The 72,089-nt window shown below is 41.5% G+C and overlaps 1 protein-coding gene across 1 annotated transcript; it reads left to right on the forward strand.

The window, feature by feature from the left end:
- The first annotated feature begins 3,477 nt into the window (after positions 1-3,477).
- On the forward strand, positions 3,478-50,161 carry dsc2l (desmocollin 2 like). The gene is made up of 16 exons (XM_059977255.1): positions 3,478-3,990; positions 9,014-9,107; positions 12,019-12,212; positions 15,026-15,148; positions 17,232-17,390; positions 19,317-19,449; positions 21,921-22,093; positions 22,791-22,925; positions 24,495-24,680; positions 27,810-28,057; positions 34,399-34,541; positions 38,557-38,787; positions 39,702-39,926; positions 40,957-41,087; positions 44,532-44,822; positions 46,809-50,161. Exons 1-16 carry the CDS (start codon positions 3,940-3,942, stop codon positions 46,992-46,994), a joined length of 2,703 nt encoding a protein of 900 aa, XP_059833238.1. The 5' UTR covers positions 3,478-3,939; the 3' UTR covers positions 46,995-50,161.
- The last annotated feature ends 21,928 nt before the right edge of the window (positions 50,162-72,089 follow it).

The raw sequence follows: 72,089 nt of genomic DNA on the forward strand, positions 1-72,089 counted from the left end.
GCAGATTTTGATGTTCTATGTCCTAATACCAAGTTTACTGAATTTAATTGACAATACTCCAAGTGTGACCTGACTAGTGTCTTATAAAGCCGCAGCATTATCTCCTTGCTTTTATATTCTATTCCTCTTGAAATAAATGCCAACATTGCATTTGCCTTCTTTACCACAGATTTAACCAATAAATTAACTGAAGTTTTCCCTGCCCTCTCTTGACAGTTACCCATTTATCTGATTGCTGTAGCCTTGGGGTGACTACCACCCTGTAACTCATGTCTATCACCTCCTCATTCTCCCTAACAAGCCAAAGGTCATTGAGTTGCAGCTCCAGTTCCCCTACACAATCTCTAAGGAGCTGCATCGATTTGAAGTCTCCAGGAAATCCCACATCTGGCATCCTGAACAGACACTGGCTCTGTAGACATACCCCCTATTCTTTCAAGAGTTAAATAAGAAAAAGAAATATGAAGTGAATTTAACTACTTACCTTACCTCTGCCTGTTCTTGCTGAAGCCTTACCACTCTGACTCAGACCACTCCCACAATGACCATTCTGCTGGGGTGGGGGATTCCTCTTTTTTATGGAGACTGGGTTTCTCAAGCTCTGTTCTGGACCTGTGCAGGAATGCGTCTACTGCATCTGCTCCGCTGCCCAATCAAAGGCTCCTGCTGAAAACTGGCTGCTTCATCAAGCTCCATTCTGGACCTACGCAGGAACACTTCTACAGTGCATGCTCCACTGTCCAATCAAAGATGTCTCCCAGAATTCCCACATCTCACACAAAGAACACGACACAACCCCTGGAGCCATTCTCACTGCACTAATTATGCAGTAACACATGAAGAACGAAGAAGAAATTAAGAAATTATCTCACCCAAGATTGTTGAGCTAGTGCTTCCCCACTTTAACATTGGCCCACTCCAACAATGGCTGCTCTGTCTGTCCCTACCATTTTTTTAATCTGCCCTTGCTAATGAATCACAATATAATTAGGCCTCCAGAAAAAGCCAAAAGCCCATGCTTACCACTTTTTAAATCGATGGCCCCTAACTCTGTGGAGCCTCCACTGTTGATTCTACTGGGCTACTGGAAAAAGCCAAAAGCCCACCAATGCTATTTTAGAAATTACTTGCCCCAAGCTGTCTGGAGCTTCCTCTGTTGATTCACTTGGGCCACTGGATCTAAAGAACACGCTACGAGCAATGTCAGTGGAACACTCGCCAATTTCCTCTTTGCCTATTGCAACGCAGCACACTCTGTAACCAACATTTCACCAGCTATGTCCTTCCAAGGTTACCTCTTGCTCTTGCACTTGGACCTCCTGAAATCCAATCTCAGAATGAGTATGCAGTACAAACAGCTGAGACAAATAGACGGCTCCTCAAACAAGGAGCTTCAATGTTTCTCTTCTGGACATGCAGCGGTGATAAAATGTGGGTTAAGATTAAGGACAAAGCTGGACCACTCTTCTACAGAATGGCGATTGCATCTGATATCACCTGGAGACAACACCTCAATCAGTTGAGGAGAGCAGAATCTTTTCTTAGAGAAGAAGGTGTCTAGAGATGTTAGAACTGCTACCTGCAGGCTCAGTGTCAACTCTTGCAACTGCCACAGTGGAGACTGTTCCAGAGCCGTAAGTCTCACCTGTCAAGCAGAGTGATGACCCCCCCCCCCCTCATCCCATCAGCAAAGACGCTATTCCACAAGGGTAAGACATCCTCCACAGCAATTAAATCTTTAGTCCAGAATGGGGGCATATGTCATTACACCACCACATTATATATGAGCACTCACTAAAAATTATGAAAAGTAAGTACGCAAATATTCTGGCTCCTGTGTTTTTCTTTTAATTAATTTCTGGAGTTATCAACCATAATACCAGGGATCCTTGAAGTTGGTGAATCTTGTGGTCAGAGAGTCCTAGAATTAGAGGACTGAGGTCAGTTAGCAGATCCTAAGCTTGGATGTCTGTGATTGGCAAGTGTTACGAGATGCTCACAAACACGTCAGCTTCCGAGATTTAAATGCTTCCGTTTTCCGGAGCACAGATAGCTGGCACCTGTTAATTGATAGTAATATTTTCGGCACTGAGAACAAGCCATCCTTGTCAAGGACTCTCATCACAGCAGGTCCTGGGGTCAAATCCCAGAGGTCAGTGAGCCTGGAGGTCAAAGCTCAAAGTCCAACGATTGAAGTCTCCTGGAGGCCCGATGTCTGCAAGTCCAGGGCTACAGCTTAGAGTTTGGAGAACTGGAGGTGGCCCAGAGGATTAGAGGTTTGTCTCTGTGTGGGTGGTGGTGTGGGAAAGGGGTTTCTTGTTGCTTGTTTGTATCTTGGCTGTGTGTTGTTCTACTGAATATCGTGGGCATGCTATGTTGGCACCAGAATGTGAGGTGGAATTCAAGTTAGAGCACTTCAATGTCAGGGGCCAGTGATCACTGAAAGATGAAATCCTAAGTCTGAGGTCTGCAGGTCCCAAGAACAAGGACTGGGGTGATCGATAAGTCTCCTCACCAATGGACTGCCCCACACATATCCTCAAATTGTATTGATTGTTAACACAAACACTTTTCACTGTATGCTTTGATGTACATGTGATCAATCTAAATCTAAACCTAAATCCTGTAAGGAACTCTCCTCCTCCCCCTCAGTTTAACAAGCTTCGCCTATATAGTGGAGTGTTCTGACTGGTATGGAGGATCCAGTGCTGAGGGTTGTAAGAGGCTGCAGAGGGTTGTAGATTCAGTCAGATCCATCATGGGCACAACCCTCCCACCATCAAGGACTTCATGAGGCAGTGCCTCAATCAGGCTGCATTCATCAGGAGAGACCTGCACCACCTGACACACGCCCTCTTTGCTTTCCTACTGTTGGAGAGGAGGTCCAGGGGCCTGAAGACCCTCACTCAACGATATCAGCTTCTTTCCCTCCACCATCAAATTCTGGAATGGTCCATTGATCCACAAACATTGCGCTGTTAATGCTTTTGTACTACTTATTTATTTTTGTAAGTTTTAGTGATTTTATGCCCTTGCACACTACTGCTGCCGTAAAACAACAAATTTCATGGAATTTAAGTCAGTGGCAATAAATATGGCTCCATATCCTATTCCTTCCTATTTCTGAGGAAGCATTCCTGACCTGAAATGTTGACCCTGTTTCTCTCCCCCACCCGCCCGCCATGTTGCCTGACCTGTTGAGTGTTTGCTAATTTTGTCCTTGTTGTAAATAGATAAGATTAGCTCAAATATCATTGCGTCTCTTCTCTTGGTTTCATTCAGACGCTTCCTGAAACATATAATCCGGCTTTTACGTCTTTGACTTAAGTTTGTAGCACCGGACCAGTCTACCTTCCATACTGATACCACGGAGATTTTTCTTTCTAACGTTGCAGAGCTCCATCTAGCAGCCGACGAGGACTGGAGACACCACCAGGGATTTGCCTCTTACTATGCGCTTGAATGACGGTGAAGGTATAGGGTGTGGTGCCCCTCCCGAAGTAAATGTTAGGGAGCGGAGTGGATGGTTTCTGGGCGAGAGAGAGTTCAGGGTGTGGTGTGTTATGAGGGCCAAGTGAGTATGGCGGGTTGGGCTGGGTGGAGCACCCTCTAAAATTGGAAGACTGCAGGTGGGAGTGGTTAGTGCACAGCAGCAACGGGAAACGGGCACCTTGAAGAGCGGCTGGTAGCGTGAGCAGGGCAGACAGGACGCACTCTGGGACACACATACAACGCACCTAGGATCTCTCTTCAACTTTACCGCGCAAAGTTTTGTAGGCACCAAGTGACTTTTAGGACCCGAAAGCGTTTTTTTTAAATCACGCTTCACACAGAAACCACACGGAGAAATTTTAAACCGAGCTTCTCCCCCACGATCAAGCAGGTTACGTTTCACAAACTCTTCAGGAGAAGCCTGAGGAAGCGTTCGGTGTGGAAACCATGCGTGGCTGTGACTATCGGGCTACTGTATTCTTTGCCTCGGTACTTCTGGTAAGACCGGAGACCAATTAATACAATTTGATAGTGTCCTCGGAATTGGAGAGGTTGTTCTCTCTCCCGAGAGGACCCTTTGACACTTAAGTCTGCCTGAGTACTTAATAATTAAATCCTAAACATTTTTAAAGCGATTATCTTCTGTTGCTGCGGTAAAAAAGCCCTTGCATTGAACGTTCAATTATTATTGATTTAAGTTTTTCTCTTAATATAAGCAAGGTAGTTTCGCCGGATGTGTTCCAACATTTTTTCATGGGCTGTTGAAAAGTTACTCATTAAGTAGGTTTCCAGTTAAACGCTTGCATAGTTATTTAACCTTGTTATTTAACAGCGCGACATGTTTTTGTATTCGCGTTGGGTAGAGTTTGGTCTGGGTATTTTCCGTAACATTTATATTTTGTTAATGTGGTTCCAAGAAAGAGAAACTAAACTAGTTTACTTTTATTTCTTAATTCTGGTTTTAATTCTCACATTCAGAATTTTTATGATTTTCAATTGTTCCCCATAGTTTAGAATGATATACGATAACCCCCCCCCCCGTGATTTGTATTTGATTTACACCCAGTATGTAAAATTATCAATTTAATTCTACAACATTACTTGTAAAACAATCAAAATTTATAACGTTTGCTCTTCAAGTAATTCTACATTTCAAATGTGACCTGATCCAGGATGTTAAAATGCGTTTAATCTCTCTTTATGGAAATTGAGGAAAATTGAAAGATCATTTGATCGGAGAACTTTCACCGTAGATTGTGGAATTAAGATATTTTACGATTCAAATGCACAATTTTGATTAAGTTCCTATTATCAGTGAGTTTGATATTTCGTAATCTGCGCTCATTTTAATTCACGTTTGTCTTTGATATTAATATAAAGTATTTTTGTTCAACTGCTAAAATACACTCTTTGGGTAGTTATCTCTTTTCTTAAAAACTGATTTGAAGTTCGAAGGTGGAGACATTTAGTTTCCAAACAATGTTTAAAGTCGTTAAATGGAGACACACAAACCGATGCTAAAATCTGGAGAAAAGACGAGCAAACGTCAGGGGAACTACTGCCCTGAAGGGTCTCCCAAAATGCTCTGAGTTGCTCTAGCTGTTTTCCATTGTTTAAAAATCGGTAGTATTTATCGGATAAAACACTTGGTTAATAATATGGAGATATTAACTTAATCCTGGGCGTGTACAGAACCATTTACAGCACAGAGCTTGGTTCATAACAGCCCCGTATTTCTGTTGCCTGGATTCAGTTAGCCAGTGAGGAGGTGACTCAAGTGAAGCATTTTCATAATTGAACTTGTCCTGGATTTTAGAAATGTTACAATGGTCACCTGCAAAGAGTGCAAAGGTGATTTACTAGAATGTTGTTGTGACTCCAGAGGAAGGGCAGGATAGAACTTTATAGTCATGGGGGTGGGGGAAATCGATAGCATGATTTCACTCAGACTTGTTCATAGAAAAAGGAAATAAAAATGAAGGGAATAGGTTTACGGTGAGAGCAGAAAGATTTAAAAGAAACCCAAGAGGCGACAACTTCACCCAAAAAGTGGCAGGTATAAGGAATGATCTGCCAGAGGAAGTGTTGGAGGCAGGTACAATAATGGCAATTAAAAGATAGTTGGGCAGGTGTATAGACAGTTTTGGAGGGATATGGGCCTAACGTGTGCAAATAGGACTAGCCTAGGTAGGTATCCTGGATGTGTTCTGCTGAGCCTCTGCTGAACATTGACGGCTCCTCAATAGAGATCGTTAAGAGCACCAATTGTCTCACCTGGTCCCTCAACACCAGCTCCATAGCAAAGAAAGCCCAGCAGTGTCTCTACTTTCTGCAAAGGCTGAGGAAAGTCCATCCCCCATGCCCCATCCTCACCACATTCTACAGAGGTTGTATTGAGAGCATCCTGAGCAACTGCATCACTGCCTGGTTCGGAAATTGCACCATCTTGGATCGCGAGACCCTGCAGCGGATAGTGAGGTCAGCTGAGAAGATCATCGGGGTCTCTCTTACCACCATCACAGACATTTACACCACACGCTGCATCCACAAAGGAAACAGCATTATGAAGGACCCCACGCACCCCTCATACAATCTCTTCTCCTTCCTGCCATCTGGGAAAAGGCACTGAAGCATTCGGGCTCTCAAGACCAGACTATGTAATAGTTTCTTCCCCCAAGCTATCAGACTCCTCAATACCCAGAGCCTGGACTGACACCAACTTACTGTTTTGTGCACTTTATGCAGTCCTGGGTAGGCCTGTAGTCTAGTGTTTTTTTTCTGTGTTGTTTTTATGTAGTTCAGTGTAGTTTTTGTACTGTTTCGTGTAGCACCATGGTCCTGAAAAATGTCTCATTTTTACTGTGTTCTGTACCAGCAGTTATGGTTGAAATGACAATAGAAAGTGACGACTTGCAGGGACTGTTTCTGTGCTGTATTACACTATGACCCACTATGATTCCAATGCTTGGTTCCAGTGTTACAAGCAGCACTGTACCTCTGAGGCACTTGATTACCTGTAAGGTGAATTTTGATTCCAATGGCAGGAAAATCTTATGCACAATCTCTTAAAATGTGTGCAATTTCATGATTTTGTAGTGGTTATGAATATGTATATTTCTTCCTGAAGTCAAGATTTAGCTTGGAGAAGGAGGTGGGGATAGATGTGTATGTAGGTTTCATTTAGAGGAACAGAAATAGTGAAAAGTAAGTGTGTCTGCTGCCTCAGAGACCTGGGTTCAGCCCTAACTTCAAACATTGACTGTGTAGTTTGTGTGTTCTCCCTGTGATTCTGTGCAGTTCCTCTGGGTGATCTTTCCCTCCCACATCTCAAAGAAATGAGTCAGTCAGTAAATTGGCTGCTGTGGCTTGGTCCTAGTGTGTAGACGAGTGTTAGAATTGGTAGGGAGAATTAAATGGGATTGGTGCATATGGGTAGTTGGTGTTCTTGCAGACTTGGGGTGCTGAAGAGCCTCTTTCCTGGTTGTATGACTCTCTGATTCTCACCTTAATGGGTTTCTGCTGCAATAAATTTTGCTTCTTGGCAAAATTTCACTTATGAAATTTTCATATTAACATAACTCAAGCAGATTTTGTTATATCAATGAAGTCTGATTTGAATGATTTCATGTAATATTTCTGTATACCCACCCTTGAGATTAGAAAGAAAAATAAATTGAATTGACTTCCTGATGTCTTTTGTACCTGACCAAAGATTTAATGCCCTTTTTTTCTGCTGCACAATAAATACTGGTGAAAATAAATAACCTCTGCTATTGATCTGGCCATACTTAGTACTGAAAGCCCATGACACAATCTCACTGGAGTCCATGATGTTAACACAAACCACAAACCTTTAAGTACATCGTCCACATTATTGTTTCACAAAGTTTACTAGGGGAGGAGGCCATCTTGCTTGTTGAGACAGACAGCCTTCGACAAGAGGAATCCTGCCCATTCCATATTCCTACATTTCTCCTACCTGTCCTACTCCCTTTTTCATGACTGCTCTTAAATCTTTCACTACCCTGTCAGATCCATCATGCTTCAAAGGGTTTGAGTAGAGACTAATTTGGGGAATGTGGCATCCACTGACACACATCAAGCCTGTAGAAACAGCACTCAATTATGCCCAGGTAATTTCAAAATTCAAAGTGAATGTATTATCAAAGTGCATGTATGTCACCAAATAAAACCCAGAGGTTCATTTTCCTGCAGGCATACTCAATATATCCAATAGTCATAATAGAATCGATGGAAGACCTCATCAACTGGGTGTACAATCAGTGAGCAAAAGACAAACTCTGCAAATACAAAAATAAATATTTAATATTAATAAAGCAACAAATATCAATAACAGAAGATGAAGAGTCCTTGAAAGTGAGTCCTTAGTTTGTGGGAATATTTCAGTGATGGAGTGAGTGAAGTTATCCATTTTGGATCAAGAGCCTGATGTTAGGTAATAACTGCTCCAGAACCTGGTTGGGTTCCTGCACCATCTTCCTGATGTCAGTAGTGAGAAATGACTATGTCCTGGGTGGTTAAGATCCCTGATGAGGGATGCTGGTTTCCTGCAACAATGCTTCATGTAGATGTGCTCAATGGTGGGGAGTAATTTATCTGTGATGGGTTGGGCTGTATCTACTACTGTTGATAGGATTTTCCATTCAAGGGAATTGGTGTTTCCATACCAAGCTATGAAACAGCCAGTCGATATACTCTCTGCTGCACATCTATGGAAGTTTGTCAAAGTTGTATATCTCATGCCAAATGTTTGCAAACTCTAAAGAAAGCCCTGCTGTACTTTCTTAATTGCACTGGTGTGCTGGACCCAGGACAGGTCCTCTAAAATGATAGCACTGAGGAATTTAAGATTGCTGACATTCTCCACCTCTGATTTCTAACCCCCCCGCCCCCATGGGGGCTGGCTCTTGGACATCTAATTTCCTGCTCCTGATGCCAATAATCAAATCCTTGGTCTTGTTGACATTGAGAAGAGGTTAGTGCTACAGTGGGTAGAGCCACTCCCTCTCAGTGTGCCATAGACCAAAGTTGAATCCTGCGCTCAGGTGCTCTCTGTGTAGAGTTTGCACAATAGGATAGTAACTGCTGGTGCTCTAGTTTCCTCCTACATTTCAAAGAAGGGCAATTTGGTAGGTTAATTGACCAATAAATTGCCCCTAATGTGTAGGTGCAGTGTATAATCTGGGGGAAGTTGTGGGAATATGGGGAGAATAAAATTTGGGCTAATGTAGGATTAGTGTAAATAGTTGGTTGATTATCAGTACATACTTGCTGAGCTGAAAGGCCTCTTTGTAACTCTGACTGTATTCAGAATCTCCTTTGAACCTCTTTTGTTTCTACTACTTAAGAAAATTATCAAATGAACAAGGTAATAAACTTTTGAAAATATAGTTCCAAGTGTATACTGCAGAAGAGAATGCCAGATTTCTACGTTGCTTTATATACTCTATGCCATAAATTAGTTTGTTTACAGTGCTAAAGTTATATATTAACATTTTAGGTTGTTGCTGGACTTGAAGAGGCGTGCGTCAAAGATCCTATGGTTGTGGTTATTCAGCAGAGTACAATTAAAGCTGGAGATCTAATTTCAAAAGGTAATTTATGCCAGCATTCAACAATAGATTGGTTTATCTTTCACATTTGTGTCCTGGAATTGCTTCATTATTGACAGCTGTATCCTAAACTCTGGAAAGCTAACCAATCTGGATTAAAAGCTCATGCAATCTCAGATCAAATTTTCTATAAGTTTGAGCACATCTGGTTTTGATCTGGAAAAGGAAAGTGGGTTAGCTTGGAATTCTTTTTTTGTGAGGTTAGCTATCCAGGGTGTGGAAGTCTGTTAAATGAGTGGGAGGGCGAGTGATTTATTTTGTTGTTGTGTTGTTCCACTGAACATTGCAAGCAGGCTACGTTGGTACCAGAATATATGATGGCATTTGTGGGCTGCCCCCAGCACATCCTTGGGTTGTGTTGGTTGTTCATGGAAATGGCACATTTCTTTGTTTCCGTGTACATATGATAAATAAATCAATCTGAATCTAAGCAGTTTTGAAAGCAAATGAGCCAAAATGAAAAATCTGGCTTAATTCCATCCTCTGGGCACATTCTAAGGAAGTCAGGATATGTCTATTTCAATTAATAAAGAAAATCTGATCAGAGGTGATCACAAAGGCAATCAGAAGTGTTTGGGATGCGTATGGCTATCTTAATTCATCCCTCCAGATCAAACATTGGTTCCTGTTCCTTCTTTTTGTCTGTACTGTCAATTTTTTGCATCACTAGAGAACTTTTTTTATTTTTAGTTAATCATACACCTGTCCGTCTGAAACTGTTAAACAGAGTTCTGATTGTTTGTACGAGTGTGATTTTTGGCAGTGTCTGCAGACAGGAAATCTACCTGCATGTACTGTATGTAGGTACTGGAAATGAATCCATTTTTCTCCCTGAGTGGTGGGATCTGGGCAAGTTAATGGGAACGTGAGGAGAATGAAATAAGATTGATTTAGGAGTGGTGTGCGTGGTTAATGATCAACATGACTTGGTGGATGGGTGGGCCTGTTTTTAAATCAGTGTGACTCTGGACCACACTGAATAAGAGGAAACATAAAGGAACCACTGGACACTTTTGTTTATAAAGCCAATATTTATACAATAATTAATGCCATAAATGTAGATAACCAGATCATTATCTTTGTGGGAGCTTGCTTATTCATAATGTTTACACTTAATAGCATAATTCCCCAAATACCTCATTGACTTACAAAGTTCTTTGGGTGTCATGAAAGGGATTTGAAGGGCAATTTAAGCTTTACCTCTTGTACTAACAACAACATTTTGTATCGAATCAATTGTGAAAAATGTTTTGTGAATAAATAGTTTAATGTGGGACAGGTATCCTTTTTCACGCAAGTCTCAACCACTGATTTTAAGATCAGGTTCAAGTTTATATTGTCATAGGCGTACATACACAGTATAAATGATTTTTTTTTGCAGCAACAGTACACGATGAGGGCAAATCAGTAAACATAAAGTTAACATTTGAAGACTTTTTTATTCAATACTAAATAGATCAAACCTATTTAAAATTAAATCTATTTAGAAGTTTTCCTAGCATTTGGTTAAGCTTCCACACCAGCACAGATGTTGTAAATCCTGATCAAGAGATGGAAGTTCAAATCTTGCTATGGCATTTTGGGGAAGTTAAATTCAAGAAATTAAGTAAATCTGGAATAAGAAAAAAAAACACATCTTGTTTGGCATGATCAATGTACAATGTAAAGAATATTAATTATCCAGTTAACTATTTAAATTTAAACTAAATCCTTCTGCCGACATAATTTCAATTTCCATATCTGCACATTTATCTTAAACACCTCTGTCATATTGTTCTCCACCGTCATCCTTCACAGCACGTTCCAGACACCCACCATTTTGTGTATATACAGTGGATTGTGGTTAATTGAGCCATTGGTTAATTTAGTCAGACACTTGTTTGGGACAAGAAAATCACTGGGTTTCCCTTTGTTTATTTGGGACACTATGCCACTTAATTGGGGCAGGACACTGTTGCCGAAGTTTCTATCTATTGTGTAGCTGTTAAACACTACACAGTGCTTGGAGTGAGACATTTAAAAAAACCAAAAAAAATACTGTCATTGCGTGTTTGTGTTCAAAAAGCAGTGACTTTTGCCACTGTTAGCTGGCCAGGAATGAGCAGTAAGACAAATTGGAACTGTTTTGCTCACTGCAGTTTCCACCTTTCACGCTTGGAGATGCCCAAGTGGCCGGGAGTCAAAATGAAGCAATTTTACTACTTTAACAAATTAGGAACTATGAAGAATTTGAGGGTATCAGCAACCTTCAAACAACCATCTTAAACGCGACAGTGAAAGTGAAGATTTAGAGGATGAAATTGTGGGACGGCAGTCCATTATATGCACGAGGTTTCTATGCTGATTCTGTTCCTTTCCAGTCAATGAAAAGAACATGGCAATGTACACTGATTTTCTCCGATAACTATTAGGAGTTTTATACTACTGTAGTAGTATCGTTAATGTTTTAATTTGTTCTGTATTTCATTTAAATACTTAATTTGTTACTCATTTAAACAGTAGTTCGTCCTTATGTATTTCTAAGTATTTCCATGAAACTTCAGGTAATGCAACAGCTGCTTAATTGGGCCAAAATGCACTGGTCCAATGTGTCCCAATTAGCCAAAATCCACTGCGTATCTTCTTTGAATTCATCATCCCTCACCTTAAATTCATGACTTCTAATATTAAACATTACAGTCCTAGGAAATGGATACTGGCTGTCAACTCTAACTACAATGGTCATAATCTTTAAAACTTCAATCAGGTCTCAACTCATCCTCTGCCGTTCTAGAGAAAATAGCCCAAGTTTGTCCATCCTCTCCTTGCACACAGTTTGGCACAGTATCACTATTTTTGTAAGTGTTCGGTTTTACTGACCAGCTCATTTATCTATCTATCTATCTATATCTAGTGGATCTGGATAACTGCCAACATGAAACTTTGCTGATCAGCACCAATGATCCTGATATCGGTGTGAAATTTGATGGCTCTTTGTATGCTGTTCGTGACTTCAGTGCTACTTCTGATCAAAAGACCTTTAGCATTAAGCTGCAAGATTCAGTGACTCAGATCACTTGGAATGTACAAATCCAGCTACATTTTCAGGTGAGTGCCAACTCTTAATCCTGTTCCAGTTTGGCTCACAGGTACAGTGGAGCCAAAGGCTTTTGCGATGTTGGCTTTCATCACTTTGTATGTCAGTGATTTGGATAATAGAATTGATGGCTTTATTGAAAAGTTTGAAGATGAAATGAAGGTAGGTGGAGGAAGGTGAAGGTAGTTCTGAGGAAGCAGAGAGGTTGCAGAAGGACTTGGATTAGGAGAATGGGCAAAGAAGTGGCAAATGGAATACAGTGTTGGGAAGTGTATGGTCATGCACTTTGGTAGAAGAAATGAAAAGGCTGACCTTTTTGTAAACGGAGAGAAAATACAAAAATCTGAGGCGCAAAGGGACTTGGGATCCCTGTGCAGGATTCTCTGAAGGTTAGTTTGCAGGTTGAGTCTATGGTGGGGTAGGCAAATGTGATTTTGGCATTCACTTCAAGAGGACTAGAATATAAAAGCAAGGATGCAATGCTGAGACTTTATGAAGCACTGTTGAGGCCTCACTTGGAGCATTGTGGGCAGTTTTTAGTCTCTTAGAAAGGGTGTGCTGAAGCTGGAGAGGGTTCAAAGGAGATTCATAAAAATGATTCCAGGATTGAACAGCTTGTCATATGAAGAGCATCTGATTGCTCTGGGCCTGTATTCACTAGAATTCAAAAGAGTGAGGGGTGACCTCATTGAAGCTTATCGAATGGTGAAAGGCCTTGATAGAGTGGATGTGGAGAGGCTGTTCCCTCTGGTGGGAGAGTCTAAAACCAAAGGACACAGAGGGTGTGCTTTTTGAATGGAGATGAGCAACTTATTTAGCCAAAGAGTGGTGAATCTGTGGAATTTGTTGATTTGTTACCATAGACAGCTGTGGAAGCCAAGTCTTTATGTATATTTAAGGCAGAGGTTGATAGATTCTTGATTGGTCATGGCATGAAGGGATATTGGGGGGAGAGGAAGGCAGGAGATTGGAGCTGAGAGGAAAAAACCCTGAGATTTATTTTCTTGTGGGCATGCACAATAGAATCAATGAAGATTGCACACAACAGGATGGACAAGCAAAAGACAAAGTGTTCACTTAAAAAGAGAAACTATTAATAATATAAATAAGCAGTAAGTATTAAGATCATTGTGCTCATGAAGAAGTATTAAGAGTCCTTGAAAGTGAGTCTGTAGGTTGTGGGAACAGTTCAGCAATTGGGGTCAGAGAAGTTAGCTGCTCTAGTTCGAGCCCGATGGTTGAGGGGTAATAATTATTTGTGCATCTGGTGGTGTGGGTCCTCTACAACCTTCCTAATGGTAGCTGTGAGAATGAGCATGGCCTGAGTGGTGAGGATGCCACCTTCCTGCAACTGTTGTCTGTGGAGATGTGCTGAGTAGTGAGGAGGACATTACCCCTGATGGATTGGCCTGTGGTGATTACATTTTGTAGACGTTTCTGTCAAGGGAAATGTTGTTTCCAGTGGTGCAACCAGTCTGTATACTCTCTAACTCTCTGTAGCACATCTGTAAAAGTTTGCCAAAGTTTTAGATGTCGTGCTGAATCTTTGCAAATTTCTAAGGAAGTAGAGGCACTGCTGTGGTTTCTTTATCATTGCACTTGCATGCTGGACCCAGAACAGGACCTCTGAACTGATAACACATAGCGTTTTAAAGTTGCTGACCCTCTCGCACTGCCTCATGGATCTCTGGTTTCTTCCTCCTCGAGTCACTAATTAGCGCCTTGGTCTTGCTGACATTGATTGAGAGGTGGTTGTTGTGGTACCACTCAGCCAGATTTTCAGTCTCCCTCCCAAATGTTGATTCATCACCAGCTTTGGTTTGACTAATGACAGCGGCGTTATCATCAAGCTTGTATGTGACAATCATCAGTGTAAGGTGATCAGAGCGGGGGATAAACACACAATTCTCTGGTGTACCTGTGCTGATTGAGATTTTAGAGGAGATGTCTGCATCCCTCCGTACCCCACTTGACACATGCAGTGACTTCTGGCATTGCCTTAGCCTCAGGTGGACTGTACTGTAATGGATCATCCTGTGCATGTGAAGAAGCCAGTAATCTGATGGCTGCACTCCAGCAGGGTTATCTAGTTATGTCTAACAGTACAGCACAGCAACAGATACTTCATCTTCGGATGTCTGTGCCAAGCATAACGTCAAATTAAAAAACACTTGCCCATTTCATTTTTCCTCTCTCACCTGAAAGCTATTCCCTCTGATATTTAACAACCCCCTTTCCCCCTCCCCTCGGAAACAACCCAAGTTCGTCCAACCTCTCTTTGTAGCTGATGTCCTCTAATCCAGGTAACATTCTGCCAAATCTCTTCTGCACCCATTCCAAAGGCTCCACATTCTTAATATGGGGAAAGCAGACCTGTAGATACAACTCCCAAGTGCAGCCATGTCGATGTTTTCTACATCACCACTCCATCCACCATTCCTGATCTGTGCTCCATGCCTTTCTTATTTGGCTCCATGCTCCACCTTCCTCTTCTATCAGGTCTCACCATCTGCAGTCTTCTGTCACACCTACCTCTCACCTCCCAGCCTCTTGTTGCTATTCCCACTAAGCTCCTCATCTCCATCTACCTATCACCTCTCCTCACCTGGATCACTTATTACCTACCAGTTCTTGCTTCGCTCATCACCCTTTCCTCTCTATATTAGCCGTCTCCCTTCTGTTTCAGTCCGGGTGAAGAGCCTCAACTCATTTCCCTTCATAGACACTGTCTGACCTGTTGAGTTCTTCTGTTTATCACTGGGTTCCAGCATCTATTGTTTCTTTTGTCGCCAGAAATTTACTAGTAACCTGTTCTGTGTTTCAGGCTGTTCTTGAGAGGCAGAAGCGGCAGGCTGTCCTACTGCATCGTCAGAAAAGACGTTGGAGACCTCGACCCTTCACCATCACTGAGAATGACATTGGTCCTTTCCCCAAGCGTGTTCAGTTTGTAAGTTGCAAAGTTTATTTTTGTATGAATATCTATATGTAAATGAGAGAAAATTGGACTTGAAAGTTTAGTGTTGAGTTGAATATACAAAAGTTTTCAAGCATGCCATAACACATAGGAGCAGCATTTGGCCATTCAGCCCATCGACTCCCTTCACCATTCCATCATGGTGGTTTACTTTCCCTTTTAAACCCAAATCCACCTTCTCCCTGTAACATTTGACCCCCTTACTAATCAAGAACCTATCAACTTCTGCTTTAAATATACCCAACTGTCATCTATGGCAATGAATTACACAGATTCAGCAACTGCTGGCTGAAGAAGTTCCTCCTCAGCCCTGTCCTAAAGGGACATCCTTGTATTCTGAAGCTGTGCCCTCTGGTCCTAGATTCTCTCACTACTGAAAACATTTTCACCATTTCCCCTCCATCTTGCTGTTCTAAAATTCTTGGGCAGTCCCGTCAGACACCAGAGCTGAACTCCTTATCTCTCAGTTTACCTTGTTGTGGCCTTTGCTCTTTATTTGCCCATCAATTATGCTCTTGGGTCTTCTGCCACCCACTTGCACCCTAGAGACAAATTACAGCAGCCATTTAACCACCAACCAGCCTAGTCACAGTACATGGGAGAAAACAAGCGTGGGGGTGGTGTTGTAGGGGAAATGGGATCCGCGTAGTCACAGGAAGGCCATGCAAACTCCAGTCATGTCTGCAGAAGTTGAAGTACTACCACTTGGGAGTGCCTTGAAGCTACATTTAATGATTGTAACCCAACATTTTGGGTAAAGCAATAGTTCAGTGCCCAGAAGAGTGATAGAGACCAGGCATGAGCAAATGTAGACAGGATGGTATGAATAGCCTGCTGTAATGTGGCAATTTTCATAGTGCAACATGCCTGTAGTTTCTAAAGATCACCTTCCCTGGGACCTTGTTAACACTGACATTTTTGTGAACATGTCATAGGCCGCAACTCAGTATATCATGGAAGCCATCTGACTATCCATGGACTCTTGTCTGCACCTCTCACTGCCTCAGTAAAGCAGCCAGCAGAATTAAAGATCCTGCCCACCCCAATCATTCTTTCTTCTCCCCACTCCCATCAGACAGAAGATGCAAAAGCCGGAGAACATGTAACACCAGATTCCAGGACAGCTTCCACCCTAGTGTTATGACTAAATTGATGTCTTGTGTGCTAAAGATGACTTCTTAATGTTCCAGTATACCTTGTCAATGCCCTTGCACCTTGTCTACCTGCACCGTACTTTACCTGAAACTAATACTATATTCTGTATTCTACCTCCGTAGAATTATGTATGAAATGATCTGTCTGGATGGGATGCAAACAAAATTTTTTCACAGTATTACAAAAGTAAACCTGTACCAATACCTTGCAAACCTGATGGAGATGTTCTGTGCTGAACCTTCCTCTTCCTATGCTGTACACCCTTTTGCAAAATGTTTTTTTGTATACTGCAGTCTTTGTTAAGGATGTGGTCTGCTTTCGATCAGAAAAGTGATTGGGTGACCATTTTCAGAACAGCCACAAGGGCTCTCAGGAGCCCTCAATCCCTGTCCTACTCTGACTACTTCCTTTGAATTGTTATGCTGTTTCAACACAGCATGTCATAGACTCAAAGAACTTTCACACATCTCTGATTGGCACATTATGTGCCTCTGTCCTTAGCTTTGAGTTTATCAACTTCAGGTAATCAGTAATTTCAGTCATGAATTTCAAATTACCAACATTCATTTTCTCTCCTCTGGTGACTTCTGATTTCATTCATCCTTCCTTAGTCACACTTAGTCCCAGTGTGGTTTTCAGCACCACACCTAATTGTATCATCCAGTTTGCTTCTGGTCTCGTCTCTTGGAGATGTTCCTTTCCATTCCCTCTTAGTCTGTAACCCCATGTACACTTCTCTCTGCAACATAAAATGAAAATGCTAATTACTCTATGCCCCACAGTTGCTGCCTGACCTTCTGAGCATTTCCATTATTGTCTTATTCCCAACTTCCTGTATATATTATAGTTTGCTCTGAAGCACTTGTTAAAAAGATCTCCAAAATTCTTTACATTCTTTCAGATAAGATCAGAATTTGAGACTCAGTATCCCAATATTGTCTACACCTTGGAAGGTTCAGGGGTTGATCTTCCTCCACGTGGCCTGTTAATTATAGATGGCAAAACTGGTGAAATTAAGGCGACGAGGAGTGTGGATCGAGAGCAATATCCAATTTTAAATGTAAGTATCCTTAGCGGACCGTTTATCTTGTTCTGGGAAAGAACTTATTTCTTCAATTTCCAAAGTAAAGCAATATCAATAGCATTCGGGAAAATTTAATGTTCATTCTGGTCGCATCAGACTGCACTACCTTTCTCTCAAAGGGTGCCCCAAAGGGTCACCCCGTTGTCTAGTACAAAATAAAAATGGAAATGGGCTAATTGTCCTTTGTTGTTCCTCCAGCAGAGTTTGAAACTTTATTGTGTGGGAAATGCAAGGTCATGTATCATTCTACTGTTACTTCCTTGTTTGCCATTGATGTCTCTCAAGCACAAAACACCATTGTACTGTAACAGTCTCTTCAGCTCATCATGCATTAATGCCAGACCAAACTATTCCATTGCCTACATGGTTTGAATCCCTCTTTTTCCCTGCCTGTTTAAATGGCTCTTAATGTTGCTTTCTTATCTCTGTCCATGCACTTTTACTGAACCAGTTTAGCTAATGACACTTAATTAAGTTAATCCCTTCTGCCTGTATGTGGTCCACTCCTTCCATTCCAGGTACATTCATCTTCCCATCGAAAAGGCTCTTAAACCCTTTCATTGTTTCTGCTTCCATCACCACCTCTAGCAACCTTTCCCCCCACCCACCTCTTTTCATATTTAAAGAAGAATCTCGCCTTAAATCTCCTTTTACATCTCCCAGAAAAGCTATGTCCTTTAGTGTTTCCACTTTGGGGTAAAGACTGACCATCTTCCCTTTCTGTTCCCCACATAGTTGATGTGCTTCTATACAAAGATTTCAGAGCTCAGAGAAAACAGTCTAAATTTGAACAAACTCTTATAGCTTATATTCTCTAATACAGCATCCGGCCAAACCTCCTCTGCACCCTTTCAGAAGCCTCCATGCATTTCCTGTAATGTACCAACCTGTGTATTATGCTTCAAATATGGCCAAACCAAAGTTTTATACAACTACATAACTTACCAACTTCTGTACTCAGCACTCTAACCAATGAAGGCAAAGGTTTCATATAACCCCTTTACCACCACATCTGCTTGTGTTGTCACTTTAAGTGACCTGTGAACCTGGACCCCAAGATTCTCAGAGAAAGAAAGGGGGGCAGAGCACCAGAGGGAGATGGAGAACAGGCAAACAACTAAATATATCAGAGATGGGGTAAGAAGGGAAGGAAGGGCATTAACAGAAGTTAGAGAAGTCAATGTTCATGCCATCAGGTTGGAGGCTACCCAGCCGGTATATAAGGTGTTGTTCCTCCAACCTGAGTGTGGATTCATCTTGACAGTAGAGGAGACCATGGATAGACATATCAGAATGGGAATGGGACGTGGAATTAAAATGTGTGGCCACTGGTAGATCCTGCTTTTTCTGGTGGACTGAGTGTAGGTGTTCAGTGAAATGGTCTCCCTGTCTGCGTCGGGTCTCACCAATATATAAAAGGCCACACAGGGAGCACCGGATGCAGTATACCACACCAGCCGACTCACAGGTGAAGTGTCGCCTCACCTGGAAGGACTGTCTGGGGCCCTGAATGGTGGTGAGGGAGGAAGTGTAAGGGCAGGTTTAGCACTTGTTCTGTTTACAAGGATAAGTGCCAGGAGTAAAAAAAAGTAATGCTGAGAACATGAGTTGAAAGTGAGGTCGTAGAATCAGTTCAGAGAAACGGTGATTCGGGAGCCTGATGGCTGTGGGGTAATAATTGTACCTGAACTGTTCCTTGGGTGGTGTGGGACCTAAGGCTTGTGTATCTCCAACCTGACGGTAGGAGTGAAAGAGGCATTGCCTGGGTGGTGGGAGTCTTTGATGATGGATGTTGCTTTCTTGTGGCAGTGTTCAATGTAAATATACCCAATGCAGTATCATCTAGCTGATGAGTTTGTGCACCTATTTTAAATTTAAATGCTGCTCTTTTCAATTACTCAGCTGATTGGTCATGCATTGAATTCCCCTGAGAAGCCTCTGGAACTAACCATCAAAATTAATGATGTGAATGATAATGTGCCTAAATTTACTAAAAAGGAGTTCCATGCAGTAGTACCTGAGTGTTCAGCAAATGGTAAGGATACATTGATTTAGAGCTTCTATAGTTCATTGCAAAGAAAAAACTTAATTTTGTAATTACCGTATGACTAAGATTTGTGATTTCATTAGTAACCAAATGGAGCTCACTATGTGAGTGAGTATAAATGTAATAAGAGAGAAGGAGGGGCTTCTGCCTCTTGTTCTGCCACACTGTCCAATAAGACTCTGGTTAATTCTGTGCTGTGTTTACATTCCCACTCCATCCCTTTATTCCTTCGTAATGCATCAGTCTCAGTAAAATCAATTGATTGGGGGGGTGGGGGGGAGCGCAGAGGAAATTTACAAGAATGCTGTTGGTCTTGAGGACCAGAGTTATAGGGGTATATTGAATCGGTGATGAATTGGAGCACAGGGTTATGAGGGGTGATTTTACAGAGATGTACAGAATTGTGAGGGGTATGGATAGGATAAATGCATGCAGGCTTCTTTCCCTCAAGTTTGGTGAAGTCATATATTTAAGATGAAATATTAAGGAGGACCTAAGGAGAAACTTCTACACTCAGAGGATGATGTGAGTTTGGAACAAGCTGCCGACAGAGTGGTACCTCTTCCTGAAGTCCACGTTGAACTCTTTGATCTTACTGACATTGAGTGTAAGCTGGTTGTTGTGACACCACTCAACCAGCTGATCTGTCTCACTCTGGTATGCCTTGTCACCGGCTGAAATTCTGACAATAATAGTTGTGTCCTTGCTCAAGCAGGAGCAGATTCTGGCCATGACTAACTTCTCAAGGCATTTCATCACAGTAGATGGGTGACAGTCATTGAGGCAGCTCACCCTGCTTTTGGGCACTGGTATGATCGTTGCCCTCTTGAAGCTGGTGGGGAAACTCCGATTGCAACAGTGAGAGAGAAATTGAAGATGTTCTTGAACACTCCCACCAGTTGGTTGGCACAGGGTTTCACTGCCCTATCAGGCACACCATCAGGGCCTGAAGCCTTGTGAGGGTTCACTTCTTGAAAGATGTAAAGATGTTCTGACGTCAGCCTCCAAATCAAAGTTCAGAATCACCAGATGCTGCAGGGATCCTCATAGCTGTAGTTTTATTCTTCCTTTCAAACATGAACAAAAGGCTTTGAGCTCATCTTGGGATGAGGCATCACAGCCATTCATGATAAATTTCGTGTTGTAGCTGTGCAGGGACTTCAAGATGGCCTAGTTGCGATCCCCCGCAATGACCACGAAGCCATCAGAGTGTGCTGTTTTATGAACTGCTAAACTCCTTCAGTGCCTGCCTGACATTGGCTAGAGGTGGAATGTACACCACTACTACGATGACGGCAGAAAACTCCCTGGGTAGATAAGGTGGAGGACAATTGACCTCTGGATGTTCCAGGTTGGGTAAACAGGATTAAGACAGAACTCCGATGTCTGTGCATCATGATGAGTTAATCATAAAGCATACCCTACCTCTTCTACCTTTCTTAAAAACCCAGTGTTCTGTCTTTGCAGTGAATGGTGAAACACCTAGGCTGCACCCAAAATGGTAGGGGTGATTCAAATTTTCACGGAGCAAAGTACACAGCAGTCCTTAATGTCCCTTTGTTACAATAATCTTACTCTGAAGTCTTCAGTTTTATTTTCTGGAGACTCTAGGTTAGCCAGCAGGATAGCTAGGAGTGGGGGTGGGGTCCAAGTCCTTTGCATTTCAATTGTTCCTGTAGCCCAACGGGCCTCCCATGCTCCCTTTTTCTTAAAGGAGATCTGCATTCATGACCAAGTATGCACTCTGGGGTCCTCAGATTTTGAGGATCTATAGATTTTCTTAAAACAATGCTGCTTACCCTTGGCTTGGACCGTGGATTTCAGCTGTTGTGTCCTAAACGGGAATATTGGATGATTCCCACTGGATTGCATGGATTGGACTGTCTGAGCAAGATGTTATTAAGCTGGAAAGAGTGTAGGAGAGATTTACATGGATATTGTCAGGACTTGAGGGACTGTGCTATAGGGAGAGATTGACAGCTTAAGACTTTATTCCTGGGAATGTAGGAATCAGAATCAGATTTATTATCACTGATTTACATGACATGAAATTTGTTTCGTGGCAGCAGTACAATGTGAAGACATAAGGTTACCATAAATTATAAAATAAATGGTGTTGAATGAAAGGAGTAATAAGGCAGTTTAAGGGTTTATGGACTGTTCAGAAATCTGACAGTGGAAAGGACAGAGATGACTTTTTGAAATGTGTAACATTGTGAAAGGTGTAGATAGGGTAAATGTGCATAGTCTTTTCCCTAGAGTTGAGAAATCAAAATCAAGGGGATGTAGGTTTGTGGTGGGGGGGGGGGGGAGAAAGGCTTAATAGGAGTCTGAGGGGCATTTTTTTTTACACAAATGGTATGTATATTAAATAAGCTTCCTGATGAGACGAGTGCTGATAACATTTAAAAGATGATGTGCTGCAAGGCTCTGTGAAAACCATGCTTTTGAAATTTTAGGTACCTCCGTGCTGAACCTTACTGCTGAAGATGGGGATGAAAACAACACTCTAAATACAATGCTGAAGTATAAGATTCTGTCCCAGTTTCCTGACTCCAGATTTGGTCAGCTCTTCTCTGTCGATGAAAAGACGGGCGAAATCAAAACCTACAGTAATAAACTAAGTCGAGAGGTAAGTTTTCTTGCCTTGTATTTTGTGATTCTGGAACAAGAGTGTATGAATTACTGGCTGAACAGCCTGGGAAAGTGAAACTTGGCTTACTCCACCAAGCTGTAGAAAGTTTGGCCTCTGTTAGTACTGTTACTCAGGATGACTTTCTCCATCAATAGTTTCGTCAGTCAAAGCGACGCTGTAGAATGGTTGTTATGTAGCTAGGGTTAACACACACAAAACACTGGAAGAATTCAACAGGTCAGAGAGCACATGGAAGGATATGAACAGTCAACATTTCTGACTGAGATCCTTCCTCAGAAATGGGGTGGGGGGAAGGAAAGGAGATAGCTGTCATTAATTGGTTACGAAAGGGGTGGATCAAAAGCTGCAAGGTGATGGGTGGATCCAGGCGAGGAGGGAAGAGTATTTTTTAGGAGAGGGGGAGTGAGAATAATATGCAAAGCTGGTTTTGAACCATTCTATTGTTTTGTAGTCAACATTATCTTTTTATTAACATGCTCAGTGTACTCCCCGAGCTCTCGCATACACTGAACTTCATTAAACCCTGGTGTACATGACAATAAAATGGATCTGATGAGAGGATTTCTCTGCTTAGAGCCTGCATAGATTTGATGTAGCCAGATGTTTGGTAATAAGAATGTGGACTATACACTAATGAGCACTTTTTAAAAAATGTAATGTTTAATCCATTCAGGAACACGAAACATACAATCTCAAAGTTGAAGTCAGAGATTTGAATGGGGCGAATTACGGATTAAGCTCAACTGGGATTGTAGTTATCAGAGTCACTGATATGAATGATCATGCACCAACATTCGAAAAGTCTGAAGTAAGTCTGATAACTCTGCAGTGTCATCACAGCTTAGTTAAATTGTAAATGGTTGGCTGTATTTGGCACAGATCGTGGATCGGTTCATTGGAGGAGAGTACAATTTTGCTCATTGTAGCTTCACACTTTCTCTGTGAGAGCTCTTCTGTTCTTAAACCTTGGCTTGTTCTTTCCCCACCACCAATTGTCCCATTTAATTTTCAATCCAATTCCGTCCTGAAACTTTTTGCTGTTTATCTCCGCAACTCCTTCAGAAAGTGAACCTCACGTCAAACAAAATTCATAGTGCTTAAAGATAAAAGTTCTCTGCCTTCTTTCTTTAACTACATAGCTTCAATCTGTCTGGATTCATACACTAATACAGCATTGAGCCAGGCCGTTTGGCTCAACTGTCCATGCTGACCATAGTGCCAACCAACTAATCCCATTGCCCACTAAATCCTCTTACCCAAGTACTTGGTGAATTGTGATTTATTGTGGTATTATTATATTATACACAGAACAGTACATCACAGTATGGGCCCTAAATTCCATAATGTGTTCATCTATATGAACATACCCCATGATCAATTTATTCCATCCTACACTCCATTTCTCTTATATCCATGTACCTATCTAAGAGTCTCGTAAATGCCTCTATTATATTGGCCTCTACCAACTCTGACAGTGCATTCCAGGCACACCCCACTCTGTGTTTATATTTTAAAAAAAAATAACACCAGCATCTCTCCTAAACTTTCCTCTACTCACCTTAAAATAAGTTATTCTATTATTAGCTGTTGCTGCCCTGGGAAAAATTCAGTGGCTGTCCACTTGATCTATGTCTCTTATCATGTACACCTCTATCAAGTCACCTCTCATTTTCCTTCACTAAGAAGAGAGAAGCTGTAGCTCAGTCAAACTTCCCTCAAGGTACATCTATAGAAGTAGATTACTGAAAAATATCAAATAGCAGCAGAAACATAATTTTGAGACAAACTTCAGCAAATAATTCCAGTTAAAAGTTTATTCTATCCTAAAATTGCCACTGTGCAACTGACTTCCATTATCTATGCTCTTCAAGCTTACATCTTTCTGTTGGATTAAGGAAACATGAATTTCTATTGAGTCTTTCTCAACACTCTCCCATCTGCTGTCCCTACATCCTTATCTTTCTGTGCTCCATCTTCCTCTCCTATCAAATTTCACTATGTGTAGCCCATTGTTCCCTCCACCAATCGTCTCCAATACTCTCACTATTTCTTCCCTCTATCTGCCTATCATCCCTCTTCATCTGGACCCACCTATCACTGCCAGCTCGAGTTTCACCCTTTTCCCGCACTGTTTTATAATTCCTTTCTTCCTTCTATCTTTCAGTCCAGATGGAGGGCCTTGAACAAAAATATTGACTGTTTATTTTCCTCCACTGATACTGCCTGACCTGTTGTTCCTCTAACGTTTTGTTGCTCTAGGTTCCAAAGACTAGTGTGTGTATATGTATACCTCGAGGGCCCAAGGGCTATTTTTCTTCTGTTTGAAGTTCTGTGAATGTTTCCCTCTGAGCATGAACGTTTCCCTTGCTGCTTTCAGTATACAATTGAAGTAAAAGAGGGTGAAAGTAATATGATGGTCCTCCGAATGCCTATTGGAGACAAAGATTTAAAAAACACAAGTGCAAGCAGAGCTGTGTTCAAAATCATCAAGGGGAATGAGAATAAGAACTTTAACGTATCGACTGATCCCAAAACCAATGATGGCCTCTTGTACGTTGCCAAGGTAAGCTAAGCAAAGTATTTTATTTCATGTATTATATTTTGCTGCAGATTATCCTTCTACGTTAACATGCACTCTTGATCTCTTGCTTTTGGCTTCTGACCCCTTTCTTTACAGTCAGATGAGGGATCATGGCCCGAAACATCTGTTATTTATTCCCCTCCTTGGAATCTGCCTGACACATGCTGAGATCCTTCGGCACTTTGTGTGTATTGCTTAAAATTTTGAGCATCTGCAGAATCCCTTGTGTTCTTGACCTTGTATGCTACCTCATCATGGCCATTCTCAGCTCCTTCCCCACCTTTTTATATTGTCTGTCTCCCCTCTATCTCCATCCACATGAAGGGTCTTGACTTGAAGTGTTAACAACGTTACAATCTACCTCTTCAGTTTGCTTGGACCTCATTGTGCACCATCATTGTAGCTGTAACACTGTATTCTGTTACTGTTTTTTCCCTTGTACTACCTCAATGGTGAAATGATCTGTATAGACTATATGCAGAACATAGTTCAGCACAGTGGATCATGTCTCCATATCACAATGTGGTGCACAGGAAGACAGAAACAAGAACTTCGCAGGCCAGACAGGATGTAGGCTCTCAACTCACTTATGGGAACACAAACCAGCAGTATGGAGACATGGCCCATTGTCACTGACCTCAGTACACAAACAGCTAGGAAGACATTATTTTAACTGGGACACCATGGGTGTTCTGGTGCAGACAAATATGAGGCAGGCACGAGAAATTTTAGAAATGTGGTTCTCTTATAACTCTGAAAGCAAACATATTGAAATAGACGCTGTTTACGTCTCACTTGCCTCAGTCTTGATTAGCTACGAGCCAAAGAGACAAGAGCCAATAGAATTCAAAGGTCAACTGAAGGGGTAGCTAATCAAGACCGAGGCAAGTGAATGGTGGGGGTTGGGGCTATATAAACACAAGCATTCCCAGAGAGAAACACCAACAACTGCACACTGAGGATGTCACCTTGACTGGTGATGAAATGTCTGCAAACCAATTGCCAAGTTTGGCAAACACTGCACCATCAAACACCTCAACCCAAGCTACCAATATTCACCACCATCCTAAAGTTATAATGCTCTGTATGGTACATCTGTAGAAATTTACAAGAGTCTTCTGTGACATACCAAGTCTCTTTAAAATCCTAATGAAATATAACTGATGTTGTGCTGCCTTTGTAATTGCAACAATATATTGGGCTTAGGGTAGCTCTTCAGAGATGCTGACACCCAGGAATTTGAAACTGCTCATCCTTTCCTTTGCTGATACAAAGGAGGCAAGATGGCAGCATCATCCATAAAACAGAATATAGCTTTGGAGATATCGACCAAGTTGCCCACCTGAGCTAGTTCCATTTGCCCATGTTTCACTCATATCACTTGAAATCTTTCCTATCCATGTGCTGTCCAAATAATAGTATTTGTACCCGCCTCTACCAATTTGTCTGGCAGCTTGCTCAATGTCCCCACCATCTTCCATGTGAAAATGTTGTTCTTTGGGTCCTTTTTTAAAATTTTTCATCTCTCATCTTACTCATTGCAACTCTTACCTCAGAACCATGAGGCAGTGTTGCAGCTCTATAAATACCCCATTAGACCACACAAAGAATATAGTGTTCAGTTCTGCTTGCCTCATTACAGAAAGGACATTGAAGCTTTAGAGACAATGCAGAGGAGATTTGCTGGAATGCTGCCTGGATTAGAGAACCTACTTTATGAAGATGCTGTATGCTGATTGAGCTAGGGCTTTTCTCTTTAAAGCAAAGGAAGGTGAAAAGGAAATGGCTAATACTGGGGGTGTAATTTTAATGTGATCAAAGGAAAGTAAAGGGAGGATATCAGAGGTAAGATTTTTATACAGTACAATGAGTGCATGGATCACTCCGCCGGGGTGGAGGTACAGGCAGATATATTTGGGGCATTTAAGAAACTCTTGGACACGTAGGATGATGGAAAATTGGAGAGCTATGCAGTGGAGAAGGGTTAGTTTAATGTTCGAGTGAGTTAAAAGGTTAGTACAACATCATGGGCTGAAAGGCCTATAATGTGCTGTAGTGTTCTATGTTCTATATTAAACGTGTGGTCTCTAATTTTAGACTCCCCTGTACTGGGGTAAAAAGTTTGTGACCATATACTTTATGGTTCTCATAATTTTAGAAACCTCTAAGATCAACCCTCCTTTGCTCCAGGGAAAACAGTCCCAGCCTATCCATTTTCTCCTTTCGAACTCCATTCCTTCAGTCCTGGCAACATCCATGTGAATCTTTTCTACACCCTTTTCACCTTAATCAACCTTTCTACAGCGTGGCAACCTAATCAAGCCCTCCCCTCCCAGTAACATCTTTTCTGCTAGCATTACCATCATTCTGTGAGCTTTCAATATTCCACTGTTAATCAAGCATTGGGTGTTCACGTGTGCACTCTAGACATTTCACGAATCTCCAGTCCTCACTAGTCAACATTGGAGAATTGGTGGTGGAGTACATTAACAGCTTTAAAGCCCCGGGCAATAACAGGTTGGATGGCTTGTCCTGAGCCCAGCACACGATGCAATCACAGGGAAGGCATGCCAACACCTGTACTTTCATAGGAAAGTTGCACCAAACATGCAAATAAACTACTTCTGATTTTCTGTGGAAAGTATCCTGACGTTACTCTGGTATAGTAATTCAAATGCAAACTGAGTGTGCAGCCTGATACAATACTGGCACATCCCACTCCAACATTGGTAGTTCTGCATCAGACAATATCCTTTATCAAAGATCCCTACCCTCCTGGCCATGCCATCTCCTCACAGCTCTGTTGGGCATGAGGTGCAGCAATCTGAAATACCTTACTACTAGGTTTAGGAGCAGCGACTTCCTTTCAAACATCTGGTTCTTGAACCAACCAGTACAACACTAATTGCTACAGTTCAGCAACACTCATTACTTCGATTACTTTGCAAAAGATTGGATTTTTTGTTAGAATTGTTATTTCTTGTGGGGGTGGGGAAGTAGTATCTGATGTTACATGCCTGTGATACTGTAGCAAGTAAGGATTTCATTGCACTTGTACAAACAGATCCTTGAGCAGGTGACAATGAACTAACTTTTGTCTTTATTGTTTAGCCTCTGAACGCAGAAGCAGCCTCCTCAATCCGGTTGGAAATTGAAGTGGAAAATGAGGCACCCCTGGTTGGGAGCCACACCAAGAAGGATGTTACCATAGTAACAGTCAATGTTATAGATGTGGATGAAGGGCCAGAGTTTGTGCCCCGCGTCAAAGAGCTGTGGACAGAGGAGAATGTCCCCAAAGGGAAGGAGCTGGGATCTTACACAGCCATAGATCCCGAGACGAAGAGCAGCAGTGGCATCAGGTGCAGTCCTCCCATCCCCTTATTGACCCTTGGATGGGATGTGGTTACCTAACACTTTCCACAATTCTGTGATCTTCTACAACTGATGAACAACTTCAGATAACTTAATTGTTCATAGGCTGGCATCTTGGTCAGCACAGATGAGCTGGGCTGAAGATTTGCTTCCATGCTGTAGACTCTATGACTCAATTCCACAAAAGCCTAGTAGTACAGCACAGTAGCAGGCCCTTCGGCCCACAATGTTGTGCTGACCCTCAAACCCTGCCTCCACATACCCCCCCCCCCCACCTTAAATTTCTCCATATACCTGTCTAGTAGTCTCTTAAACTTCACTAGTGTATCTGCCTCCACCACTGACTCAGGCAGTGCATTCCACGCACCAACCACTCTGAGTGAAAAACCTTCCTCTGATATCCCCCTTGAACTTCCCTCCCCTTACCTTAAAGCCACGTCCTCTTGTATTGAGCAGTGGTGCCCTGGGGAAGAGGCACTGGCTGTCCACTCTGTCTATTCCCCTTAATATCTTGTATGCCTCTATCATGTCTCCTCTCATCCTCCTCTCCAAAGAGTAAAGCCCTAGCTCCCTTAATCTCTGATCATAATCTATACTCTCTAAACCAGGCAGCATCCTGATAAATCTCCTCTGTACCCTTTCCAATGCTTCCACATCCTTCCTATACTGAGGCGACCAGAACTGGACACAGTACTCCAAGTGTGGCCTAACTAGAGTTTTATAGAGCTGCATCATTACATCGCATCTCTTAAACTCTATCCCTTGACTTATGAAAGCTAACACCCCATAAGCTTTCTTAACTACCCTATCTACCTGTGAGGCAACTTTCAGGGATCTGTGGACATGTACTCCCAGATCCCTCTTCTCCTCCACACTTCCAAGTATCCTGCCATTTACTTTGTACTCTGCCTTGGAGTTTGTCCTTCCAAAGTGTACCACCTCACACTTCTCCGGGTTGAACTCCATCTGCCACTTCTCAGCCCACTTCTGCATCCTATCAATGTCTCTCTGCAATCTTCAACAATCCTCTACACTATCTACAACACCACCAACCTTTGTGTCTTCTGAAAACTTGCCAACCCACCCATCTATCCCCACATCCATGTCATTAATAAAAATCACAAAAAGTAGAGGTCCCAGAACAGATCCTTGTGAGACACCACTAGTCACAACCCTCAAATCTGAATGTACTCCCTCCACCACGACCCTCTGCCTTCTACAGGCAAGCCAATTCTGAATCCACCTGGCCAAACTTCCCTGGATCCCATGCCTTCTGACTTTCTGAATAAGCCTACCATGTGGAACTTTGTCAAGTGCCTTGCTAAAATCCATATAGATCACATCCACTGCACTACCCTCATTTATATGCCTGGTCACCTCCTCAAAGTACTATCAGGCTTGTTAGGCACGATCTGCCCTTCACAAAACCATGCTGACTGTCCCTGATCAGACCATGATTCTCTAAATGCCCATAGATCCTATCTCTAAGAATCTTTTCCAACAGCTTTCCCACCATAGACGTAAAGCTCACTGGTCTATAATTACCTGGACTATCCCTACTACCTTTTTTGAACAAGGGGACAACATTTGCTTCCCTCCAATCCTCCGGTACCATTCCCATGGACAACGAGGACATAAGATCCTAGCCAGAGGCTCAGCAGTCTCTTCCCTTGCCTCGTGGAGCAGCCTGGGAAATATTCCATCAGGCCCCAGGGACTTATCCATCCTAATGTATTTTAACAACTCCAACACCTCCTCTCCCTTAATATCAACATGCTCCAGAACATCAACCTCACTCATATTGTCTTTACCGTCATCAAGTTCCCTCTCAGTGGTGAATACCGAAGAGAAATATTCATTGAGGACCTCGCTCACTTCCACAGCCTCCAGGCACATCTTCCCACTTTTATCTCTAATCAGTCCTACCTTCACTCCTGTCATCCTTTTGTTCTTCACATAATTGAAGAATGCCTTGGGGATTTCCTTTACCCTACTCGCCAAGGCCTTCTCATGACCCCTTCTTGCTCTTCTCAGCCCCTTCTTAAGCTTCTTTCTTGCTACCCTAGATTCCTCAACAGCCCCATCTGATCCTTGCTTCCTAAACCTTGCGTATGCTGCCTTCTTCCACCTGACTAGATTTTCCACTTCACTTGTCACCCATGGTTCCTTCACCCTACCATTCTTTATCTTCCTCAATGGGACAAATTTATCCCTAACATCCTGCAAGAGATCCCTAAACATCGACCACATGTCCATAGTACATTTCCCTGTGAAAACATCATCCCAATTCACACCCGCAAGTTGTAGCCTTATAGCCTCATAATTTGCCCTTCCCCAGTTTAAAAATTTTCCTGTCCTCTCTGATTCTGTCCTTTTCCATGATAATGCTAAAGGTCAGGGAGCGGTGATCACTGTCCCCCAGATGCTCACCCACTGACAGATCTGTGACCTGACCCAGTTTGTTATCTAATACTAGATCTAGTATGGCATTCCCTTGTAGTTCTAGTAATGCTGATCTTTTTGCTAGTCACATTTGCCTGCATTAAGACCATACCCTTCTATGAGTTACCTCCTTAAGTGTCTGTCTCATTGTCAGTTAAACACAATGACAGTATCTGATTCCACCATCTTCTCTGTAGTGCATTCCAGCTTGCCCGCCTGAGTCATAGAGCACTGCAGCAGAGAAACCAGTCTTTCCGCCCATGCAGACCATGCAATCTGAATCTTCAACTAGTTCCATCTGCCTGTACCCAGAACAAATTACTTCAAACCCCTTCCATGCATCTACCTATCCAAACTTATCTTAAACATTACAAAGAAATCCACATCTACCATTTCCACTCACAGTTCATTCCACATTCACACCACACTGAGTGGGGGGTGGGAGGTGTGCAGATAATACTGGAATCACAGAGAAAGACCGCAAAGAAGCAGGCCATGCCATGCTGAATGCACCAGTTAACATGTGTTCTACATTAGTACTATTGGTTTATTCTCCTGACATTCCCATCAGCTCGCCCTGCAGTTTCTGTCATTTACCCACACTGGGGCAATTGACAGTGATCATCTAGTCTTCCAATCTGCATATTTTTAGATGGTGGGAGGAAACCCGTGAGGGCACAGGGCAAATGTGCAAGATCCACACAGAGAGCACACAAGTTCAGGCCTCTGGCTCTCCAATGCTGTGGCCCCACCCAGTGCACTACTATGCCCTCAAGTTCCCTTTTAATCCTCTCCCCCCTCATCTTAATCCTGAACCCTCTTGTTCTTCAAACTGCTTCTACCAGAAAAAGATCACAATCTGTCCCATCTTTTCCTGTTGTAATGTTATATACCTGTAAGGTTACCCCTCAGTTTCCTTTGCTCCATGGGAAACCAAGTCCAGCCTATCCATTTCTGCTTGTAACTGATGTACTCATGGAGAATGTTTTATGTTTGGTGCCTGTTCTCTTGTTACAAAAGCTTTAGAGAGATTGCAGAGGAGATCTATCAGGATGTTGCCTGGATTAGAGAGCAGGTCTTTTGAGGAAAGGTTAAGTGAGCTAGGATTTTTCTTTTTGGAATGAGGGAGAATAAGGTAACGATAGAGGTGTATAAAATGATAAGAGGCATTGACTGAGTGAACAGCCAGCACCTTTTTCCCAGTGCAGTACTGGCTAATATGAGAAGGCATAATTTTAAGGTTATTGGAGGAAAGTGTGGGGTGTGATACCAGAGGTAGGGAGATGGGTGTCAGCTGTGCAGATATATTGGAGACATTTTAGAGATTCTTATATAGGCACATAAATGAAACAAACCTGATGAGCCATGTGGGAGGGAAGGGTTAGATTGATGTTGGAGTAAGTCAAAAGGTTGGCACAACATTGTGGCTCGAAGGGCCTGTATTGTGCTGTACTGTTCTATGAATCTCCAATACGACAGGCATTGGTGTATTGTTGTATATGTGATATCTGTATTGCTCACAATAAACTCGCACAGGTAAGGTGAGAATATCTGGACAACATCCAGAGATCAGGAAACAGATGCAGGGTGAGAGCAAACAGCCCGTTAAGTCTGATAGAAAGATGAAGTCTGAACCAATCTTGGCCTCAAGACCAATTTTCTTTTTTCTCCCCAGACCCCTTGATTCTTTGCAGTTTAAACACCTACAGAACTCTCCCTTGAAAATGTTCACTAGGTCCCCCTTCATAACTCTCTGGATGGAAAGAATTCCAAAGATTCACAGCCCACTGATGGGGGGGAAATCCTCCTCACACACCAGCTCCTCTACCTCCTCAAAGTTTGAGGAAATGTAGCCCGTCCCTGATGACCTTCACCACTTACTGCAGAAGTTACTAGAAGCCCTTCAGTCTGGATGCGCCACGGCTTGGTACGGCAACTGATCTGCCCAAGATGGCAAGGAACTGCAGGGTTGTGGACACAGCTCGGCATATCATAGAATTTGTTCCCCCCCCCCCCCCCCCCACTGAATTCATCTACAGTCCCTTCTGCCTTGAGAAGCCAGCCAACATAAAAACCTCTCACCTGGTCACCACCAGACCAAAGGACAGCTTCTGTGTGAAGCTTGAATGGAAATGATACCTTCTTGTGGCCCTGTACTGCATCTTCTCTGTAAATGTAATATGTTATTTTGCATTTCATTAATGCTTTCCTTTCATACTACTTCAATGTACTTGTATCTGGACAATCTGCATGACACACAAAACAAATCTTTGTCACTGTTTGTTAGTAAATGTGACAATAATAAGTCAGTTTCCTTCTGAAATAAGTCTCAATGTTCTGAATGCATCCCCCAGTTCCAGATACTCCATTAGGGGAAAGGTCTTTTTGGCATTCACTTTTAGTACCCTGTCAGATCATGATTTTTCTAAACTCCAATGCTTGCCATTTCTTTGCACATCAGTGCATTCATTCCAGAATCTTTTCTGCACTGCACGATGCAAATAAATACTTAAATATAAAGAATAAAACTGTGCAGAGAACTCCGGGTGTGGTCTCATTCGTTTCTTGTAAGTTGCATCCAAACCATCCTTTTTTTTATTTTCCACGTCCTTTTGTTAATGGAAACATTCCCTCAGTCACCTTAATACGTTGCTCCAGGTCAATTCTGTGTTTCATGGTGACTTTGATTAGATTCCATGTGGAGTATTGTGTGCAGTTGTGGTTACCCTGTTGCGAGGAAGATGTGAAGAGGGTGCAGATGAGGTTCACCAGGGATGCCGCCCGGGTTAGAGGGTATGAGTTATATGAAAAGGTTGGACAAACTTGGGTTGTTTTTTTTAACTGGAGACTAAAGAGATGCCTGACAAGGGTTTTAGAATTGAAAGAGGCACAGATTGAGTAGACAGTCAGAATCTTTTTAACCCCCAAGTAAGAAAGTTAAAACCTCACTGGACATGATTTTTAAGTTTAGAGTTTAAAGGTGGGGTAAAGTGTAAATTGGAATTGAATTATTACTGTCACATGCACCAAGATGCAGTGAAAAACTTGTCTTTTATACCATTCATACAGATCAGGTTATTACATGGCACATTGCGGTAGAACAAGGTAAACTAGTAACGATGTGTGAGAACGACAGAGAGTGTGTGCTGCAGGTAAACACTAATGATAGCTGCCTGGAATGGGCTTCCAAGGGTGTCTACTTCCTTGTTTCAGAAACGTTTCAACAGGCAGATAGACAAGTAGAGAAGTGAAGGATTTGGACCTGGAGATGGAATGAGTGTAAAGTGGTACCCTGGTCAGCACAGAGATGTGTTGCCAGGTGACCTACTCGTGTGCTCCTCTGTTCTATGTTCTGAACCCCTGGATCTTTATGCAAAAACATTTGATAGGCTCACCACATTTAAATCATGGTTTGCTTTTACATTATTACTTGCAAATTGGGTGATCTCACAACTTGCCAATGTGAAGGGTTGGGGGTTGTGAGGAAACAACAGCGTGAAGTAAATGAGCCCAGTGGCCAGCTTCTGTTAGTCACTAAAGTCAGTCACCTTGACTTGCTTTGTAGACTTGACTTGAACTAAGCGTTGATGAATAACTGAGAAAAGCTAAAGTTCCTGGCTGCACCACATCCAGTGAAGCTTGTTTATGAAGAAGCTGGGAAAGCTGATTAGAGCTGGGCCTGTCAGGAGGAAGCTTCCACTAGAGATAATCCAAGCTTTAAAAAGTCATTTAAAAAGGAAAAAAGATATTTGTGGTTGGTCTTCAGCAGTGTGTGTATCAACAAGGTCAAGTTATTGCATTCGTAGATGTTCACTTAAATAGTAATCGTTCAGCTGAATGTCTAATGACCCTGCATTGAAATGCTGTCAATCTGGTTTGTATTCAGGTATCGCGAGGTAACTGACCCAGCAGACTGGATCTCCATCGATTCCAGAACTGGAAAGATCCGGACAACAGCCATACTGGACAGAGAGTCCAGTTATGTAAAACACAACAAGTACAATGTGACAGTGCTGGCTATTGATGATGGTAAGTAAAACTTCAAAGGATATTGTTAGTGTACCGGCAATTGTAATACATCTCTGGAGCCAGGAAGGAAATGTAATGTGGGATAAACATGCTTTGGGGCGAGATATTGTGGCCAGGTTCAATCCTGACCTTGGGTGCTGTCTATGTGGAATTGGCAGATTCTCCCTGTGACTGCATGATCTCCTCCTCCTTCCACCCCAGCTCGTGCTGAAACTTCCTCCTTCATCCCGAAGATAAGCATGTTGACTATTGTAAATTGGCACAGTGTGGATGGCAGAATCTGGTTGGAGTTCATGGAAAGAATAGATTGGGTTGATGGTAGGATTAGTAATATCAATGTGGCTCGGTCACCTGAAGGACCTATTTCTGTAGATTTATTTATTTTATGGCAAATAAAAGGCAAATTAAAGCCAGATTATCTGCTTGCTTTGCATCTCCAACTAGATACTAAATTAATGTGGGCAATTGCATGGGGGAAAAATAGTGCAATACGTTGTGCCCATTTTACCCCTGACCTTCCTGTTATCTGGGTATCCAAAGCAGAGATTTACTACTTGTGTTTCCTGTCTAGTGTGGGCATTGCACCAACTGGGTCTGGTTTTGCTCAATCAGTAGCCAAGGAAGAGACGAGCCCCTTGGTCCTTTAAAACAGCACCACTTTCCTATGCTGATACCATATCCCCGATACCCTTTGTTACTTCATTATATTGGGTGACTGAACCTCCACAGCCGCCTTCGGTAGAGAACTCCAAACATCTGAGAAAATGTACAGTTATGGTCAAAAAGGCCTGGTTAAACCAGAGGGTTCAGAGGGGATTCATGAGGATGTTGCCAGGGCTAGAAAGCCTGAGTTATATGAAGAGGTTGGCCAGGTTAAGTTTTTGTTCTTTGAAATGCAGGAGAATGAGGGGTGATCTTGTAGAAGGTAGATGTTAACAGTCTTCTCCAGGGTTGCGGGAGTCCAAAACTAGGGTGTACAGATTTGGAGTGCAAGGGGAAATTTTAAAAAGAACGAGGGCCAACTTTATCGCACATGGGGTGGAGGGTATGTGGAATGAGCTGCCAGAGCAAGTAGTTGAGGCAAATGCGAAGGTATCATTTGCAGAAGCTCTCGGATAGGTATATGGAAGGGTGGGGGCTTGGAGGCATAGGGGCGGAATACATTGGCCCCTTCTGCTGGCAGCTCGTACCTCATTTGCACTACCATCTTAGTGAAGTAGTTCCCCCTCACATTCCCCTGAAATATTTCACCTTTCACCCTAAACTTGTGTAAGTGAACCTGCCTCTACCATTTCCTCTGGCAGTTCATTCCATATACTCAGCACCCTTTGTGGGAAAACTTGCAGCACAAATCCCCTTTAAATCTGTCCCATCTTGCCTTAAATCTACATCCTCCTGCTTCAGACTTCACAACCCTGAGAGATGCACTGTGACCACTCGCTTTGTTTATGCAAGTGAAGTCCAGATGAGGGCTCTTGACGAAACAGCGACTGCCCACTTTCCTCTGTAGATGCTGTCTGGCCTGCTGAGATCCTCCAGCTCGTTTGTGTGTTGCTCCAGCTTTTCAGCATCTGCAGCCTTCTGTCTCCTGTGTACCTTACCTTTTGCCTCTCCTACTTCTATAAACCTCTATAGGTCACCCCTCAAACTCCTGTCCAGGGAAATCAGTCCCAGACTATCCAATATCTCCTTCTGACTCTGCACCCACCCTAGCTTAATCATAACCCTCCTACAGTGTGGTGACCAGAACTGAACACAATAGTGTAGCCTGACCAATGAACAGTACAGCTGCAGCATAAAGTCCTAATTCCTGTACTCAGTGTAACAGTTGCTGAAGTCAAGTACACCCTATGTTGCCTTCACTACCTGTATCCCCACTTTGTTTCTTTGATTCCACAAAATTTCATATTGATAATTATTTAAAGGCTATAGAATCAACAGGGCTATAGAATCAATTTTAAAAGAAGGGAAATTAAAACAAACACATTCAAGTTCACAGGTGAAATGAAAAACTCACTTGTACCAGCATCACAGATGCATAGCATCAGGCAATTAGCATTTGTAAGATGAAACATAAACAGAATAAGAGCAAGTTCAGTTTGATGCTAAATGATCGAAGTGGTAATGGTGTTCCTAAACTGTAATGATTAGGGTAGTGCCGGTTGATCCTAAAAATTGAACCCATAAAACATGGGAGTATGATCAGGCCATTCAGCCCATCGAGTCTGCTCCACCATTCCACCATGGCTGATCGATTATCCCTCTCTTTCTTTTTCAATCTTTTTATTATTGTTATTAATGTCAACAAAATACAATTGATATGTAGGTAATGGGATTACAAACATACACATTTCCATTGCACGTGAAAGAATACATAAACAATGATTACAGTATAAATGAGTATTCCCAAGTCATGAACGATACAGTATATAGATGAACAAGGTAAATCTGGGTATATCATAAAATATAATTTAAAAAAAAACAGAAAAAAAAATATTATGCAAAAAAAACTAAACTAATAATCTCATCGCTGATAAAGAAAAAATAGCAAAAAAAGAAAGAGAAAGAAAGACTGGAAAAAGAGGGAAAAAAAAGGGCTGTTTATAATATCTCACAAGAATACATAATCATCAGTGTCGTCAACTCCGATCCTCTCAACATATATAAAATTAAAACTGGAAAATCAAATAGGCTTGAAACAGGGTCATATTACATCAATTGAAAATATTGAATAAATGGTCTCCATATCTTTTCAAATTTAATAGAAGTGTCAAATACACCACTTCTAATTTTTTCTAAATTTAAACATAACATAGTTTGAGAAAACCAATGAAATACAGTGGAAGGATTAATTTCCTTCCAATTCAACAAAATAGATCTTCTAGCCATTAGAGTAAGAAACGCAATCATTCGACAAGCGGAAGAAGATAAATGAAGTGAGTCCATCATTGGTAAACCAAAAATTGCGGTAATAGGATGGGGTTGTAAATCAATGTTCAATACTGCAGAGATGATATCAAAAATATCTTTCCAATATTTTTTCAAAAGCGGGCACGACCAGAACATATGAGTTAAAGACGCTATTTCAGATTGACATCTATCACAAATAGGATTTATATAGGAATAAAAATGAGCTAATTTATCCTTGGACATATGGGCCCTGTGTACGACCTTAAACTGTATTAATGAATGTTTGGCACATATAGATGATGTATTAACTAATTGAAGAATTCTATCCCAATTCTCAATAGGAATAATAAGATTAAGCTCTCTTTCCCAATCATTTTTTGTCTTATAAAGGGGCTGTGAACGTATCTTCATAATTATATTATAAAGTTTTGATATAAGCCCTTTTTGAAAAGGGTTTAATTCAAACAACCTCTCCAAAATACCTGAAGACACAAAATTTGGAAAATTAGGAAGCTATTATCCCTCTCAATCCTATTCTCTTGCCTTCTCCCTCTAACCTTTGACTCCCTGACTAATCAAGAACCTATCAACCTCCATTTTAAATATACTCAAGGACTTGGCCTTCAAGTTGTCTGTCACAAAGAATTCCACAGATTCACGATACTCTGGCTAAAGAAATTCCTCATCAGCTCTTTTCTACCTTCGACTCTGAGGCTGTACCCTCTGGTCCTAGACTTCTGTACATCCACTCTCTCTAGACCTTTCAGTAGGTTTCAATGAGATTGCCCTCCCCTCCCCTATGCTTGTAATCTCCAGTGAGTACAGTCCCAGATCCATCAAATGCTGCTCATATTTTAATCCTTTCATTCCCGGAATCATTCTGAACCTCCTCTAGACCCTGTCTCATGTCAGCATATCTTGGGTGAGGGGTCCAAAACTGCTGACAATATTCCAAGTGGTTGAAGAGAAATAGTTGCTCTTAAACCCGGCATCATGGGACTTCTTGCTTCCACCTGTCTTTTTTCGCGTCTTTGAAAAGTTGTCTGAAATGGTTGTAAGTTTTCATTTTATGACAATGTGGTCTTTTCTTTTGTTCCACTAAAAGTCGCAGCGAGAACAGGCACTGGGACCGTGGTGATAAACCTGATCGACCTCAACGACAACAGTCCATTTGTCTACAATAAGGACCTGTTCATTTGTGAGAATGGACCCGAACAGTTTGTAAATATTTCAGCCGAGGATCATGATGCATCACCCAACACAGCTCCATTCAGATTTCTCCTGCCAAATGATGCACCTGAGATTAAAAATAAGTGGATGATCTTCAGTGAAATGGGTACGGTTAAATTTGTGTCTGTATACCGCTATTTGTGATTTGTATTGCCTTTCTAGGTGTCTGTCTGTAAGTGATAATACTTAACTGTAGATGATCATTCTACATTATTAAATGCAAATCTTCATGACTGCCATCATAGAAGCTCATTATCTGTAATGTGAGACTTGTAGCCAGTTTGGTGTTTGTGGTAGAAGTACAGTGACAGGACAGTTACATCTATGGAATAACGGGCTATCCATCCAGAGACATGAGTTCGAATGCCACAGTGGCAGCTGGAAATTTAAATTCTAGTAATTAAGTAAATGTAGAATTTAAAAAAAACACTTGCTTCAGTAATAGGGATATTAGTTTATTGTTATCACAGGCACTGAGATACGGTGAAAAGCTTTTGTTCGTATACCAACAGAGACTGAAATTTGCTGGTGAGGTTGGTTTATTGTTGTCACTTGTACTGAGGTACAGTGAAACTTTGTTTTGCAAGCCATCTACATAGATCAACTTATACAATAGGTCAATGAGGTTGGACAAGGAGAAACAATAACAATGCAGAAAATAATATTACAGTTAGAGTAAATACAGTGCAAGCAGATGAAGTAAGCTGGCAGGTCAAATGTCCAAATTATGCTCGGGAGCTGTTCAATAGTCTTAAAATAGTGGGATAGCAGCAGCAGTCCATGAACCTGGTGGGTTGTGCTTTTAGGCTTTTGTATCTCCTGTCCAGTAGGAGAGAGAATAGAATGTCTGGGGTGGGTGTGGTCTTGATTATGCTTTACTGCTTTACCACACTAGTTGACATGGCTTTGTGCTTCATTACCTTGACTGAGATTGTAGGAGGAATTGGAGTATGTCAGTGCCCTGTGCACTAATCTTGATTTTGATTGATCAGCTCTAATTCCTTGTCCTTTGTCTTCCAGGATCCTTTGCCTATATGAAGCCAACAGCTGATATTGTCCCTGGATACTTTGAGGTTCCCATCATTATTCAGGATCAACAACATCGTGAGAGCAAGGAAATATTGCGGATCACCGTATGTGAATGCCTTAATGGAATGCAATGTTCTGGCAGACTTGCATCAAAGAAAGCAGTTCTTGGTGGTCTGGGAATCTTTACCATGTTTCTGGCTGCTTTGTTACTGCTATGTAAGTTTTAAATCACGATTGTTTAACCTTTAAAATGCTTTACACTCTGGTTAGTGAGTGCAAGGTGAAACTCTATTAAGGCAGATTAGGAGTTTAATTACCAATTAATCAAATCCTAATTTAAGAAAAAAATCATAATTTGTATCATTTTGGCTAGTAATACAGGACAAACAGCTGGAGGAGCTCAGCGGCTCAGGAGGCATTCGTGGAGGGAAATGGACAGTCAACATTTCAGGTTGAGATGAAGAGTCTCGGCCAGAAATGTCGACTGTTCATTTTTCTCTACAGACACAGCAAGATCTGCTGAGATGCTCCAGTAGTTTGTGTATTATTCCAGATTCTGATATCTGCTAACTTGTTATTGTCATGGTGACTACAATCTTCCAGGCCAGTATGATTTCAGACCCTTCAATGTGATTGAACCAGGGTATAGGGGAAACGCAGTAAAAAAGTGGGCCCTTCAGGTCTGCACCAATTATCAACTTTAAGCATGGGTCGAAAGGCCTGTTCTGGTGCTGTACTGTTCCATATTAATTTTCTTTTTAATCTACTCACTTTCCCACCAACTTCCCTGGTTTCTACCACTCATCCACACACTAGGGGCAGTTTAGAGCAGCTAATTAACCCAGTGACAAGGATGTCTTTAAAATGTGAGAGGAAACCAGAGCACCCAGAGGAAACACATGCAGTCACAGGGATTGTGTGCAAATTCCTCACAAGACAGCATTTGAGGTCAGGATCAAACCCTGATATCTGTTATTGCACAAAGGCTAATAAGAAAAAAATACTAAAAGTGGAGAGAGAAGAAGCTAGTTTCCCCCCCCCCCCCCCCCCACAGTAGTTAACATATATGAATGTACATCAGATTTGTGAATTTAATAATATCAAGGAGCTTGATCGTATGTCATAAGTCCCTAAATCAAGAAATCATACCCCAGAGATGATCAAAAATCATACACTAAATTAGTTGGGTTATGTGCTTTATGTGTTAATGAAAATGCCAGTAATCCTCTTCTATCATTCTTAACAGGCTTACTTATGGCAGCTTTTGCATTGTATTGTGGGAACGATAGAAAGAAAAGGCCTCCATTCGTTCCCCATGGTCAATATCAGCAGAGCCTCATTGTCTGCAATGAAGAAGGTGGTGGTCAGCAAGATATGGTGGGTTCCTCTCCAAGCCTGTGCATTGTACTAGACATTTTATAACCTTGGCTCATGGCAGCAATCTTGTCTCTGAACTAGAAGATCTTGGTTCAAGTCCACTGAAAGATTTTTATGCTTTTGATTTCCAATGCTATTGATTTGTACTTTCCAGTCAATTGTGCCTCAGTACTTGTCTGAAATGGATAATAAACTGTCGCAGAGCTGCATTATGCCAATCCACACGCAGAGTTTAGCCATTCAGTGTGAAGGGTGGAATCAGTTTGGCTCATAAGCTTGGGAATTAAAAATTGGTTATTCTCTGTTCATTCCTTCCCATCACTCTGTTCCAATGTCACCGAGTCATAAGCAGTACAACATGGGTGCAGCCCTTCGTTAAAACCGTCCCAAGTGCTCAGCCATCCTAATTTGTTGTAATCTCTCCACACTCCACCCCTCAATGCACTTGCTTCAGTGTTACTGTTGTACCTGCCTCAACTATTTCACTGGCAGTCTTACCACCTTCTGTATCCCTTCAGGTCCCTTTAAAATTTTTCTCCCCTCACCTCAAATCTATGTTCCCTAGTTTTGGACTCTCCCTTCCGTGGGATAAAGGCTGTTAACATTAATGTTGCTCAAATTTAAAATATTTCTGTAACATTCTCCACCTCCATTCTACAATGAGATTGTACTGAAAATGGAACAAAGAACGATGCTTTCCTTGTACCCTGCTTCTTCTATAGTTTCTCACCCTCCCCTGCACCCAAATCATGGCTCTGTTTCTCTTTTTGGTCTCCATCTCATTCTAATTTGAACCAAGTCTTCCTTGAAGTAAAACTGTCCCTACCAAAACTATCCAGGGCACCAGAGGCAACTATTGGCATCTATTGCAAAGGAGGAGAGTTAGCATCAAAAACAATTGGAGGAAATTCTCATTCTGCAAATGTTGACTGATCTACTAAGTGTTTCTATTATTTTCTAGTTTTATCATGTAGGCAAATGATAGAAGAATCACAGAGGAGCTATAATCAGACATCACAAAGAAAGGCCTTTTCGCTCATCCATGTCCATGTTGACTAAGGTGCATGTTCAGGCTAATCCCTTTCCTCAGCCCTTGGCACATCTCCCTCTAAATTCTTTTATTATCCCTATATCTGTACACATTTCTTAAATGCATCCAATATACCTGCCTCAACTACTTCGTCTGGCAGCTGGTTCCATATGTCTACTTCTCACTGTATAAAACAAAGTTGCCCATCAGGTTCTTATTTAACCTTTCACTTCTCACATGAAAGCTCTGTCTTGGTTTTTGATTCTCTATTGCTGGAAAAAAAGATCTCTCATCCTATCTGTGCCACTCATAATTTTGTTGCCTCTATAAGATCTGTCCTTGGTCTCCTATATTCTAAGGAGCATCTATTAACTTAAGAAAGTAAGTTAAATGATGAGAATCAAAACGAGGGTTGTTAAATGTGGACAAGATGTTCTAAATAGCCTCCAATGTAGTAATACATGAATTGTTTCCATCTACCTGAAAGAGCTGTGGAACTTTCTTTTGATAGTTTATTTGAGGTGTGGCCTCTCCAGTATCTTAGCATTGATGAACTGTGGCTTAAATCTAAATCTAAGCTGAACTACATCAATTACACTGGCTCAACTTTTTAAATTTCCTCCTTAAAAACGTAACAAATTTTCTACCTTCTGGTCTTTCTTCCATGGCTAACCCGAGTGCCCTAACTGAGTGGCGATGGAGCTGAGCTCCACCAAAGAATTATCTATCTCTGCACTATTTGGCTCTGCACTCCCTAGTAGTCTACCCAGATCAATAGCTAATCCTCTTGTTAGACACACTTTGCGTATATGGGCTCAGATCAGGAAATCTATGGTTTCCAGGGGTTTTCTGTTTCCAGCCCTATTGCTCATAATCACCTTTTTTTACCTACTACGTACGATTCAGCATTCCAGGTTTGGTATAGGAAGGGCATTAGACATTTTGAAGATCTTTTCATTGATAATCGCTTCGCTTCTTTTCAGCAGCTCTCTGTTAAGTTCAATCTGCCCAATGCTCATTTTTTCAGATATCTCCAAATCCGACACTTTATTGCTCCTTTAATTCCTAACTTCCCTGAAATGCCTGCGAAAAATGCTATGGACCTATTTCTTTCCATGAATCCACTAGGTAAAGGCTTAATATCAATCATCCGAGATAAACTAGCAGCCTTACGACGGGCCCCCATGGAAAAAATCAAAATGGCCTGGGGGCAGGATTTAAATATCTCGTTATCTGAGGAGAGCTGGGATTCAGTTCTCAGATCGGTTAACTCAACCTCTCTTTGTGCTCGCCACTGCCTTTTACAATTTAAGATTGTTCATAGAGCCCATATGTCTAAATCTAAACTATCTCGATTCTACCCTAGCGTTAGTCCGCTCTGTGATAAATGCAAGAGGGGCGTGGCCTCTCTCATCCATATGTACTGGTTCTGTCCTAGCTTGGAGAAATTCTGGAAAGATGTCTTCACTACGTTATTGTGTATTTTGAATCAGCACCTAGAACCAAACCCCTTAATTGCTCTGTTCGGTTTTTGGGGCGAGACAGATTTATGTCTGGGTCCGACCAAATGCCGAATATTATCCTTTGCCTCTCTTCTGGCTAGACGCTTGATCCTCCTCAGATGGAGAGATGCTGCCCCGCCCACTCATGCTCAATGGCTTAACGACATCATGGCCTGTTTGGACCTCGAAAAAATTCATTATTCAGTTCTCAATTCGGATCTAAAGTTCCATAAGATCTGGGGACCTTTTATCGAGTACTTTCATAACCTTCCTCTTGACTAGGGGTTTTTTTTCTTTTCGGTCCCTTGCTTTCAGCTCCTTTTTTTTCTGGTAGAAGGCATTATTACCCTCTGTTGCTGAGTGTATTCACAGTCTGGGAGTTTGGCTGTCCTGACTTATACTCTCTATATTGTGTTGTGGTTGGTCTGGAGTCGCTGTTGTTTTTTCTTGTGTTGTGGGGCTTGGGGAGGACACTAAGCTTACTTGTCTTACTTGTCTTTTTTTTGCTAAATTCTCTTCCTTTGTAGCATATTGTTATTGTATGCTTAATTTTGCACTGTTTTAATGTTCCTCATTGGGATTTGGGGTTTTTAATTTGTAAAATGTTTTGAAAAACTAATTAAAAAAAACGTAACGAATTTTTCATGCCAGAAAAGGTATAGAGTAAAATGTCCATTGAAAAGTCAGTCAAGTTTATTGTCATGTGCACATTCACACACATGCACAGGTGCAATGAAATACTTGCAGCATCATCACAGGCATGGAGCATGAGATGAGCAGCATTCACAAGACAACCATATATTGAGCACAATTAGAATAAAAAGAAAACAGTCAATTTCTGGGATAGCTATGTAGCCATAATGTTTTCAAACATGGACACAAAGGTACAATTTGTTTACTTATGTTTTGCAGAATCTTAAAGTATTGGACATCCCCGGGAATTATGATGAAAATGTTGGATATGTCAGTGGGATGCATGTGCGTGACAGCAACATTGGAAACGGCAGCTTCACAGGTGTTGGCATGCCAGTCACCAACCCTGGTTCACAGATAGTGACGCAAGCAATAACCAACATCACAGGGGAAGGGCGCTTTGACCAGAATGGCGTGAACTTCGGAAGCTATGAGAATGGTGGAACGTCAACTTTTGGTCGAAGGAAGAGTCATGGCTTGATAGAGATCCTTCGATCTCAAGTTGACCAGGTGAATGTTAATGTGTTAAATGGTGTGCTTAGAATCATGGAATCAGTTAGCACAGAAACAAGCCCTTCAGTCCAACTGGTCCATTCTGACCAAGGTACTCATCTAATCTGGTCTCATTTTCCTGCATTGGACCATATCACTGTAAACTTTTCCTATCCAAGTACTTGTCCAATAGCTTTTAAATGACATTAATGTTCCTGCCTCAACCATTCACAGGACATATAAAACGTTGACGGACTTCTATAGTTGTGTATTGAAAAGTATATTCACTGGCTGCATTATAGCTTGGTATGGAGACACCAATGCCCTTGAATGGAAAATCCTAAAAAAAAATTAGTGGACAAGGCCCTGTTCACCATTGAGCACACTTGCAAGGGTTGTTTCAGGAAAGCAGCACCCATCATCGGGGACCTCCACCACCTAGGACATGCTCTCTTCCCACTGCTGCCATCAGGAACTAGTTACAAGAGCTTCAGACATCCATTAGGTTCAGAAACAGTTACTACTACTCAACCATCATTCTCTTGAAGCCAAAGGGGATAACTTAACTCAACTTTACTTGCCCCATCATTGAAATGTTCTCACAATCTATCGACTCACTGTCAAGGACTCTTCATCTCATGTTTTCCATATTGCAGCTTTATTTATTTATTTCCTTTTCTATTTGCACAGTTTGTTGTCTTTTGCACACTAGTTGAACTAGTCGTCATCAGTTCCATTATGGTTGTTCTGTTATGGGTTTATTGTGTATACCCACAAGAAAGTGAATCTCGGGGTTATATGGTAATATAGTAAATTTGCTTTGAACTTCTGGCAGCTTCATCCATATGGATGGAAAAGTTGCTGCTTGGGTTCCTAATAAATCTCTCTTCTCCTCTTAAACCTGCACCCTCTGCTTCCTTATTTCCCAACCCTGGGGGGGGGGGGGGGGGGAGACTGTGCACAGCCACCCTATCTATGCCCCTCTTAATCTTGTACATCTCTTTAGGATTATCTGCAGTGGGGGGGGGAAATCCCGACAAACTCCACCTCCCTCATAGTCCCTTGAGTCCTGGCAACTTCCTCATAAATCTCCTCTACACTCTTTCCAGCTTAATGTTATCTTTCCTATTGCAGTATTACCAACACTGAATACCATACTCCAAATACAACCTCAGCAATGCCTTGTACAATCGCAACATAGTGTCCCAACTTCTATACCCAAGGCCCTGACTTACAAAGACCAGCAAACCAAAAGCTGGCTTCATTACCTAGTCTGCCTGCAATGCCACTTTTAGGGAGTTTATGACTGTTAAGGGAGAAACTCCTGGATACCTCTGTGAAGAAACCTTGTCTTTTCCCCCTTTTCTTTATTTTAGTAAGACAAGAGGAATAGTTTGAAGTGATTTGCAATAAATAATGTGATACTGGGAAGACAGTGGATATTTGATCAATCTGGGTCCATGCTGGCTCTCTGAAATGTTAATCTAGTCAAGGATATTAATGAGGTAGTACTCGAGCCTGCCCTGGCATTCCTTAGCTGTTTCTGTGACTTCTGTCTGCTCTGGCCTGACCCTCAATTTTCTGATTTCCTTAATGCCCACAGCCACTGGCTTCTGGAAGAAGGGCACGGTACATGCCCCCCACCCCGTGCATTTAGAGTTACTGAGGTGGAGATGGTTGACAACTTCAAGTTCCATCAGGAGGTAGACTGAAAGATCAAGAGGTCTTCTCAACTTTGACAGTGATGTTTGCATATTAATTTAGTTTATTTGAATTAATATCCAAACAACTGCAGGTTTCACAATCTGAAACGCAAACAGCATTCCACAGTGAAATCGCTGTTTCTGTGTAGAGATAAACTGTTAATATTTCAGAGATCAGTCATTAGAACTGGAAAGCGAGAGAACAAGTTTGTTTTTAAGTAGTGGGGAGGTTGGAAAAGGGATGGGTGAATGTGTTCCAGTGTTTACACAATTTTAACTGATGTTTGATTCTTGTTTTAAGGTGTATGAAGAGGAGCAGGAAGATATTGGGGTACCGTATGATTATGTACCTGAATTTAGTCATGAAAGGGTCAATTCCATTCATGAGTCCATTGCCAGTGATGTGGTAGACGCCAGAGGACTGGAATACATGAACAGTTTGGGACCCAAGTATGGACCCATGAACAGCTTCTCATTAAAGAAATAACAGATATTTTAGATCTTTAGCCAGCTTGAACCTTTTCACTTTTATAAACTTGCAAATGTTATTTGGGAATGTTATTCTGTGTAGTTTGAAGCTTCTTTCAGAAGATTTACAAGCCTGGTTGCTGTCTCGCATTCCTTTGATACATTCACTACAATTGATCAGTTTGTCAAGTTTCATGACTACCTGTAGTATGTAACAAAAAAAAATCTGCAATAAAGATGTATCCTTCAGTTTTATTCATGACCAGCAAAGGAGGAAGCATGGTATATTTTAATTTGAATTTATAATGTATATCTTAAATGTAAAGCTATTGTAAAATATTATTCTTATAGAAGGAATTTTATATTGGATGCAAGGAAATACTTGGTTGTCTTTCTTCCTTGGGACTGTTGGATGCTGAGGTGAGACCTCTTTGTAGAGAAGTCTAGAACCAGAGAGTGTTGGTTCAATGACATCAAAGTTAGTCAGTGATGTCAGGAAGGATAGTTTTTCACCAAGGATGACTGGAAGCTGGAACACATTGCCTGTTGGGCTGGTGGAGGCAGAGACTCTCCCAGCATTTCAAGAGCATATTGAATCATCAGGTGGTAGAAATCTACAGACTAAGAACAGGTAAACAGGATGTGTTGATAGGTGATTGATGGCTAGTATAGACTTGTTGGGCCTGTTCTTGTGCTGTGATCCAGTTATAAGGATCAAGTTCTCGAGAGGCCGTGAGCTCCTCTTTCCACACTGAGTAAGATCATACTGATTGGAGCCTTATGTTAATCTTCACCTTGCTGTTAACTCCCCAAAAAAATCTGTCCATCTAAACCTTGAATATTCAACAACTGTATTTCCACAGATCATGCCTTCCATAAAGGGAGGCATGCTGTCAGTAGTCATCCTGTTCCATTCTTTTACAATCTCAAACGTTTCAAATGGATTTATCAATGTTTCAAAATGGCCAAATGTCACTAAATTAACCTTCATTGTTTATAGTACAGTGATGCTTTCAGTGGGTTGATCTGGTTCTGTGAAGGGTGGGAGCTAAGCCATTCGTCCTGATTGCTTAAAAGCAAGATGTTGGAGGAATTCAGCAGGTCAGGCAGAATCCCTAGCAGGAAATGAAGAGTTGATGTTTTGGGTCAACAGAAATGTTGGTCATGCACTCCCCCTGCCGTGCCATGGATTCTGACCTCCTCCAGCATTTTGGTTGTTGCTTCAGATTCCAGCACCTGTACTCGCTTGAGTCTCCTCACTGGCATCTGTTGCTATTTTCTTGGAACTCAGTGCATTGCCACTGAAAGGGAAATCTGTTTGATCCTTTGTCCCCCTGCCTTGGATTCACTTGGAATGTTGAAATGAGGGACCACTCCTATCCACAGTGTAGCAGAGTTCAGGGGAAAGTTTGTGATTGTCAAATGGTATTTAGTTTTTACATTTGAATATGTTGCTTGTCTGTTACCTACCAATTCTCATTGCGGACACTGCCACCAAGCTTAATATTTCTTCCTAAGAAGGTTGGAATGAGTTACTGTGCTGTGATCCAAGACCAAGGTTATTCGTATTAGTGTCAGGGGCTCTGGGAACACTAAATGCAAGCTCTGGAAGCTAAGCTCTCAACAGAGGTGTAGCTAAATCATCATACAAGTTTCTCTGCCCTCTATCCTTGATTTAAAATACACTTAAAGAAAAACTGTCCAAGGTTTATTTCTCCAGTATGACTCATTCTGTATGACTTCAGTCCAGTGAAGTACCTGGTAACCTTTTACCACATTAACAATGTTGTATAAATGCAAAAGTTGAGATTTGGCCAGTATTGTAAATATGAGAACATACAGCAATACAGATCTACAAACAGTCCATAGATCCAGGGGGTAGTTTCATGAATGTTTCACTTCAATAATTTTTAAACATAATTGCATACTTCATTGGGTCTTAATTAAAAAGTATTATCTGTTTTATTGGTTAAGAAACTTGTCTTAATTCTTTACATTAAAGAGTTAAATGTTATCTTTTTAAGAAACAAAATGTGTTTCACTGTTAAATTTTGGTCGCAATTGGTGCACTCCCAGATTCTACCCAAGGCAGGCAGGCATTGGAGCAGAGAACCAGGCGGAGCTGGCAGTTACTACCCTGAACTGATTGTGCTGGGCCATTCCTGCAGGCAGTTAAGGCATCCATCATATTGCTGAGAGTCTGCAGTTGCATGGAGTCAGGGAGATAGACTTTCTTGAAGGTTGGTGGCATAATAATTTTAAGGACAGAGGTCAATGATGCTGAGATTAGATTTCTGAATTTATCGACATCGCAGCAGACATTTGAACTTGTGCCTCTGCTTAGGGATATGGGGCCTAAACGTGGGCAAATGGGTCCAGTGCAGATAGAAGCAACAAACATGTTGCCGGAGGTATTCATCGGATTGAGCAGCGTTTTTGAGATTAAAGGAACTGACAGCGGTTTTTGGGTTAAAACCCTGCATCAGGACTCGACGTCAATGGTTCATTTCCCTCTACAGGTTCTGCTTTGCTCACTGTTATTTCAGCAGATCGTCTGTTACTTCTCGTTCTAGCATCTCCAGTCTCTTGTGTCTCTAATTTATGTGGGAATCTTGCTTAGCGTAGACCAATTGGGCTGAAGGGCCTATTCCTTTGCTGTATGACACTGCATTGTTAGCAACAATTCCCAACATTTCCCTTGGTCTAGTCCTTCAATATGTAATTTACCTGTACAGTGCTTAAAAATAAGGTACCTGATGTAAGCACAGACAATGTGTAGTCACTTGTGTTTCTGATTGTAACTTTAATAATGTTTTTTCCCTCTGAGTTCTTGAAACACAAATAGGGCTTCCATTGTTTTCTTTGTTATAAATGCTAACAGACAACTTTTAACTATTTAAAGGATTCAGATGGCAGTTGGGGAAAATTTGCAGGGCTACAGTGAATAACTTGCGGGGTGGGATAGAATGAGTGGATTGCATTTCAGTGAGATGGTATGCACAATGGGCTGAACAGCCTCCTTTATATATTACCAAATAATCTTTCTGCAAACTTTCTATGGGAGTTTTAGCTATTAAAATGAATTGTGCCGATGCTATGTTAGTTTGCAATGGTGTCATTCTTGATGTAATAGATTTTTTTTGTATTCTTGTAAAATAAAATTACTCTTGTACTTAAAAATTGGGACTCTGCAGCAGGCGATGTTTTCTTAAAAATATTAATGTGCGTGTGAATTTATTGACCTTGAAGGTGTACAGAACTTTTGAGATTGAACAGTTGAAGGAGCTATCATTTCACAAAGAATGCATATTAAACTCATAATTCAGTCAGTTGATATTTAATAACTTCAATGCTATTTCTTCTGTTTACCAAAACAAGAGTGGCGCCTAGAAAAGGGGCAGATGGAGAGGTGGTGAGGAAAGGCTGTTTTATGTTCTAGACTGCAGGTCTGGTGAACTTCTTGAGAGTTCGTCCAAATTGGTGATGATCATATTTGTTTTTTTAATACTCGCATGTAATGGAAATTTTGAGCAGAGGATATCATTAATTAATGAATTAGTAACTATAGTTATGGGTTTTTTAAGGGTAACAGGTGAGTTCTGTTGTATAACTCTCATCTATTCATTTTTCGCTATTAATAAAGGTATAACAGAGAATTTGAACCACGTACTCACGAGATATTGCAGATGCTGGAAATCCAGAGTAACAGACACACAAAATGCCAGAGGAATTCACAGGTCAGGCAGCATCTCTGGAAAGAATTTAAAGAGTTGATGTATCAGGCTGAGATCCTTCATCAAAATTAGAAAGGAAGGGGAAAGAAGCTAGAATAAAAATGTTGAGGGAGTAATCAAAGATCACAGGGAGAGCAGCGAGAGAAGGACTCGCTGAACTCCTGTCGAGGAGAAGGTTTAAACTTCTTTAACATACTTACAATATTCACATTATTATTGAATAATCACTTGCAAATGACAGAAGGAAAAAAATACAAGCAGAGCCAAGGTGATACCAACTGGTAACTATCCAAATACTGATGTGTACACCAGGCCTGTGATGATCTCAAACGTACTATCCGGCATACCAAGCTCTTGCAACCATCTAGTTGGCAAGAGGTGTTTCCTGCGAATACATCTCACTGCTCTCGGGCTGTAAAAAGTCATTCTCTACTTCATTAGGTACTAAAGATAACCAACGTGTACCTTTTTATTATGGGTGAGGTTTAGATGATCATTGAGTAGTACTGCATGCCACGTGCTAATAGTTTTTCTCTGTATGTATCCTGGGCATGAGTGCCATAGGTTTGCCACACCCGTCCAGTTGTATGTTCATGAGATTATTAGATATAAGGGGATGACTGATAAACTTGGATTGATTTCTCTGGGTGTTGGAAGTACAAGGGAAACCTAGCACATACATAAAATTACTAGACAAAGATTGAGTAGATGGTTAGTCTTATTTCCCCAGAATGTTGTTATCATATGCTAGTGGACATGGCTTTAGTGTGAGAATGATAATGTTTAAAGAAGATTTTATGAGGCAAGTGTGTGTTTCTTTTACAAAGGTAGGTGCCCAGAATGTGCTGTCAGGGGAAGAGGTGGAAATGCATGAAAGCAAGGTTTAAAAGGCATTTGAAGCAGACATATGAACAGGCAGAAAATGTAGAGTAGGCAAGTTGCTTAGCATAGGCATCATGAATGCTGTGCAGTTCTGCCCTTTAAAAGAGCTCCCCACTGTTCTTGCAAGTGAGGTTTAGTAGCTGATGCTTATTTAATTGTACCTTATTAATGGGCAGCTGCTTGCATAATGCTTTTCAGTGCCGGAGACCCATGCTTAATTGCACCTCTATCTGTATGGTGTTTTCTGTGGATTTCTTCTGTATGCTCTGGTTTCTTCCCATGTTCCAAAGTCACATTGATCAGTAAGGGTCAGTGAGTTGTGGGCATGCTATGTTGAAGACAGAAGCATGGTAACACTGTAGGCTGCCTCCAGCGCATACTCAGACTGTATTAGTCATTGACGATGACGCTTTTTCACTGCGTGCTTCAATGTACACATGACAAATGAAACTAATCATAATTTTCTCTATCTTAACTTCCCCATTGTTAGCATTTATTTAGTGACGTGCTATGACCACCCTTTAAGCAGAGTCTGGTGTGGTTAGATGACATTGCACTTGCTGATAGTGCAAGCCTTAGTGATGACTCACATGGTCTGAATCACAATACAACCATGGAAACATTAACGAGAAGGAACAATGATTGATAGTGGCTGCACGCAGTTCCACAGAATAACAACTTGGAAGGAAATTGACTCTGGACCTTCAGCACAATGTCAAGAAAGCTCACCAAGGCTCCTACTTTCTCAGGAAGGTAAAGAAATTTGACATGTATTTGTAGACCCTTACCAGTTTTTATCAATGCACCATAAAAACCATTCTATCTGGATACATCACAGTTGGGATAGTAACTGTTCTGCACATCACCACAAAAACTGCAGTGAATTAGCATCTGTGGAGGGAAATGGACAGTCAATGTTTTGGGTTGAGTGTCCTAATGAAGAATCAAGAAGAACCTATGGATGGGAATAAACAGCCAACGCTTCTGGCTAAGACCATTCATCGGGACTGGGAAGGAATGGAGCAGAAACCAGAATAAGAAAGTAGGTGGGGTGGGGGGGGGGGTGAGGAAGGATACAAGCTGCTAGATGATTGGTAAAACCAGCTGAGGGAGAAGGTGAGTATGTGAGGGGGGGGGGAGTGAATTAAGAAGCTGGGTGGTAAGAGTTGGAAGACTTAAAGGGCTGAAGAAGAAGGAACCTAAAAGGAGAGGGGAGTGGACCATGGAATGAAAGGAAGGAGGAAGGGAACAAAAGGGAGGTGATGGGCAGGTGAGGAGAAGAGAAAGGGGTGAGAGGGTAACCAGGATGGGAAATGGTAAGAAGAAAACAGTGAAGGGAGTAATTACCAGAGATTAGAGAAATGGATGTTAATGCCATCAAATTGGAGGCTATCCAGACAGAATATCCGCCAACCTGAGTTTGACGTCATTATGGAAGAAGAGGAGGCCATGGACAGACAGGTCAAGTTACAACTTTATAAAACGTTGGTTAGACCACAGCTGGCTTGGTTCTGGTCAGCACACTATGGGAAGGGTATGACGGTACTAGACAATGCAGAGGAGATTTACCAGTAGATATCCTGGGGTGGAATGTTTAAGTTATGAGGAGAGAAAGGATAGTCTTTTCATAAAGAGATACAATGCAGAGATACAATGCAGAGATGGACCATTAACCACCCATTGATGATCATCCCTTTTATTCTCACACATTCAGAGTGCCGTATCTGCAAACGCCACACAGACAGCTCTGGAGGTAGGTAGGATTGAACCCGGCGCACTGGTACTATGCAGGAGCAGTCCGACCAGCAACACCAATATGTCATCCTTGTTACTAATTCTGTGTCTGCTGGCCCATTCAGCTGGGTTGGTTCATGAGTCACTTTGCAATACAAAAACATAGAATCTGCAGAATCTCTTCTGTTTAAGAACAGAAAATACTACAGGTGCTTTAACAAGCTATTCAATATGCACATGACTAATCTGTCAGAGAATTAGCACATTCCTGACCTCTAGGCGTAGTCCTTGCTGTCTTCTGGTTCTAGAAAACTGTCTGCTCCTTGAATATATTCAGTAACTTGGTGTCATTAGATGTTGAGGGAAGAAGTATCTCCACATTTCAGTGCTGCATAGCTTACTGCTTTTCCCCAATCTTGATACTGTTCATGACTAGCCCCCAGTCTTAGATCTTCCCAAATCCAGCCTGCCAAGTCCTTTGAAGTGCAGAATTCTGCATTTGGAAGAATTCCTTATTGTCACCAAGGCATGTCCTGAAGACAGCTTCGTATTGGGGAGTGGTTGAGTCTGCTTTTATTTGTCAGCAATAATGTGATGATATCAGCCAACCCCACACATAAAAGAATATTTTGTTCTATATGGTACACACCTAAAATTATTCTGGATCAGGATCAAAAGGAGGTGTCACATTAGCTGTAAGTGCAACATTCCCAGTGCTTTCATTTATTCTCATGATTTGAGACCGATCTAAAGTTCATAAGTACGTTGCTCATTGAAGCAGCACACCAATGGACAGGGAGGTAAAAAAGCATTTTGCATGTTGGTTGTCATTAGAGCTAAATGTATTGGAGATGGGACAGGATGTTGCAGTTGTACAAGTCATTGTTGAGGCTGCACTTGGGGTACCGTGTACAGATTTGGTCACCCTGTCAATATTATAAAAGAGAAGGAGGTACAGAAACCTCAAGAAACCCCACTCAATGTTTTAGAAACGGCTTCTTCCCCTCTGCTATCAGATTTCTGAGTGATCCATAAACCAATGAATACTACCTCACTATTTTACTATCTTTTGGCACTATTCATTTTTTAATATATTTCTTATTATAATTTATATGTATGGGACTGTCCTGGTGCTGCTGAACAGCAATTTTGTTCATTTCCTTTTTTTTTGTATTTGTTTCCTTTTCAATGTTTAGCAACACAACAGGGGAAATGGTTGTAGCAGGAAAAATAACAACATTTAAAGGACATTTTGACACCTACAGGGATAGGAAGGGATTAGAGAGAGTGGGGCCAAATCAGGCAAATGGGACTACTTTGTTAGGTGTGAATCTCAAATAAAAATACAGAAAATGACAGAAAAACTCCAAGATGATACAGTTAATGATTCAAGCCTGGAACTATTAATCAGAACTGAGAAGGGGAGAAGGTGAGTTGTTGTGGCTGGCAGAGAAGGAGGGAGAGGATAATGGGTTGAATTTCTCTGGTAGGTTGAATGAGTTCTGTCTGGCTGAATAGAACTTGTGCAGCAAGAGTCATAGGCCTGAGAACACGTGTAACACCTGTGTAGTGCTTGTCTTATTTTGTGTGACTGGTTGCCGCATTCTTCATGAGAAAATCAAATTACATAGTCCTACACTTGATGCTGGTGAGCCATCAAAAGCTCTAGATATTGGAAGGAGGCAGTGAATAGAAAACACACTATGAAATATTTACATGAGTAAGAACAATTCAAAATTCCTACATTCTGTTTAGATTTCAAATATCAAACAAAAACTAATTTCCTTTTTAGTTAGAATCATTAGAATAACTTTTATTACTCCACTTTCTCTAACTAATTAGATCTAGTGTAATGCCCTATTTAAAGATTTACAAACAATTGCCTTTTTATTTATCTCTCGTTCATTAGAAAACTAATTGAATTCCTATTCTTAAATATCATGGTTAACTTCAGTTTCAGTTCCAAGTCAGAATGTCTACAAATTCATATTCAACTCCCCCCTTGCCCCAAAAAAAATATACAGCTTAACTCCTTTCACGACAAATTCTCCATCATTACAACTTCTAAATAAAATAAATCTCATTCAGTAACTTATCAAAGTCTTTGCAAAAATAATCAATTCTTTCATAAAATCAAATTCCAATCCCTTGAATGAAAAATAAACTACTAAATCCAACCATACTAAATCATCTACATTGAAACATTCTTTCCTGCGCTGGTTCTTCAATCTTGGGAGGTTCACCATCATGTTTCTTGGTTCGTTGGCTGAATTGGTGGGTCATCCACAAAAAATTGATTCATAATAGTGAATCAATAGTGGGTCATCCATGAAAGTCAGATCTTGGGGTTTGTCCACAGGACGCTCAAAGCTGCTGTGCAGGTAAAGCATACAGTGCATTGGCCTTCATCAATCGTGAGATTGAGTTTAGGAGCCAAGAGGTAATGTTGCAGCTATATAGGACCCTGACCAGACCCAACTTGGAGTACTGTGCTCAGTTCCGGTTGCCTCACTACAGGAAGGATGTGGGAGCCATAGAAAGGGTGCAGAGGAGATTTACAAGGATATTGCCTGGATTGGGGAACATGCCTTATAAGAATAGGTTGAGTGAACTTGGCCTTTTCTTCTTGGAGAGACAAAGGATGAGCGGTAACCTAATAGAGGTGTATAAGATGATGAGAGGCATTGATCGTGTGGATAGTCAGAGGCTTTTTCCCAGGGCTGAAATGGCTAGTATGGGAGGGCACAGTTTTAAGATGCTTGGAAGTAGGTACAGAGGAGATGTCAGGGGTAGGTGATTTATTCAGAGAGTGGTGAGTGCGTGGAATGGGCTGCCGGTGACAGTGATGGAGGCGGATGCAATAGGGTCTTTTAAGAGATTCCTGGTTAGGTATATGCAGCTTAGAAAAAGAAGGCTCTGGGTAACCCTGGGTAATTTCTCAGGTAGGGACATGTTCGACACGGCTTTGTGGGTGGAAGGGTCTGTGTTGCTGCAAGTTTTCTATGTTTAATTACTTACACAAAAAAAAAGCCTGACCTGTATACAACAGGAGTAAGTTCTTAAGTGCATTCTATTCTCTATTTCAAAGTAACTCAGTATCACACTGTCATTTCCAAACAGTTACAATATTTCTGAACATATTCCACACACAAATTGCTCAGTTATTGCAACAAAGCATGCTTCTGCTATTGCTTTGGGTTTATTATTTTCACATGTACTAAGATGCAGACCAAGGGACACAGCCTCAGAATAGAGGGATGTTTCTTTGAACAGAGATGAGGGATTTCTTTAGCACAGGGGGGTGAATCTATGGAATCTGTTGCCACAGACAGTTGAGGAGGCCAAATCATTGGGTATATTTAAGGCAGATTTTGATAGATTCTTGATTAGTCAGGGCCTGAAGGGATACAAGGAGAAGGCAGGAGATTGGGGCTGAGGGGGAAAAAGGATCCGCCATGATGAAATGGAAGAGCAGACTTGTTGGGCCAAATGGCCTAATTCTGCTCCTACGTCTTATGGTCTTGTCCATAAAAAAAACTTGTCTTCCACACTGTTCATGCAGATCAATTTATTACACTATACATTGCAGTGGAATAAGGTAAAGCTTGCACAATACAGAATAATTGTAAAGACTACAGCTACAGAGAAAGTGCAGAGATCATAATGAGGTAAATTGCAATGTCAAGAATCCGTCTTATCATACAGGAGGTGCATTCAAGCAGATGATAACAGTGTGATAGAAGCTGTCCTTGAGCCTGGTGGTATATGTTTTCAGGTTTTTGTACCTTCTGCCCGATGGCAGAAGGGAGAAGACAGATTATCTGGTGGGGTGGGTTTTTGATTATCCTGGCCACTTTACTCAGGCAGTGAGAAATGTCAACAGAGTGCATTTTTGTGATGTGCTGAGATGCGTCCACGATCACATACAGAGCAATTGCGATACCAAGCCATTCTTGCAATGTCTAATTAGGGGGAGCCAGCATAGGTTTGCGCAGGGCAAGTTGTGTCTATTAACTTGATTGAGTTTTTGATGAGGTAATGAGAGTGATTGATGAACGTAGAACTGTGTATGTTGTCTATATAGTTATTAGTAAGGCATTTGACATGGGAGGCTTATCCAGAAGATTAAGATGCATGGAAAATTGGATGCATACGCATAATGAATTGGCTGTTTGGATTCAGAACTGGCTTGCCCATGGAAGATGAAGAGTAATGGTTGAAGGGACTTACTCTAGCTGGAGGTTTGTGGTTAGTGGTGTTCTGCAGAAGTCTGTACTGGGACCTCTGCTGTTTGTGATGCATATAAATGATGAATATGTAGATGGTTGGGTTAGGAACTTTGCAGATGGCACAATGATTAGTGGTGTTGTGGATAGCGTAGAAGACTGGCAAAGTATACAACAGGATATTGAGCAGAGAAGAGGCAGATGTAGTTTAACCCAGACAAGTGAAAAGCCTTGTTCCTTGGTAGGTCAAATTTGAAGAGGCAAATGCACTGTTAAGGGTAAGACCCTTAAAAGCATTGAAGAGCAGAGAGATCTTGGGGTCCAAGTTCATAGCTTACTGAAAGTGGTAAGAAGGCATATGGCATGCTTGTCTTTATTAGGTGAGGCATTGAGTTTAAAAGTCTGAAAGGTATGTCGCAGCTTAATAAAACTCTAGATCTGGATTATTGCATATAGTTCTGGTCATACCATTATAGGAAGGATGTCGAGGCTTTGGAGAGGGTGCAGAGACAGTTTATCACCTGGATTAGAGGGCATGTGCTATAATGAGAGGTTAGGCAATTTTGGGTTGTTTTCTGTGTACTGTCGGAGGCTGAAGGGAGACCTGAGAAGTGTTTATAAGATTATAAGAGGCATTGATAGAGTAGACAGTAGCTTTTTCTTAGAGACTTTTAAGAGACATTTAAATACATATGAATGTGAGAAATATGGGAGGATATGGACATTGCGTAGGCAGAGTTCATTAGTTCAGTTTGCCATTTCAAGACTAATTTATTTGGTTCGTTACAACACTGTGGGCAGAAGGGCCTGGTCTCGTGTTATGTTCTGTGAGTTGCTATGCCCCAATATTCCTCGATTCACATTACTTACCACTTCAAATTATAAAACAGACTTTTCTATCCTGAACACACACTGACCTCTGTGGAGCCCACCGGTCCTGGACTCTGCTGCACCCATGGATATCGAGTGCTCCTTCTCCCACGAAGAGAGGCAGGTGATTGGGTCGGGCAGAACCCTCGACTGCCCACCACCTGGACTTGCGAATTGCCACCTTGGCCAGGCTCAGTTGAAAGCTTATTGGCTGATCACCCAAGCGACTCACCTCTGGTCCACATTGGGTAGTCAAAGATCTGGAGATTGGGGCTGAAGTGCAGAAAGAGCCCCAGCAGCAGCCTTTACAGGTCATCAAATAAAGGCTTCAACCTCTTGCACTCCATATATACATCAAATCGTTTATTAGTGTCGCATGTACTGATGTACAGAGAAAAACTGTATTTTATATGCCACCCACACAGATCATTTCATCACATCAGTACAACAAGGCTGTATATGGGAATAGAGTAACTGAATGCAGAATAAAGTTTTACTGTTACAGAGAAAATCAGAGCAGGCAGATAATAAGGTGTATGGTCATGACAAGGTCAAGAGTTCATCTTAACGTACTAGGTCTTTTAATAGTGGGGTAGAGCTGGTGATTTGTGCTTTAAGTCTTTTGTATCTTTTGTCTGATGGGAGAGGGAGGAGAGATAACATTCAGGGTCAGAGGGGTCTTTGATTTGCTACAAAGGTGAAGAAACTCTGAGGGGCCAAAGGGTAGAAAGTCGCCCACCTCTTTTTTGAGAATCGCAAGATCGCTATTATTTTGGGTCTGAGACCCAGGAAATGAGAGAGAGACACACACAATACACAACCAGGTGGAATGTCTCCTGGCATCAGCAGAACGGAACCACTGATAACGGCCATTGTCTCTTGGAGATGGAATTGTGTATTGAGTACCGTACTATTCATTGAAACTCCTCAGGAGACAACCAGAGTGGTCTGGTTGAGGGATTGCATCATCCCAACCCGATTGACATCTGAGACCCCGTGAGTGAGGATAAAAGAGGGGTCTGGGGCACACCCCTTTAGACGCACCAGGAGAAACGCTAGAAATCCAGTGACAGCGTTTATAGCGAAAGTCGGTGGGGGCTTGTGTGCGTCCTCCCTTGCCTGGGTGGTGGGCTCACCACAGAAGAACGGTTTTGCTAAAGGAGAGGCCACAATTGAATGGCCACGACAATGAGACACCTGAAGGATCGAAATCATAAAGGAAGGTTGGCAAAACCCGTAGCGGTAAATGTTCCCATTCTCTCTCTCTCTCTCTCTCTCTCTCTCTCTCTCTCTCTCTCTCTAACAATTGCAACACAGCGACACCCAAAAGGGCGGCAGCTTGTGTGAACTGCAGTGACTTTTATATTTCCATCGGACAATTCATTATCCCCTAGACAACGATAGAGCTTATTTCTTATTGATTATTATTATACCCGCACTTTTAGGATTAGTATTGACAACGTATATTATCTGTATATTTGCATTGATATAATTTTTGTGTATTTTTGCTAACAAATACTGTTAAAAATAGTATCATCAGACTTCAACAGACGTCTCTATCTTTGCTGGTAAGTCACCCAGTTACGTGGTTCGTAACAATGTGGAGCTTCGTCTCGAGATTTGATACCAAATTGGAGGGCCAGTAAATCGGGCTTTTAAGTCCAAACTTGGATCTGGTTGTGCGGGTAACCAGACGGGAAACCAGCAAAGATGGACATGGATGAATTTATAGAAAACCCAACTCTGGAGGCGCTAGAGGCTGCCGCAAAGTCGGACTTGATAAATATTGTGAAAGGACTAAATCTCGCAGAGGTGAGGTTGTCAATGAAAAAGCGGAAGGTGCGGAGTGCGATAACTCAGTATTATATTGTGAAGAATGTGTTTTCGGCTGAGGTATTGGAAAATAACCCTGAAAAGGTACCAGCTAGTGCAGGCATGGGCAAACTACGGCCCGCGGGCCATATGCAGCCTGTTAAGCTTTTTAATCTGGCCCGCAGAACTTGATGAAATTATATTAATAAACCTTGTTAATGTTTTTTCCCTGCAATTCTGGCGTTTTCCCAATAGATGACGCATTCTATATACGTTTGTGGCGACCCATTTCCTGGCACATCCGAACCGGCTCACAATTAGCCAGTGTTCCGGCTAAGGGAAATAGCCTGCGGGGATTTGCGAGCACAGAGCTTTGGAGCCTCTGCGCCATGGGGGGCAGGTTGAGGGAGGCTTAAAAGTGAAGCTGGGGATTTCGAATAAAGTTTTTTTCTTCGACTGCAGTTACCGACTCCGTGTCGTAATTTTAGCACTGCATGTAGCACACCACTACACTGTTCTGTCCTTGTGCTGGTCGTTGTTGAGTTTTGGCACAGGGGACAATTGAATAAGAAGGAGCAGGACAAGTAGACCTGCATCTCCTACCGTTTTTGAAATAAAGACAGGCAGGAGGAGAGTGATGATGATAATATCTTGAAGGATAACAGAATTTTCAGTGCTTTAAAATAATAACTGTTACTATTAAAAAAGCTGTATTTTATTCATTTAATTTTCAGTGTTTTAAAAGTCATTTCAATAAATAGCTAAATACCATGGGACTTCAAAGACAGATATTTTGTTGTAATGCATTTGTTCATTTTCAATTGAAATTAAAGCACATGTTTTCTACATATCCCATGATATTTTATTTTCTCTTATGAGGTGTATTACCAAAACATCTGCTCCTGGTCTGGACCCCTGTCAAATTTTAGAACCCTTTGTGGCCCACAAGTCAAAAAGTTTGCCCACCCTTGAGCTAGTGGGACGGCTCAGTTAGAGTTGGAAAAATTAAGGTTGGAACATGAAATTAAGTTAAAACAGCTGGAAGCAGCTGAAAAGGAGAAGGAAAGAGCCAAAAAAGAGAAGGAAAGAGCTGAAAAGCAGAGGGAGTATGAGGAGAAGGAGAAACAGAGGAAACATGAGCTGGACATGGAGAAGTTAAAGCTAGAGCAAAGAGCTCAAGGGCCAGACCGAGAGGAGAGATTTAATGTTAGTAGGGAGTTTAGGTTAGTACCTCCATTCAAGGAGACAGATGTTGATAATTATTTCTTGCAGTTGGAAAAGGTGGCAGTGAGTCAGAAGTGGCCCAGAGATCAGTGGGTGGCATTGTTACAAAGTGTGTTAAAAGAGAAGGCACAACAGGCATATGTGGCATTGTCCATGGAGGAGGAGGAGTCTGAGAATTATGAGGAAGTAAAAGAGGCCATTCTTCAGACCTACGAATTGGTACCTGAGGCCTATAGACAAAAGTTCAGAAATATAAAGAAAGTGTGGGATCAGACGTATGCAGAGTTTGCCTATGAGAAGGGTGTGCTCTTGGATTGATGGTGTGCAGTAGAAAGGGTGGAAGAGGATTTTCAGCGTTTAAGGGAGTTAATTTTGATTGAGGAATTTAAAGGTTGTGTTTCGGATGATATCTGGATGTATTTGAACGAGAAACCGAATAAGTCCATATCCGAATTTGCTAGGTTCACAGATGAATATGCCCTAACCCACAAGACAAAGTTTTCCTCGAGTAAGAGTTACCAGAAAGACCGTGGGAACGGTAGAGAAAGCCCACCGGCTGAGGCAGAGATTCAGCCGGGAGCTAGTGGTAAAAATAAGGAGGAGGAAAGGCAAGACGGCAGGAGGGGTCCTGGCTTGACCTGTTTTAATTGTGGAAAGGTTGGTCATATTGCATCTAAGTGCTTTGCTCTGAGGAAGGAGACAGATAAAGGGAAAGCAGCAGTCCCTATAGGGTATTGTGTTGATCAGCAAATCGACGAGAAAGCCCCAGGTAGACAGTATACGAGAGGGGCATGAGAAATTTATTTCAGAAGGGACCGTGTCTGTGTAAGAGGGAGAAACACCAGTTCCATTGCAGATCTGGAGAGATACTGGAGCTGAGCAGTCATTGATTCTCAGTAAGTTACTAGATTTTGGTCCTGAGACTGGAGAGGTAGTTTTGAGAGGCATAGGAAAAGGGACAGAAGCTGTGCCTTTGCATAGGATCATTATAAATTGTGAGCTGGTATCTGGACCAGTTGAAATAGGGGTGCGATCAGAATTTCTGCGAACTGACGTAGACATCCTTCTGGGTAACGATTTAGCTGGTGGTGAAGTTTGGTCGGCCATGGAGCTGACGAGCCAGCCTGTAAGAGTTGAGGACCCGCCCCTAGATTCCAAGATCTATCCCGCATGCGCGACCACTCGCAGCATGTCGAGAAAGGCAGCTGAGAAAGAGGCCAGTATCGATTTGGCTGAGACGTTTTTACCAACCCTGTACCAAGAGGGGTTAGAGGGTGGTAAAACTGAGAATAGGGAGGTGAAAGAGAGTAAAGGAGAGAAGGTAGATCTACCCTTAGCCAGGGGGAAATTTATAGAGGCACGGAGTAAAACTGAGAAACAGATAAGACTGTTAGAAGGTCCAGGGTTGGACATGGATGATCTGTCTGGCTTGACAGAACTGTTTGAAGAAGTTGAAAATTTTAAATGTTTTCCCGATAATGAAATGAGGGCAGTCCTAGATGAAAAGGGTGCCATTACCTTGAAGAAGTCTGCTGGGTTGGCAGATGAGGTTGTTTCAGCCCGCGGGGTTGAGTTTACTCCGGAATGGAGTTGCCCAGAGAGTAACTGGGAGGATCAGGGGAACTTAGAATTTGAAAAGGGGATGGGTATTGAAAGCCTGGAAGAGGCAGATGTCCCGTTTGAGTGTGTTCAAGATGTGGATGCACATGGTACTGAACCTAGTAATGAAACTTAGGAAAAGTCTGAGGTATTTGATTCAGTTAAAAAGGAATGCAGTCCTTGTGAGTCAGGTGGACTTGGTTCAGTGAAGAAAGGGTTAACCTTGGTACTAGTGGGAAGTGAGAATTCCCAGTTGTTTGTGTTCGAAGGTGTGTTAAAAGTTAGTGAGGAGATAAAAGGTGGTGATGTGAATATTATTATTGAAGGGAAAGGGAAATGTGTAGTTCCTAAATTGAATGAAGAAAATTTAAAGTCTGGATTGGTGTCAGAGGCAGTAACCAGGCTGAAGGAACAATGGCTTGTTAACACGGTGCCTGCGGATCAATTACAGTTTGATTTGGAATGTAAAGGTGCCCCACGAGCTATTGTTATTCAAGGGTGTGCTGTGAAGAGGCAGAATTTGAAATGCTGTTTGAACAAAGAGGGATCACTTGCAGATTTTAAACTGAAAACCAATAGAATGAAGGGTCCTGAAGATAAAACTAATGACTTTCTTAAAAATAAAGAATTGTGTGGAAGTTCAGAAAATGGGCTAACGCAAGCTAACCACATGGGAGTTAACTGGACAAGGGGCAAGTGTCGATGGGATGCTTTAAAATAACAGGATCCAGTTTTAAGGGATTTCGACAAAGCATTTCAATAAAAAAAGACAACACCATGGAAGATTGACTGTTAAGTTTGAAAGTAAAATAAAGATTAGTATTTGCATGAACTTTTGTAATATACATGTAAGCTAAGATGACAACACTTTAGTTTTGTTTTGCTGAAGAAAAGGAATAAAAATAGGTGGTTATTAAATTGGAGTCTGATGCTACAAGAATTTATTAAGGTACAAGTTATTAAGATATTAGAGGAAGACAATGTAATCGCTAACTGTTTAGATGCTGAATTGAATGTATAACTGTATTACTCTGTAGTGAAAAAAACTCTTTTGTATTGTGTTAGATTCTGAAATCCTCTAAGACTCTGTATTAATTAATTTTTACTTGTGGCAAAAATCCTTAGAAGGAAGGGGGTGTTACGAAGGTGAAGCAACTCTGAGGGGCCGAAGGGTACAAAGTCGCCCCCTCCTTTTTGAGAATCACAAGATCGCTATTATTTCAGGTCTGACACCCAGGAAATGAGAGAGACACACACAGAATACACAACCAGGTGGAATGTCTCCTAACATAAGTGGAACGGAACCACTGATTACTGCCATTGTCTCTTGGAGAATGAATTGTATATTGAGTACTGTGCTATTCATTGAAACCCCTCAGGGGATGACCAGAGTGGGCTGGTTGAGGGATTGCATTATCCCAACCCGATTGACATCTGAGACCCCGTGAGTAAGGGTAAAAGAGGGTCTGGGGAACAACCCCTTTAGGTGCACCAGGAGAAACGCTAGAAATCCAGTGACAGCGTTTATAGCGAAAGCTGGTGGGGGCTTGTGTGCGTCCTCCCTTGCCGGGGTGGTGGGCTCACCACGGAAGAACGGTTTTGCTAAAGGAGAGGCCACATTTGAACGGCCACGACAACGAGACACCTGACGGATCGAAATCATAAAGGAAGGTTGGCAAAACCCATAGCGGTAAATGTTCCCACTCTCTTTCTCTCTCTCTCTCTCCAACAATTGCAACACAGCGACACCCAAAAGGGCGGCAGCTTGTGGAACTGCAGCAAACTTTATATTTCCATCGGACAATTCATTATCCTCTAGACAACGATAGAGCTGATTTCTTACTGATAATTATTATTATACCCGCACTTTTAGGTTTAGTATTGACAACGCATATTATCTGTATATTTGCATTGATATAATTTTTGTGTATTTTTGCTAATAAATACTGTTAAAAATAATATCATCAGACTTCAACGGACATCTCTATCTTTGCTGGTAAGTCATCCAGTTACGGGGTTCGTAACAGATTGTCCTAGCTGCTTGACAGAGCCAGCAAAAAGTACCTGAATGACTGGCCAGCAGTGCAACTCCATATCGATTAAAATCTTTCATGTTCCTGCTTGGGTGCGCGCACGCATGCACACACATACACACAGTGGCCACTTTATTAGATACCATTGTAATGCATATTTATTTGAGTTACTGTCTCCTTCTTGTCAGCTTGAATTAGTCTGGCCATTCTCCTTTGATTTCTCCCATTAACAAGGCATTTTGCTCACAGAGCCACTGTCTACTGGACAGTTTTTGTTTTTTGCACCATTTTCTGTAAACTCCAGAGACTTATGTGCTTGAAAATCCCAAGAGATCGGCCATTTCTGAGATACTCCAGCCACCCTGTCTGACACCAACAATCATTCCATGGTCAAAGTCATTTAGATTATATTTCTTCCCCATTCTGATATTTGATCTGCACAACTGAACATCTTGACCAGGTCTGCATGCTTTTATGCATTGAGTTGCTGCCACACGATTGGTTGATCAGATACTTGCATTAACGACCAGGTGTACCTAATAGGGTGACCACTGTGTGTATGTTAATATGTGTGCCTATGGAATGTTTATTCTCATTTACACAAGTAAATGCCATAACATTAGCATTTAGCAACAGCACAGAGCAATACAAAAACTTATAATTAACAAATGAACCTGCATAAAACTATAGTAATTTCTGGTTTAAAACTAACCTTTAACCCATGATTGTCATTTATTGGGACTTTGGCCCATCAATTTCATGCCAGTCATTGAAAACCATGACCAATTTTGACCTCACAATCTACCTTATCATGACCTTGCACTTTACTGTCTTTCTGCACTGTACTTACTAACACTTTGATTCTGCATTTTGTTATTGTTTTTACCTCTTTCAGTACTTTGATAAATATACTTTTTTGAAATGATCTGCATAGATGGCATGCAAAATTATTTTTTTCACTGTACATTTGACAATAATGAATCAATTATACAAACATTGGGCATCCATTCACACTAATCCCATTTCATTTTCTGCACACTCCAATCAACTTCCCCCAGTTTCTACCACTCACTTGTGATTGTGTAGAAGGTTGTCACAAATTACAATAACGGGATGCAGAGCTGAGCTGAGAAATGGCAGATAGAGTTAATCCGGGAAAGTGTGAAGTGATACAGCTTGGAAATTCAAACTTGAAGGCAGAATGCTGTGTTAATGGCATGATCTTTAGCAATGTGGAGGAACAGAGAAATGGTAGGGTTCATGTCCTAGATCCCTCTATGTGTTGGACTTAGTTGTTCAGGAGATGAGTTCAAGAGCTATGAGGTAAAATTGCAGCTTTATAAAATTCTGGTTAGACTACACTTGGAATATTATGTTCTGTTCTGGTTGCCTCATTATAGGACGGATATGGAACATTTAAGAGGCTGCAGAGGAGATTTACCAGGATGCTGCCTGTATTAGAGAGCATGTCTTATGCGGAAGAGTTGAGTGAGCTACAGATTCTCTCTTTGGAACAAAGGAAGTTTAGGGGTGTATAAGATGATAAGAGGCATGGATTGAGTGGACAGCCAGCAATTTTTCAGCAGGGCAGAAATTGCTAATATGAGGGGTTATAATTTTAAAGTGATAGGAGAAAAGTATAACAGGGATGTCAGACATAGATTTTACATGGAGAGTTGTAGGCAGGTGAAACACGCTGCTGGTTGTGGTGGTGGAGACCCTTACATAGGCACATAGTTGAAAGAAAAATGGAGGGCTATTTGGGAGTGAAGTGTTAGAATTGGTCTTAGAGTGGGTAGGCTCAACATCATGGGTTGAAGGGCCTGGATGGTGTTGTAATGTTCTATGTTTACCCACAGACTAGCAACATACAGAGACTAATTAACTCACCAACCTGTAATGGCTTGGATTGCTTCACCTTTATCGTCTACCTGCATGGCACTGTCTCTGTAACTGTAACACTTTATTCTGCAGGTTGATATTGTTTTACCTTGTACTACAGTATGCAAGACAAGTTTTTCACTGTATCTTAGATAACAGTGGGTTAGAAGCTGACTCCAGGTTCAGGGCAGCTTTGATCCACTGTTATCAGATTCTTGTATGATAAGATAGACTCTTGGCCTCACAGTCTACTGTGTTATGATTTTGCACTGTATCATTTATCTGCACTGCACCTTTTACACTTTATTCTTCATTGTTATTGTTTTATCACAATGTATAATTTGATCTATATTAACAGTATGCAAGACACATTTTTCAATGTTTCTTGGTACGTTTGACAATAGCTAACTAATACAATAGCAATACCAATAATAAGAAGAAACCAAGTACACAGAGGTTTAATTCCCATTTCCAGCTTCCAGTCCATCATTATTTTGAAAATACTTGAATGATTGCCACAGTTTAGCCTACTCACTTTGTCTTTCAATCCCTTTTGCCCACCTCTTTGTCCCTTTTCCAGTAACACAGCGTTATCAATAAATTTGCATGCTCAACTTTCATTACTGCCTGGAGTCAAAACCAGAGAGTCCTGTTCAGATTCCTACAACACAGCTGCCAGAGCTTCTGCCCCGCACCGCTAAAGACCTGACCTCAGGCAAACTTTGTGTGGAGTTTGCATATTCTCCTTGTGATCAAATGGATTTCCTCTGTGGTTCCACACTGTGTTTCCACACCTCAAAGGCATACAGATCGGTAGCATAATTGGCCACTGTGATTTGCCGTGATCAAGTGGTGGAATCTGCTGTGGGGAGTGGGGGTGGGTTTGATGAGAATGTGCAGAGAATAAAAAGGGACAGTGTATCGTTGACTGGGGACGTGAACTCAATATGTCAAAGGGCATGTTCCATACTGTACGGCTCTATCACATTTGCTCAATGATATTTGACCAATGATATTGTTGTGTTTGACCCTTTCTCTCTCCCTCTTTATACTGGCTATCACCCTTCTGTGTTTCAGTCTTGTCTTGTCCATACTGCACCAACCATTGCCACTGGGCCATAAACATGCAGGAGCAGTGTGTGGTAAGGTGCTTGTTCAAGGACACATATGCTGTCTCAGCTGAGGCTCGAACTTCAGATTGCTAGCCCAAAGCCTTAACCGCTTGGTTATGTGCCAACATAAAGGATCTCAGCCTGAAACTTTAGCTGGCCATTTCCCTCTACAGATGCTGCCTGACCCACTGCATTCCTTCAGTTCTTTGGGTGTGGATCCAAAGTTAACTTAGAGGCCAAAGGTCATGTGCCTATTTGAAAGGAAATCTGTAACAAGTAGTGTACCACAGGAATTGATACTGGGACCTTTATTGCTTATAATTTATATATAGGTGAGAATGCAGCTGATCTAATCAATAATTTTGTTGATGGCACAATAATTGGTGGAGTTGTGTATAACAAAGAAGATTGTCTAAGAGATACAAAGAAACATACAGTAGATCAACTGGAAAGGACAGTAGATGGATTTTAATCCAGACGTGTGAGGTAATAGCAATGTGCCAGATGTTGTAGTGTGTGAAGGAAGAGAAGTGGGTGCAGTGACTACTACAAGAGAGAAGGTGCTCGGAAAGCTGAAAGACCTGAAGGCTATGTTCTCTCTAAGCTGTGTGTGTGCATTCACATTTTTCAATCAAGACACAAAGGAAATTAATGTGTGCACAAAAGGTTAGTTAGCTAAAATAATGTAGTAATTAATAATTATACTTATTGAAAATAATCTTTTAGTTAAATGTTTCTGTTAACTAGTTACTTGGTTTTTCAAATGCCACAATGCATGTCACTAATTTACGTCACTTCACCATTCCTGTTCCACTTTGTACAGCTGCATCTGTGCAAGAAAATAATAAATCCAAACTGATTTCAAACTTTGCTCAAATGGTGGCATTTGTACTTCAAAATGAACAGCTTTGCAACCTTGCACAGTTGATGGACGTTGTGGGAACCTTTCTTGTGTCTAGTGTGGACTGTGAGCGAGGTTTTAGCCTAATGAATCAACTCAAACACAAACTGAGAAACCTTTTAGGTGAATGTAATTTGGATATGTTCATGAGAATCAAAAGCTATCAACTGGATGGAAGTTCTATTACTCTAGCTAGAGTTTACAAAGAATGGGTAAATGCCAAAGACAGGAGAGAGAAAAAATAACTGAGTGACTTAAATATGTATGTTATTTTGTTGTTATTCTGTGCAGTTTTATGTCAAATATTTTGTAAACCCCCATAAACTGTGCCATGTGTGCATTCAGTCCACACATATTTATGTCACAGGAAAAAAAATTGCAAAACGTAAAATTTTTGCGCACACTGACTACTAAAAATTAGAGGGAACATTGCCTGAAAGTACATACTGTAAGTCACCCGGACCAGAAAAACTGCACACTAGGGTTCTGAAAGAGGTAGTGGTAGAGATTGTGGTGGCATTAGAAATGATCTTTCAAAAATCATTTGACTCTGGCATGGTGACAGAGGAATGCAAAATTGCAAATGTCACTCCACTCTTTAAGAAAGGAGGAAGGCAGCAGAAACAAAATTATAAACCACTTAGCCTGATGTCATTGGTGGAGAAGATGCTAGAGTCAATTGTTAAGGATGAGGTGATGGAGTACTTGGTGACACAGTACAAGATAGTACATAGTCAGCATGATTATTCTGCCTGACAAACCTGTTGGAATTCTTTGAGGATAGATAAAGGGGATGGAATGGATGTTGTATATTTAGACTTACAGAAGGCCTTTGACAAGGTGCCACACATGAGGCTGCTCACCAAGTTAAGAGCCCATGGTATTACAGGAAAGTTACTAACCTGGTTAGAGCATTGGCTGATTGGTAAGAGGCAGCAAGTGGGAATAAAAGGATCCTTTTCTGGTTGGCTTTTAGTGACTAGTGGTATTCTGCAGGGGTCGGTGGTGGGACCACTTTTTTTAATACTGTATATAAATGATTTAGATGATGGAATAGATGGCTTTGTTGCCAAGTTTGAAGATGATACAAAGATTAGTGGAGGGACAGATAATATTGAGGAAACAGCTAGAATGCAGAAGGACTTAGATAGATTAAGAGAATACAATGCTGGAAAATGCATGGTCGCGCACTTTGGTAGTAGAAATAAATGTGCGGATTATTTTCTAAATGGAGAAAAAATCCAGGAATCTGAGATGCAGAGGAACCTGGGAGTCCTCATGCAGAATACCCTGAAGATTAGCTTGCAAGCTGAGTCGGTGGTGAGGAAGGCAAATGTCATGTTAGCATTCATTTCAAGAGATCTAGAATACATGAGCAGGGATGTGATGCTGAGGCTTTTTAAGGCATTGGTGAGGTCTCACCTTGAGTATGGGGAACAGTTTTGGGCCCCTCATCTTAGAAAAGATGTGCTGGCATTGGAGAGGGTCCAGAGGAGGTTCATAAGGATGATTCTAGGAATTAAAGGGTTATCATACAAAGAACATTTTATGGCCCTGGGTCTGTACTCGCTGGAATTCGGAAGGATGAGGGGGGGATCTGATTGAAACCTTTCAAAGTTGAAAGGCTTAGACAGACTAGATGTGGAAAGGATGTTTCCCATGGTGGGAGAATCTAGGACAAGAGGGCACAGCCTTAGGATAGAGGGGCATCCATTCAAAATGAAGATATGGAAAAATTTCTTTAGCCAAAACTGGTGAATTTGCCTCCACATGCAGCTGTGAAGGCCAGGTCGTTGGGTGTATTTAAGGCAGAGATTGATAGGTTCTTGATTGGACATGGTATCAAAGATTAGGGGGAGATGGCCAGAGACTGGGGTTGAAAAAAAAGGATCAGCCATGATTGAAAGGTGGAGCAGACTTGATGGGCCAGATGGCCTAATTCTGCTCCTGTGTCTTATGGTCTTATGGTATAATGATCTTTGGGAAGTCAAATTCTGGTAGAGCATGGAGTATGTCCTCTTACTCCACCTTTTCCCTTCACCTCTTAATACTGCTACTATCTTCTATTCTTTCAGTCTAGCTGAAGTGTCTCAACCCTAAGCATCAATTTTCTATAGATGCTGCCTGGCCTGCTGCGTTCCATCAGCATTTTGTGTGTGTTGTTTCAATTTCTAGCACCTGCAGATTTCTTCATATTTGCCCTAAGCATCAACTGTCCATTTCCCTCTACAAATGCTGTCAGACCCACTGAGTTCCTCAGTTGCTCTGCATGTGACCACAAGAAACCACAGAGAGTTATGAACACATGAGCACATCACTGAAAATGGCCTCTTCTCTATGATCTCTGTATATACTTCTTGTGCCTTAGTAAAGCAGCCAGTTTAATCAAAGAGCCTCACCCACCATAAATGTTCTCTCTTCTTCAGCTTCCCATCTGGCAGAGGATAGAACATGTGGCAGCCTTAGAAAGTATAACAGGGATAGAAGTTCAAGTACAGCTTCTATCCTACTGCTGTAAGACTTAAATAGTTTCCAAGTATGATATATTGGCTGTCGAGCTCAGAATCTACCTTGTTATGATTTTGTTCTTTATTGTCTTCCTACACTGAACTTTCTCTGTAGTTGTTACAATTCATCAATTCATTCTACCTTGTTATTGTTTTACCTTATTCTAAGACAGACAGACAGACATACTTTATTGATCCCGAGGGAAATTGGGTTTCGTTAGTCACACCAACCAAGAATAGTGTAGAAATATAGCAATATAAAACCATAAATAATTAAATAATAATAAGTAAATTATTCCAAGTGGAAATAAGTCCAGGGCCAGCCTATTGGCTCAGGGTGTCTGACACTCCGAGGGAGGAGTTGTAAAGTTTGATGGCCACAGGCAGGAATGACTTCTTATGACGCTCAGTGTTGCATCTCAGTGGAATGAGTCTCTGGCCGAACGTACTTCTGTGATACATGAGAACAGTATCCAAAGTTCACTATATCTCAGCATATGTGACAGCAATAAACCAATTCCAATTCAAATTCATCCAGACTTTAGCAACTGTAGCCGTGTATATCCAGTAAGTAAGATCTGGTCTGCTTTTCACTTGAT

Source organism: Hypanus sabinus, chromosome 1 (genome assembly GCF_030144855.1).
Source record: "Hypanus sabinus isolate sHypSab1 chromosome 1, sHypSab1.hap1, whole genome shotgun sequence".
NCBI lineage: Eukaryota > Metazoa > Chordata > Chondrichthyes > Myliobatiformes > Dasyatidae > Hypanus > Hypanus sabinus.

Excerpts from the sequence above, each read along its gene's own strand:
- dsc2l (XM_059977255.1), top strand. The coding sequence starts at position 3,940 with ATGCGTGGCTGTGACTATCGGGCTACTGTATTCTTTGCCTCGGTACTT. Across the intron at positions 3,991-9,013 it reads TCTTTGCCTCGGTACTTCTG|GTTGTTGCTGGACTTGAAGA; the intron begins GTAAGACCGGAG and ends TTAACATTTTAG. Across the intron at positions 38,788-39,701 it reads GATGATCTTCAGTGAAATGG|GATCCTTTGCCTATATGAAG; the intron begins GTACGGTTAAAT and ends TTTGTCTTCCAG.